The sequence below is a fragment of the Protomyctophum bolini genome, assembly GCF_963924005.1.
Source record: "Protomyctophum bolini genome assembly, chromosome: 23".
Classification (NCBI taxonomy): domain Eukaryota; kingdom Metazoa; phylum Chordata; class Actinopteri; order Myctophiformes; family Myctophidae; genus Protomyctophum; species Protomyctophum bolini.
In genome coordinates, this window is record NC_137884.1 from 23,672,413 (window position 1) to 23,734,382 (window position 61,970).

At 43.9% G+C, this 61,970-nt stretch overlaps 2 protein-coding genes across 2 annotated transcripts in view; both read left to right on the plus strand.

Moving 5' to 3' along the window:
- The window catches only part of LOC308310543 (diphosphoinositol polyphosphate phosphohydrolase 3-beta-like), a 25,873-nt gene extending 21,534 nt beyond the window's left edge, over positions 1 to 4,339 (plus strand). Inside the window, exons 4-5 of the mRNA XM_080756924.1 lie at positions 1 to 72; positions 3,226 to 4,339. The exon at positions 1 to 72 is cut by the window's left edge and continues 16 nt beyond it. Of these exons, the coding sequence (XP_080613050.1) occupies positions 1 to 72; positions 3,226 to 3,743 (590 nt within the window). The 3' untranslated portion in view covers positions 3,744 to 4,339. The remainder of the gene's footprint in view (positions 73 to 3,225) is intronic.
- Positions 4,340 to 21,202: 16,863 nt separating this feature from the next.
- Positions 21,203 to 51,706, plus strand: pkp2 (plakophilin 2). Its single transcript, XM_080757490.1, has 15 exons — positions 21,203 to 21,595; positions 27,158 to 27,231; positions 29,223 to 29,327; positions 30,436 to 30,832; positions 31,479 to 31,992; positions 32,777 to 32,918; positions 33,735 to 33,942; positions 37,235 to 37,412; positions 40,696 to 40,813; positions 41,786 to 41,947; positions 44,854 to 45,030; positions 46,054 to 46,207; positions 48,407 to 48,602; positions 49,461 to 49,548; positions 50,581 to 51,706. The coding sequence occupies exons 1-15, from the start codon at positions 21,319 to 21,321 to the stop codon at positions 50,647 to 50,649; spliced, it is 2,859 nt and encodes a 952-aa protein (XP_080613616.1). The 5' UTR covers positions 21,203 to 21,318; the 3' UTR covers positions 50,650 to 51,706.
- Positions 51,707 to 61,970: the final 10,264 nt, after the last annotated feature.

A 61,970-nucleotide genomic window follows, 5' to 3' on the forward strand; every position in this document is an offset into this window, starting at 1 on the left:
AGCATCGGACCTACGTCTACGTGTTGACCGTTACCGAGACGCTGGAGGCCTGGGAGGACTCTGTAAACATTGGTAAATATGATATTTCACTGATTGTGTGTGTGTGTGTGTGTGTGTGTGTGTGTGTGCACCACACAGTACATTAATTAGTTAATTTAGCATGAATAACGTTCTTTTGATTGATTGATGGAACTGTACCCATTCTACAAACCGTGAATACAAACAAAAGTGCAGGTCAATACAAAATACGCTACGAGGATAAAACCAGAAGGAAAAAAAAAAGCACTAAGACACTTAATTAAACCCATTCTGGACGGGAACCCCTTTTGGTGTTTTAACTATTATGCTATACTTTAGCTATTGAAAAATAGCAGATCTACAAGCTCGAGCTTGTAGATATTTTTGAAAAATCTTATAAATGCGGCACAAATCTTTGAATATATATATTCTTTCAGAGCGAACATTTTTTTTTGGTGTTTTTCGACGTCGGGCCTAATAAATGCAAATACCCACTTCTATGCAGAGTCAGACACACCCGGTCCGGTCTGCAGTGTCTGTCTGTGATGCTGACGTAAACGGGTTCCTCTCTCTCTCTCACACAGCGTAGTGTTCAGTATGTGACCATGACGTCGTCCGTCGTCGTGTGTGGGCATTCATATACAGTAGATTTATGTGCCAATGTACCGCATAGTGCATATCGTAGTGAAACCCGGCAGCAACAGTAGCATAGCAGGCGTGCATAGGATAGGTGTCCATAAATCCAGGCCTGTCTCCTCTTTGCGGCTGTGCTGGAAGCTCTTAGTCTCGTCGTAGCTGTAACTCACTCTGGGGCCATATATCAACCAACCCGCCGTCCACTCTGCCCTACGACAACAACCGTATCCACAGTTACTCTCTGTGGCGGTTAGGGCTAAAAAAAACAACAACACGGTACCGCAACGTATACAGCCGTATACTGTAAGCTAACTGTATATAGACCGCTTTGCTGCAGTGACCCGGAGTTGCCAACATGTTATTATATAACATATACTGTATAATATGTGGGTATGTTCTCTTTAGCCTGCATTTTACACCTTGCCTATACGAGCACCTGCTCCACCTGGATGTGCATGAGAAGCTATCTGTTTGTTTGTAATGTTATGTCACTTTCGCTTATAATATCACTTATTATAAGCGACTTTGTGCTTCTTTTCCTGTAAAGTTGTTCGCTGATAGCAGTATTTTTTTTTGGGCTTGTTTCTAAAGTGTAGTGTTTGTATTTGGGCTTTAATGTCTCCTAATGTTGTTTAAACCAGTGATTCTCACATGTTTTCATGTCAAGGACCCTACATCTAAAAAACATTTCTCACTTGGCGATGCGCTTGTAGTCTACATCTACAAGCAAGTGACAAATAGTAGTAAATAGCTTAGTTCCCTATTATTTTGGGCTTGTTTCCATAGACCGGCACCCCGTTTGTTCTCTCCAGTGCTCAGCGGGAGCTTAAAAACCTCGATCATAATTATTCGTTGATGAACTTATATTCCGTCGTGATTTGATTCCACCACCACTTAACTAACTGTAAAAGACAGGCCTGAGGCCAGTTTAGGTCACAACGCTTCTCATCACCAACATAAACGTGTCCCAGAAGAGCATCCATTTACTCCAGTGGTTTTCAAACCCGTTTCATATTAACCCATTCTGACCTGAGATCAGATTCTAAAAATGTCTTCTAAATCCTGACAGTTTTCTGAAAAAGCCTATGTTTCTATGTCAGTCGCTCTTCGACCTACAAGCTCGTATGAGCTTGTAGGTCTTGCTATTTTTCAATAGCTAAAGCATAACATAATCTAAGTAATCACACACACACACACATAAGTGTGTGTGTGTGCGTGTGTGTGTACCTGCGTGCGTGTGTGCATTCATGCACACACCCAACAGTCAATCTCACTGCTCCCCTGCAGCCAACATGTGGGGAAGAGATGACCCCTTGTGGTGAAACATTGTAATAACCTTGCCGTCACTTGACTGCACTGCTTGTGAGACTCTACTGTCTCTTACACTAGCAAATGAGCAGAGGTGGAAAGTTACTAAGTACATTTATTAAGTACAAGTTTGAGGTATTTGTACTTTTTACTTGAGATATTTCCAATATCCAATATTTACTTATTATACAGTTTGGTTATTTTGTGATTGCACACAAAATAATGAGAATTGGATGCAGAGGAAGTGTCGCGGTTACTCGTAAGGCTCCATTTGGTTTCATGTCACGCTCTCAAGAGTCACATCTGCATTACTTAACCCATTCTGAACGGGAACCCGTTTTGGTGTTAGCATCATGTTATGTTATTTAGCTATTGAAAAATAGCAGATCTACAAGCTCATAGCGCGCCACCGAGTGGCGCGCTACGAGCTTGTAGGTCTGCTATTTTTTGAAAAATCGAAGAACGACTGACATTTTTTAGAATCTGATCTCAGGTCAGAATGGGTTAAATCAGACCAGTGTGTGTCCCAGTGGAAACCTCGTATGAATCTGATCTCAGGTCAGAATGGGTTAATCAGACCAGTGTGTGTCCACTGGAAACCTCGTATGAATCTGATCTCAGGTCAGAATGGGTTAATTAATTTACAAGATGTCTACACAATGTAGAAGAGTTGTTATTTTGATCAACGTTTAGCCTGTCGTCTCTCCTAAATGGTACCAACATCAACACGGCATGGAATTGTGGAGAGAAAATCTTATCCAAGCAATGACAACACTCTAATAATAATAATAATAATAATAATAATAAAACTTTATTTGTATAGCACCTTTCATGACATGAAATGCAGCTCAAAGTGCTTTACAGAGCAATGGAGAAAAAAAAGAAAATAAAAGCAAGGCATAAACATTAAAAAACAAGAGCAGTAATGCAATACAGTGAGGACATGAATAACAAACAATTTAAAGATCAATTAAAAGCAAGGGTGTAGAAGTGGGTCTTGAGCTGTGCTTTAACAATGTCTACAGAGGCTGCCTGTCGAAGGTACAGTTGGGAGTTTGTTCCACGCCGTCGGCCCGTAGAAGCAAAAAGCTGCTTCCCCGTATTTTTTAGTTGCCATTCTTTTAGGCAAAGCGAGCAGGCCAGCAGTGGAAGACCTTAGGGGGCGGTTTAGGTTTGGGACATATTTAGGCAGGCAGTCATGTAGGTAGGAAGGTGCGAGACCATTGAGTAAGTCTAACGCTGTGTCTCCCCTCCCCTGGCTAGGCCGTAAGCGGGAGTGGTTCCCGGTGGACGAGGCCATCAGGGTCCTTCAGGGCCACAAGCCCGTGCACGCCGAGTACCTTCGCCGGCTGCAGCTCCACCACGCCCACCACCGCTCCTCCACCGCCACCGCCACCGCCATGCCCAGCAACGGGAACTCTGACGCTCTGCCTCCCTACGGGGGCAACAACACCACGCTGCCCTCCTCCGGTGGCGGCTCGGCGCTAATGCAGCTCAGCTGCTCCACCGCCATGATGCCCAGCAACAACGGGAACTCTCTGCCCGCCACCATGGGCCCGTTGCTGAGCCACGCTCCGCCTCCCTCCTCCTCCTCGTCCTCCTACGGGAACAACTCGCTCATGGCCGCCGGCGGCCCTCTGCTGCTGAGCCCGTCGTCGTCGTCGTCGTCGCCTCCCAACGACAACTACCCTCGCTACGCCGTCGTGGTCAACAACGCGGCGCCTTCCCTCCCGACGCCTTCCAACGTCGCCGTCGTCCTGGGCTCATCGGCGTGCAGATAGGACTGTCTCCCCCTCCCCCTCCTCCTCCTCCTCCTCCTCCCCAACCCCCCAGAAGCCCCCCATCCCTCCCAACCCTCGGTCCGCATCGCTGTCTGCTATGGCATACGTACGTACGTACGTGTACCCCCCCCAGAGGGGTTCAAAGAAACACATGAGAGTCACTGACGGAGTCCGCCTGGATTATTACGGCAAGTGTTGAATAATCCCATCCAAACGCTGTACGTACCGACCGACCTACCGACCTACCGGGGTCGTTTAATTCACACCTTCAGAATCGGAAGGCGTGAATAAATAATGGGATACTAAATTGTGGTGTTTGTTTGGAAGGGAAGAACTGGTGGCATGGTGGTGTACTACGTAAATGTGACCTGGACACCGTTTTTTCCGCTGGAAAAGTCTGTACAGCTTTAACACAAGCTTTTTTTTTTTTTTTTTTTGCATGATTCTATTGATTATTTTTGGCCTTTTAAAAAAAAAAGGAGCAGCAGCTCTCTCGGTCTATTGTTGGACAGAACCAAAGCCATCGGACTGTGAGGATGACTCACAGAAACAAGTGTTGAGGAATAAACTTATGGGAGGCGACGCAAAGACCGGCTCAAAGATCCATGTTGGATGTTGGACCACGCCGTGTGCCACGGTGGTCCGTGGCAGTACAGCCGTGGCAGTACAGCCACATATATACGCGACATGGGGACGACAAAAAGCCGCTTGCAGCAGGAGTCTCTTCCTGGATTCGCGGCAAAATGCCGTGTCGGCCAGAAAGAAAACCTGGAGACGCTTTATCCACGCGGCGTTTTGCAGCACGGGTGGAGCTTAATTTCCATCCACAAGCTGTCTAAAAAGGAACCAGGAAGAGACTCCTGCTGCAAGCGCCTTTTTGTCACGCCTCGTCGCGTATATCTGGGCGTTCTCCGTCGAACGAGCAAAAAGGTATACTGGATTTAAACAGGTTTGAGACCGAACGGGAAGACAAGGAACTGTAGAGGGCGCTGGAGTTGTTCCATCCTGACATGGATGACTGCTGTATAAACACTCTGGTTAAAAGTACGCCTTACTGACACAAACAAACCTTTTTTCTATGATTGTTTTATGATCGGGGTCGTTTTTATTTCATTCATGTTTTCTGTTCTGTATGTATGATGATGAAGCATCTTTGCTGACAAACAAAAAGGGAGATTTAAAACTGACGGGACTTTAAAAGGAAGTTTTGCAGACTTTAAGATTCTAAGACGTGTCAAAACACACTTAACAACAAAATGACTTCAGACTTCTGACCTGTTTGAGATCTGTAGTTGGTAACTGTTTAGTTTAGCTTAAGTAAAAGAAAATACCACAATGTTAGAAATATTCTGTTTGCCTGCATTCAAAATTCAACGATATTGTCACCAAAATATACTTAAAAGTGCCAAAAGTAAAAGTATTCAATATGCAGAATGCCCGCATTTCACATGTTTTTTTTCGAAAGTTTAAAAAAAAATGGTAAAACAAAAAGTAATAATAATAATTCCACTCCTGAATAGAGTAAAGCCCAAACCACACAGATGGCTCGAGAGACGCAACAAAAAGGCATTTTATTTAGTATTCGACCCAGCGGTGTGTTTTGTCAAATTGTTGCACGTCGGCGCATTTCGACGCAAGTCAACGCAAGTGATTCAAGTTGGTTCAATTCAATGGTTGATTTAGTTGCGACTACATGTGTCTAAACACATTAATGCGTCTTCTCGCAACGGTTTGGTTTGCAAGGATCTTTGCATGGCGACCCATTGGTGTGGTTTGTTTGGGCTTTTAACCCATTCTGGGCGTGAACCCCTTTCGGTGTTAGCATTATGTTATGCTTTAGCTATTGAAAAATAGCAGATCTACAAGCTCACGAGCTTGTAGGTCTGCTATTTTTGAAAAGCCGTGAAAGTGTGGCGCAAATTTGGAATATATATTCTTTCCGAGCGAACGTTTTTAACTCAAATCTTTTCTTCTGAGGAGTTCCTGGAACAAGATATTTTCAGATGGGGGTCGGTGGCCAATCAATTACATATCATTTTTGGGGTCCTTGACATGAAATATTGAGCACCACTGATATAGAAACATGAGGTATTTCAGAAAACTTTTTTAAATTTTGACATCAGGCCTAAATAGTTAGAACATCGTGATTCGTGATCGTGGCATTCTGCATCGACCATGTGACCACATGACTCCTCCTACATGGACCATGTGACCACATGACTCCTACATGGACCATGTGACCACATGGCTCCTCCTACATGGACCATGTGACTCCTCTCGTCCTAGAGGCCAACACATGACTGTGGACTCGTATTGCATTAGACATTTTTTGTCAAATGAGCTGTTTACAAAACGTAAGCTCAATAGCCTGTTTTTGTTTGTTTCTTTTTTTTTTTTTACACGTTTGAAATGTTAAAATAAAAATAAAAATGGGGTTAAATATTTAAAGAAAGCGTTTTTTTTCCCACTTTGCTGTGTGAAGATGTTGCGGGCTTTGTCTTAAATCTACTGGGAACATGGATGGAAGATCTTGTAAATCCATGTGCCCAATTTAAAAAAAGAAAAACAACAGCAAAAGGTCCCCCGAATCAGAAAAATAATTTGTGTGGTACTTTTTATTCTATCCGTCCATCTGTAGATGTAATGCAAGTTCAAAATTGTACAGAAAATAAACAAGATGACAGGTATTTGCAAATACCTTACATTTTTGTGGAATTTAAACTTTTCAGATGGACAATTTTATAGCCAAAGTTAACTACCTAACTTGCACCCAATTACTAGTCGGACCCCTTTAATATCCTCTGGGACGTTTTAAGCCCAAACCACACCAATGCAACTCCTTACAACAAAACCCTTTTACGGTCAGCCACACCAATGCAACTCCTTACAACAAAACCCTTTTACAGTCAACCACACCAATGCAACTCCTTACAACAAAACCCTTTTACGGTCAACCACACCAATGCAACTCCTTACAACAAAACCCTTTTACGGTCAACCACACCAATGCAACTCCTTACAACAAAACAGTTTTACGGTCAACCACACCAATGCAACTCCTTACAACAAAACCCTTTTACAGTCAACCACACCAATGCAACTCCTTACAACAAAACAGTTTTACGGTCAACCACACCAATGCAACTCCTTACAACAAAACCCTTTTACAGTCAACCACACCAATGCAACTCCTTACAACAAAACCCTTTTACAGTCAACCACACCAATGCAACTCCTTACAACAAAACCCTTTTACTGTCAACCACACCAATGCAACTCCTTACAACAAAACCCTTTTACGGTCAGCCACACCAATGCAACTCATTGTGTTTTCCCAATGTGTGACACATGAATGAAGATCCAATATCTCAGCCACGGGCAGTTTATTTGTAAATAGTTTTAAAAGAGAAGACTGTTGATTATTATTATTTTTGTTGGGAGACAGTTGTACTAAAGAATATGAACCTGTAAAACTTTTATATATATTATTTTTTTTCTTCTCCCATTTCTTTTTTACAACTTCTCTTTTACAACTTACAACTTGAATTCGTGTTATATAATATATGTATATAATATATATGTATATTATATACATATAGTATAATATATATGTATATAATTTGTACTATTGAGAATGAATGTGCCACAAGTCGAGGGTGTGAGGATTCGTTTTTTTTTCTTCTCTCAGATTGTCTCAGTCAGTATAATTATGCAACCAAGCTGTTTTGTTTTTTATTTTAAACCTCTTGCTGTGTTGAAATCTGTGCTCTGATGTCTGCTGCAGGACACACGCATTGTGACGGCAGAAACAGACGCATTAATAAGGAAGGGTGGTCGGAATGTTTGGTGGGAGAGTGACAAATAGTGTAAGTATGACTGTACACAGTGGGAAATAACGTCTGCCAGTTGAGAATGGAATGTTTAATGAATTTTTTGACTGCGAGGTTGGTTTATATATATATATATATATATATATATATATATATATATATAATGTATGTAGCAGAGTGGCTCGGAGCCTCAGCCCGATGGCCTGAAAAGTCTAATATCTGCCCCGGTCCAGGGAACCCTTTTTTGGTGTTAGCATTACGTTATGCTTTGGCTATTGAAAAATAGCAGACCTACAAGCTCATAGCGCGCCACCGAGTGGCACGCTACGAGCTTGTAGTAGGTCTGCTATTTTTCAAAGATCGAAGAACGACTGACATAGACACATAGCTTTTTCAGAAAACTGTCATTTTAAAACAGACATTTTTTTAAATCTGATCTCAGGTCAGAATGGACGGGAGACCCGAGTTCGAATCCCGCACGTTACATATATATACTCTATCAGCCGCTTTGGCAGGTAACCATGCAGCCGTGACTATGAGTTCCTTTCTACTACAGTATGTACAGTAGATGTTAAACTGGGAGATACTATGACGAGTACATGCATCATGGATGGCACCTTTTTTAGTTGAACATGGAGAAAGGTAGCAAAGGATTCATGATGTCCCTTCATGATGTTTGAGGGGAAATCCCCTCACACGTATCCCATGGTACGCAGCAGACCCTCGCCATGTGACATGTGTATAGAAGATGAGAAGAGGTCGGGGTATACGAGGAAGAGGTGAAACGGGAATTACACAATTTGGGAAAGTCTACTAAGTGTGTGTGTGTGTGTGTGTGTGTGTGTGTGTGTGTGCGTGCGTGTGCGCGCGCGCGCGCTCATTGAATGTTTACAGTTTCCCATCCCTTAAATTATTTACAAGTACCGGTAGTATGCTTTGGTCTAACGACTTAACTTCACTGTCTTTACTTATACAAAGCTGTACAAAGCTGTGAAGATATACCGTACCAGCAGTGGATCATCTGGGAGAGTCGTTAAATTCTCATTTACGTGCTATTGACCATATGCAGCCATTAAGTTAATGGCAAAGGGTAAACGCCTGTTGTTTCTGAGGCTAACGGCAGTGTGGTAACTATACTAGGTGCAATTTCCCATTGACAGCCCAAACAGAAAAGTCCCTATCTGATTGTATTAAAACGACATCAAACTCACCAAAATTGCAGCTGTATGGAAAGCTTGAATTATCCTCTTTCTAGTGTGTTCGTTTCATAAAGATCCACTGTAGACATGTTATGAGCTATACTGTCTGTCAAGAAATTCCTTGCAGGCGATTTGAAGTTTGGAAGTGCTCACTCAACAGCCCTGCGTTAGCTGCGTATACCACCTGTGAATTTGCATATAATGCGGGAGGCAATAGGATGTTGCTTTACTGATAACGAGCGCTTCCAAACTCCAATGACAATTAGACACCCTGGGCAAGACCGACGCTGTAGAGGCTATCATTTGTTTTGGCGGAAGTTGCGGGATTTTAGCGGAAGTATCGCCCCAAGGAAATCGCCCGGGGAAATGCATCTGACGGATGTTCCGGACGATACATCCGCCGATAGCTTCTCTGCCTTTCGTTGTGACCAGGCTTTTCTTTTCCCAGATAAGTAAGCCTGGGACCGAGGCTAAGGACAAGATGGCCTGCATATAGTCAATTACCTGCATTCCAGCCTAGAATGTTCGGCCATGTTGTTGCCATAATGGGTTCCCGGAACAAAAACAAGCATCTTGTTCAGAGATAATGATTTGGGTTACCTCCGATTTGGGCCTCTTAAACTCAATTTATACTTCCATCACATGACTCTGCATGTCGCTTGCCAAAAAAGCAGCGTGTATACATTTAGGGAGGATAACACCTTATCCCTAATGAGTCATCTGCGTACTTATAAAAAGACTTGCATACTTCCCCACAATCATCACCTCACCGCCCACTATTCAAGTAATGTAATCCCTTTTCTTGAAGAGTCATATTTTCATCTTGAGATTCTTGAGCTTGAGCGGATCCGACCCCCATTGTCGTATGAATGATAAAGCAAGCCTAGGTCAGGCCAATCATTGGTGCAAGTCTAACACGCCCCGTGGTGGTGTACGTTACTGTATGCATGGGGTTGTGCCTGCGTGTGTACAGTGCAACACATGTTGTGTTGGTTGAAATGAAGGAAAAAATATCATGTGCCAAAAATGAAAACATGCTAGTGTTCTAATGGAATGTTTTTGATTATGTCAGAAATGTTACAAGACTTGTCATGTCTAAAAAAGGGGAAGAAATAAAAATTATTGTGAAATTAAAACTCATGTTACCTTGACATTCTTGAGGTTAATATATTGCAGATTCTGTGACTTCTTATACTTTTTCTTTTGTATAAATAGAAGCTGTCCTTTCGAGAGTGATCCCTCTATTCGCTGCATCTTCGATACAGAAGATGACAGGATCATTATTTTGTCAAAACTGTAATTTTCCAAGCTGGAGTGTGGGCGGGTTTACATCACAAGCTCAATATTTACTTTAGAAAGAAAGATGCATTCTTCTCACGTCACCCACGCAACGATGCAAACGAGAAAAAGACTAGAAAGTAAGACTAAGAGAAAGATTAGACATCCTTTTGGCCAGTCACAGCTACACATTGTACCATAAGGTAAATTACACTGCACGTGTTGGACCTTATTGGATCTGCAGGCTCAATTTAAAGGGACCGTGACATTAACATGTATGTTCTTGTGGTGCTCTGGATAAACGTGTCCACTGGAAGCCGGTTATTTTCTTAATGTGGATTTGACCTGCTCTGAAATGTTTGAACAGAACATGTACCGTGACCGTCTCGCAAGGATTATTGTGTGTTCGTGTTCGGCACATTTTGTCACAAAATGTTCTCCTTCTGATAAGTATGCACACATTTAGAGTTGTATGTGGATAGTGATCAAAAGACCTGACATTAAATTAAAATAGAATATAAAGGGGGGACAAATCCTCACGTCTTCACTACTGTTGTATTCATGTTTTGTGTTGTAGGCCTGCCCTACACTATACGCAGTATAATTATGTTGCAGAAATGTTTATAATCTACCCCAGTTGGTGCATTCATTTGGCTTATTCTGCTGGCTAAATGCCATGTCGACGGATAAGACTCCACGCCGTCTCATTTACAGCTTTGAAAGGAAAATGGCATGTCATCGCACGCAGGCTAGCTATCTTTAGAAAACATGGTGTTATAGTTGAGCCTAATAACCAGGACCTCCATCGTGTCATTTTCGGGCAGATTTGCAATGTGTCTAGACAACCTCTATAGCTTAAAATAGAATGTTACTAGTGTCCACACACACACTGTTGGATGTGGTGGTCTTGGATTTCATTTTACAAGCCAGGTGCAGCAGCTGCCTTGTTTAATTGTTGTTTGTTGTGACCCAAACACAGACTTTCCAACAGTCTAAAACAGTGGATTTCAACCAGTACTTACTGAGAGAGGCTAAATGTCATCAAATTGTGGTCTGTGGCTCCAAATGCCCAATAAATAATGGACCTTGATATGAAAAGGCGTGAAAACCAACGGTCTAAAACGTATAAAATCCTCTGTTATTATAATTGGTCTATTATTTTGGTTCCAGTCTTGGATTTTACAGACTCCTATTAGGGAATAAAGGAACAGCTATGCAGCACACAAGAAATGGTTTATTTACCTCTGACAAACTGGGCCTGTTAGGCTAGAGTTCTCAAACTCGACCGAAATTTTCTGGCTGGGCCGGGCCTAAAATGGATGCTAAACAGTAGGGCAGTAGGGTATATTATATATATATATATATATATATATATATATATATATATATATATATATATTGCATTTTTTTAAACTCTGTGATATGGGCCTTCCTTCCTCAGCGTTAATTGTGACAACGAATGTGAAAAGGACATTTCTTGTGCACTGCGTCTGCTGGCTATTCCTTCATTTGTACCTTTGAGTCTTGCACCTATTAGTTTGTATAAATACATCACAGATCTATAATGGATAAAGCCTTGGCCTGGAAGAGAGGTCATCAGGTGGTCCCCAACAACCTTCTTAGAGTGTTTCGAACCCTTAACCACACTACACTCTCCAGTTGGCGGGTCAGCAGTGATTGGCCAAATCACTGCCCCTCTCATACCGGCTTCCAGCTATTGTCCTTTTGGTGTCTTTGAGTCAAGGTGTGGTTGTTTGAGCCTCGTCTGCGTCTGTGTCACGCCGTTGAATCTGTCCTAGCGAGACTCCTGTCTCCTCCCATCGATCCTCTCGGGAGACTCTGGGGCATTGCTCATTTGTACATTTTATGTAGCTTGCATGGTGCCCTCTTTTGCGAGTGCTGCAGCATGGGTTGCTAACCCCTGTTACCCTGCCAGCATTTCCTGGAGGTCAGCGGTCTCTCCAGCGTCACCAACCTTCCTCGGTTGCAATCCAGACTTTCCTGGAGGTCACAGGGAGTTCCGTTTTAGACTATATAGTCTTCTAATTTGGAGTCTTGCGTGTTTTCTGCTTTTGCAGTTTCTCTTTCTAAGTGTCAAAGTGTCTCATGCTAAGGTCAAACAGCAGGGGGTCCTCGACCTTAATGCTAAGGTCAAACAGCAGGGGGTCGTCGAAATGGAAACCGTTGAGAATCACTGGTCTAAAATAAACTCTGACAGGTCGATCACGTGACGCACGCAGCCACGCACGCACGCAGCCACGCACACACGCACGCAGCCATGCACGCACGCACACACACACACACACACACACACACACACACACACACACACACACACACACACACACAGAGACACACACCATGTTGCAGGTGTAAAAGCTACAACTGTTTGTTTCCTGTCTGTGTAATCATGACATGCACGCACATGCACACACGCACACACACACACACACACACACACACACACACACACACACACAGAGACACACACCATGTTGCAGGTGTAAAAGCTACAACTGTTTGTTTCCTGTCTGTGTAATCATGACATGTGTGACACCTACAACTGTGTGTGCACAATTGTTGTTTTGTTTTTATCTAATGTTGTGTATTTGTATTGAGAGAGGCCAATTCCAGTTGTGTTTTGTGTTCAAACTATATTAATAGTAGTTACTGAGTCACGCCACCAGGGGGAGATCGCCCTATGGTGAGCATGGTGTGTGTGGTATATGGACCACGGAGGCTTCCGTTCTTCAGACAGATTTGCAACCTGCTTTTGAACGCAACATAAATCTCCTGTCTATATTTTCCCTGTACAACAGGTTAGTAAAGTGTGCAAAAGCATTGTAACTTATAACAAAGGACTCATAAGCCTTTCTTCTTTTGTTTGGTCTAAGACTGATACAGAAATGTTGTGTTTTGGTTTAGTTTGAGACTTGTACAAGTGAATGAGTGACTGATTCTAAAATGGAGGCCTTGTTTATTTTCTGTAAAAAACGGAGCTCACTGACATATATATTTTAACACAACAGTGTAGCATAGGGTTGGGTGTGATAATGTACAAATGTTTATTTCATGTTTTGTGATATTTTGTGAAGTGTTTTGTTTAATTCAGTGCATTGTGTGTTTTATAAAAAACGTTCTGTATGCAGTAAGACTGACTAAAAATGTAAACAAACAAGGTTTAAACAGTATTACAGTATTTACTGTGAAAGTAAAGAACAGAGACTGATAAAAGTAACAGTATTATAAATGTGAGATTTGGAGCACATTACAAATGTATTATTCTGCAGTAACAGTTTATTGTAAATTGTGAACTATGAATACGTGATTATTGAATGTGATGAATATGATTGAATTTAAAGAGAGAAATAGAGAAAATAAGATTCTGTGAATAAAGACAGATTTGCAACCTGCTTTTGAACGCAACATAAATCTCCTGTCTATATTTTCCCTGTACAACAGGACTTATCTTCTGCCATCAGGCAACTCAATCGTGAGGCCTGTAACAGAATTTTGGAGGCACTGCTGGAGATCAGCACCAGAACAGAGGAATGCTGATCTAACCTACAAACCCAGGACAGACATCACAGTACCAGCGTGGTGGAGTGACGGCTGAGGAAGCTACGGGACCACGTGTGAGAGGGACCCTAGCAGGAAGACTGCAGCACAGCTCGTCCAACATCACAGAACCAGAATGCTGGAGCGGCAGACATGCGACTGAGGCAGCCACGGGACCACTGCGTGTGAGAGGGATCCCAGCTGGAGGAGTGCAGCGTGCCTCGCCCTGCAGTACTGAACTGTGTAACGTGCTGGAGAGCTGGACGAAGACTACTGAACTGTGTAACGTGCCGGAGAGCGGGACGAAGACTACTGAACTGTGTAACGTGCCGGAGAGCTGGACGAAGACTACTGAACTGTGTAACGTGCCGGAGAGCGGGACGAAGACTACTGAACTGCAAAACGCTGCTTGAATGAGAGAAACATGGCAGAAAGCCAAACAAGGAAAGACCTGACATGGACGATAAAGAGACGGCTTCACAAGCTGACAGCAGAGGAACTCTTTGATGTTGTCGAGAACATCACACCAGTATCAGATGTCGACCCTACAAAGGTAACTGAGGGTGATGAGGAGAGTTGTTTTGATTATATCTGTACCTACTTGAATTGTAAAACACTGCTTGATTCTGAGGATCAGGGTCTTTCACATTTACTTGCTTTGAGAGATATAATTAATGAGATCATTACTCTTCGTTTCACAATACCTACACCTGCTAAATTAATTAATCAGGGTACGAGGGGTAAGGTAGCTGACACATCTCCTACTGAGTCTGCTGATCCACAGACAGCCGAGTACCAAATGCTAATGGATAATTATGAGGCTTTGGGCAGGAAATTAGCTGAACATAGGACCACATCAGCCCAACACACACCTACCTCCACTGTTTCACCACAGCCAGACCTCAGTGCAGGGACACACAGACAGCCTGACAGTATGGTTTCCCTTAGAGACTTATCATTCCTGCAACATAGAGAATTTAAGGTTCATGGGGGTCAGGTGGGAGACAGCACGTCAGATATCAGCTACCATGGGTTGTGTAAGCAGATTGATGGGGGGCTGAAAGCAAAGCATTCAGAGAGTGAGATTATCCATGGGGTTCTACGTATTGTCAAGCCAGGACAGTTTAAGGATATGCTTATTAATAAGGATGACTTAACCCTTAGTGAGCTCAAGAGCTTCATGCATTCACACCTGAGTGAAAAGAGTGGAAGTGAGTTATTTCAGGAGTTGATGAGCACTAAACAGCATGAACAGGAGAGTCCGCAACAGTTTCTGTACAGAATGATAGGACTGAAGCAGAAAGTCATGTTTGCATCCAGACAGGGTAACATGGACATTGAATATGAGCCCCGCACAGTCCAGAATGTGTTCTTGCGTACAGTTCACCAGGGCCTTCTCCCCAAGTACAGTGATATCCGCACTGAACTCAAACCCTTTTTGTCTGACAATGCTGTGTCAGATGAGTCACTGATAAGGCAGGTGAACAAAGTGTGCAGTGAAGAGAGTGAGAGACAGCGAAGACTGGGACATGGCTCTCGTCAAAAAGTAACACATGCTCACAGTGCTCAACTCGAGAATAATGACACTGAAAAACAACCGGAAAACAAGACAAAGAGTAAGAATAATGTAATTGAGGAACTGAATGCCAAGGTTGATGCGCTAACTAAATTGGTTGAATCTCTCGCAGCTGTTAAGACCCCAGAACAACCCTGTGAGTGTGCTTATCCAAAACCAAAACCCAGACCAACAGCAAGGCAATACGGATGTCCGAATTGTATTGAGAAGGGCTCAAGCTCATGCAACCATTGTTTCATATGTGGGGAAGCAGGTCATAGGGCAGTAGGATGTCTTAAAAAGGGGCAGACCAAGAACACTAGCCATTCCGCTGCTAACGCCCATGCCATAAGCAGCAGTGGACAACAGTGTCCAACAGAGACAGAGCTGCCACAAGAAAGTCATGCTCATGTGAAAACTAACTTGGTGACCCCCACACCCAGGAACAGAGACACTGAAATCCGTGAAAGAGTGGCCCAGTTAGTTGGGAGGAAATGTAATATCAAGTTCTACATTAACAGTTATGCAGTAGACTGTTTATTTGACACAGGTGCCCAAGTGAGTCTCCTCGACCGGCAGTGGGTAGAGACATACCTCCCTGAGCAAAAAGTACGTCCATTGGCTGAACTGATAGGACGACAGCCTCTCAGTGTGCTGGCTGTAAATGGAGAACCATTGCCATATGACGGCTGGGTAGGAGTGATGGTGAGTCTCCCTGACAACAGTGACCCCAGTCTGACTGTACAAGTGCCCTTCTTGGTTAGTAGTGTGCCCATGGACCGCCCCCTGATCGGTTTCAATGTGATTGAGGAGCTGATACTGGGACCGGAGGGTGGTGCAGACCTCATACCCACCCTTGTGGCACTCCTGCGAGGTGCAATGAATCTTCAAGATGATAAAGCCAGTGCAATTGTCAGCTTTGTTCAGACCAAACTCACCCACGAGGAGAAAGTCAGTCGAAGTGTGTTGAGAGTGGGACAGTATGACGTAGTCATTCCAGCAGGCCAGGTCAGACATGTGAAGTGTAGAGTTCCAACCCCCTTTGACACGTCCAACCCAGTTGTGCTTTTTGAACCCACTGAGAACAACCCACAGTTACAACAGCTAGATGTTGGTGACAGCCTCGTTGCAATCAGTCAGGCAAAAGTTCCCTATGTGAGAGTCCCCATCGGTAACCACACTAAACATGAAGTGACCCTGCTCTGTAGAACAGTGCTAGGAAGCATTGAGCCAGTAGTTAAAATAGTACAGACTGACGAAGGTGGCCTGAAGCCCAGTGACAGTCAGAAAGTCGCTAAGAGTCAGCAGGACAAGGGCGCTAGTGTGGCAGAGAGGTGGGACCCATCAGTTGATGTAAGCCACTTAAGTGAGGAGCAGCAGAAAGTTGCAAAAGAACTGTTAGGAGAGGAGTCAGCAGCATTCGCACGAGATGACAATGACATGGGATGTATAACAAGCTTGGAAATGTCTATCACACTCAGTGACAACAACCCTGTTCAGAGATCCTATGCCTCCATCCCCAAACCACTGTACAGGGAGGTAAAGGAGTACATTGAGGATCTTCTTGCCAGAGGGTGGATTGTGAAGTCTAAGTCCCCTTACTCAGCACCTGTCATCTGCGTGCGCAAGAAAGATGGAACACTCAGACTCTGCATCGATTACCGTCTCTTGAACCAGCGCACAGTCACAGACCGCCACCCCTTACCGAGAATCCAAGACCTCACAGACACCTTGGGTGGGTACAGTTGGTTCTCCATTCTAGATCAGGGGAAGGCGTACCACCAAGGGTTCATTGCAGAAGGGTCACGCCACTTGACAGCATTCATTACCCCCTGGGGTCTGTTCGAGTGGGTGCGGATACCCTTTGGCCTGACCAACGCACCTGCTGCATTCCAACGCAGTATGGAAGAAATGCTCGCTCCCCTGCGAGACGAGTGTTGTATACCTTATTTAGATGACATACTTTGCTATGCCAAGACGTTTGAGGACCACATTGAAGGGCTGAGGAAGGTCCTTAGAGCTCTGCAGAGTCACGGAGTGAAACTCAGGCCTACAAAATGTGACCTGTTTAAACATGAAGTGAGATACGTTGGCCGGTTGGTTTCAGCTGAGGGCATCCGCATCGATCCTAAAGACTTGGAGGCTGTGTACGCCCTGAAGAATGAAACACCAACCACCATTGGAGATGTTCGGAGGATAGCTGGGTTTCTGAGCTACTATCGTTCTTATGTCCAAGATTTCTCCAGAGTGGCAAAACCCATCTATGAGCTCTTGCAGCAAAAGAGAGGTCAAGAACAGCAGTCTCTGGATAGGCGCAAAGCTCAGAAGGGGAAGGGTGCACAGTTACCATCCAGAACCCCAGTTGAATGGACTGAGCAGCACCAAGAGACCCTGTGTAAGCTAATTGATCAGCTGGTGAACCCCCCTATTCTCGCCTACCCAGACTTCGAGTTGCCTTTTGTACTCCACACGGACGCATCTGATAAGGGACTGGGAGCTGTCCTGTACCAACGCCAGAATGGAAGGCTAAGAGTAATTGGCTATGGCTCAAGAACCCTCAACCCAGCCGAAAGAAACTACAGAATGCACTCAGGAAAACTTGAATTTCTCGCTCTCAAGTGGGCCGTCTGTGAGAAATTTAGAGATTACTTGTACTATGCCCCACATTTTACCATCTATACAGACAATAATCCCTTAACGTATGTCATGAGTACCGCTAAATTGAATGCAGTTGGATTCCGGTGGGTGGGTGAACTGTCCGATTTTAGATTTGACATACGGTACAGACCTGGAAAAGCAAATGGAGACGCTGATACACTGTCCAGATGCCCCCTAGACATCAACAAATACGTCACTGAGTGTACACAGGAACTGCCCAGAGAAGCTGTCACTGCTACATGGGGAGGTTGCAGAGCAGGTGAGCAAGGAGATGTTGCCTGGATTGCTGCCCTGGCTCTAGCACAGAGTGCCCAGTCCGAACCAAGCAGCAGAGAAGCTGTGACACCTATTGATCTTGCTGAACTGCAGAAAGCCCAGAGAACAGATCCAGTGATCGGTGAGATTCTGGAAATGAAAGAGTCGAACAAACCACTGACTGACGACATGAAGCGGAGTGTGAGGGGCACAGGCAGGAAGATTATGCACGAGTGGACAAGGCTACACATCGAAAATGGAGTGCTCTACCGGAAGACAGCCGAGAGACGACAGTTAGTCTTGCCCGCCAGCTTTAAACCCCTAGTCCTTAAACACTTGCACGATGATATGGGCCATGTTGGCACCGAAAGAGTCCTCAACTTGGCAAGGCAGAGGTTTTATTGGCCGTATATGAGACGTGAGATTGAAACCTATGTCACTAGACAGTGCCAATGCATAAAGCAGAAAAAGCCAGTGACACACATACGAGCACCAATGGGTAGCATAACCACCAGCTCACCACTCGAGCTTGTGTCCATTGACTATATGCATTTGGAGCCAAGTAGAGGAGGATACCAATACATTCTCGTTGTGGTAGACCACTTTACCAGATATGCACAGGCGTATCCGACCCGCAACAAGTCTGGGAAAACCGCGGCGGAGAAGATCTTTAATGATTACATTCCCAGATATGGTTACATGTCAAAGTTACACCACGATCAGGGAAAAGAGTTCGAGAACGAGCTCTTCCGAACACTACAGCAAATGAGTACAGTGGGACACTCACGGACGACTCCCTACCACCCTCAAGGAAATCCGGCCGAACGGTTTAACCGCACGATACTCCAGATGCTGCGTACCCTGAGTGAAGAAAAAAAGGAAAGTTGGAAAGATTACCTTCCCCAGATTGTACATGCGTACAATAGTACACGCCATGAAGCGACTGGTTACTCACCTTTCTTTTTGCTATTTGGTAGACACCCACGGTTGCCAATAGACTTGCTGTTCAGGATGGTTACCAGTGAAGAACCCCAGACCTCACGGGGCTATGCTGAGAAATGGGCAGAACGCATGACAGAAGCATACCGCATAGCATCAGAAAACAGCAAAAAGTCAAGTGCTCGAGGTAAAAAGTATTACGACCAACACACAAGAGGGGTAGTGGTGCTGCAACCAGGTGATCGAGTGCTCGTACGCAACCTGAGTCAAAGAGGTGGTCCGGGAAAGTTAAGATCATATTGGGAAAGCACCATCTATATCGTGACAGAACAGATCAATGACAATCCGGTCTACAAGGTGGTCAAAGAAAATGATAGAAACAAGTCACGTGTCCTGCATCGCAATCTGTTGCATCTCGTGAACGACCTACCTGTTGAACTGCCTGCCGAGGTGGAGAAATCAAAGACAAAGAAGAGGAGAGGCCCAAATATACCTCCCAGAGAGAAAGAACCACAACGCGACAGTGATTCAAGTTCTGATGATGATGGAAACACCTACTATGAGCTAAGATATAATCTGAGGAGTGGAAACAGAATGGATGCTGCACCCGCAGAACAGAGAGACACCGAACAATATGGTGATAACCAGAACAATGAGTCTAACAGTGACATTGAAGAGGAGGAACATGTTGGAAATGGAGAGCCAAGGGTCGGCCGCACACCTTCCACAGCGAGTGAAAGTGAAGCAGAAGAGCCTATTCCAGAAGGGAGACAAGAGAGACCCGGTCTGACCCCTGACACTAATGAGCACACACCCAGAAGGTCCATTAGGGATAGGAGGCCAGCACCCCGTTTCACTTACAGTACTCTAGGTCAGCCTTCAGTTCAGGGACACCCATCAGTTAGTAGTGCACAAGTTTATGGGCCCCCACAGATGTCACATTGGGGAATGCAAGTTTACCCTTTTACACATGTCCCATCCCCTTATCCCATACCATCACCATATTGGCCATCCCCTTATCCCTATCCAGTATTCCAGAACATGCAACCCTATACTTAGAGGTTTAAGAACATGCACTAGAAGTTTGTTATTTTGGGTATGAGATCTGAAGTATTTTTGAACGGTAAAATGTCAGGAGCCATTTTATTTTTTGTTGGGGAGTGTGTGACACCTACAACTGTGTGTGCACAATTGTTGTTTTGTTTTTATCTAATGTTGTGTATTTGTATTGAGAGAGGCCAATTCCAGTTGTGTTTTGTGTTCAAACTATATTAATAGTAGTTACTGAGTCACGCCACCAGGGGGAGATCGCCCTATGGTGAGCATGGTGTGTGTGGTATATGGACCACGGAGGCTTCCGTTCTTCAGACAGATTTGCAACCTGCTTTTGAACGCAACATAAATCTCCTGTCTATATTTTCCCTGTACAACAGGACTTATCTTCTGCCATCAGGCAACTCAATCGTGAGGCCTGTAACACATGCACGCACATGCACACACGCACACACACACACACACACACACACACACACACACACACACACACACACACACACCTGGTTGTAGAGACTGTTAACAGTTCTCTGTTTGTTTTCTGGAGGTGGGTGGCCTCTCTTTGTTGCCGTTTCAGTGGAGGGTAAATGTACTCCTATGTTGTACTTAAGTAAAAGTACTCATTATGCAGAATGTCTCATTTCAAGCTTTCACAAATCTTTTGAAAATAACAGATAGTACAAGCTCACGTCACCAGTCACAATGTGTCGAATCGCGATGCATTGTGAGCTTGTAGATCGGTTATATTTTCAAATAGCCACAATGTAAAATCTTTAATGTATGTTTTGTAGTAATAAATCAAAATCTACAAAGTAAGTAGTAACTACAGTTTTCACATCATAAATGTAGTGTAAAAAAAGTAAAAAAAAAGAAGAAAAAAGTAGCCTACAATATTTGGATCTGAGATGTAGTGGAGTAGAAGTAAGAATATTGGAAATGGGAAAATACTCAATTAAAGTACAAATACCTGAAAATTGTACTAAAAGTATTATGCAGCTGTACCTAGTTACTTTCCATGCACCACTGGGGCCCTTCCTTTGTGCGTAATGTAATGTGACACCCCAGGCAGGACAGGTGACACCTGGGCGTCACCACGAAGCCACACCCTCTGCTCGTTGGTTGAACTGTCTGACTGTCGATACTACTCCTACTCTCTCTCACCTGGACGTTGTTGTTGTTAGTTAAAACCCCCACAACTGGACATAAACCTTTATGAATGAATCGTCCAGGGTCCGGCACACATCCCTGCGATGAGTTTGGAGCGTCTGAGGAGCCTGATGGACAGCGACCAGGCGTTCTTTAAGTCCGTGTTACCTGCCTCGCAGCAGGAGGATCGCGGTCAGGACACCAGCCTGGCTCTGCCTCGGGAGGAACGGTTGATCGTGTCTGCGAACTCTCCCACATCGACATCATCATCGTCCTCGATATGGCTCCAGAGTTCAAGCGAGCGCAGCTTGAGCCGGGTCCAACGGCAGGTTCAGCTCACACTGGCCCGCAGGGCCCAGGGGAAGAAAGCGGCGTCCAACGGTAAATAATATTATTATTATTATTATTATTATTATTATAGCCTGGCTAATAATAATTGTTATAGCCTCATGGATCTTTTTTTATTATATGGCTTCATTGTCCCCTTTTGGGAACCTATTGTTTACCTAAGACGCCCCAAATACAGAAAAGGTCAACTGACAACTATAGAGTCCGGACTTCCGAAACGGGGCTATGATAGCCCCGTTTCGGAAGTCCGGCTATCTAATGATTAGATAGATTAGATTATAAACATGACTGTCATGTCAGTCAACTTCACATTGTTTTGCGCACGTTGCACCGTTTACAATTTTAAAGTAACCATTTAAATTCAGGTTTTTAATATAAAGTGCTCACCTCCAGAGCCACGGATGTTATAATCCTCCCCGGGTGGGTATTAGAACCCGTGCATTCCTTATTGTTCAATAAAATGCATTTTGTATCAGATCGGTGGCCATGTTTCTCGGGGTTTTCTTTGGAGCATAATGCTTTCAACTAGGCGACGCCTATCGTTTGGAAGGTGTATTGCACTCTGATACATTATTATAACTCAATGAGTAAGTGGCCACCGATCGGATTAAATGCGTTTTATTGAACAATACGGAAGATACGGGTTCTAATACCGAGTCAGGGAGGATCCTTACATCCGTGGCTGTGGGGTGAGCACTTTATATTTGAAATCTGAATGTTTTATGTACACGTTAACGTTGTAAATGTAGCAATAAAGTGCGTAAAACTTTGTAGTTCCACCGTGACGAGTATCTAAGGCTAAAGGCTATGGCTGGGAAAGTGGTGTTTTTCTTAAATTACATGTAACATGACAACATCAGGCAAAACATGTTGAACCTGCAGTCAGCAGACGAGTGTCGCCTTCAAGTGACACTTATCAATTGGACTCATATTTCCACTGTACTTAAGTGTGTGTGTGTGGCTACTGTATATGGGTTACTTATACTACATACAGTAGCCCAGTGTTTCCCAAACAGTGGGTCGGGACCCATGTTTGGGTCGCGGACCAATTTTTATGGGTCACAACTCATGTAAAAAGCCAATTTTCTTTTCCTACATAAAAAAATCTATCTATCTATCTATCTATCTCTATATCTATCTAATTGCATACATTTCCAAACAAACAAATCTAAGAAATAAACAATAATAATAGGCCTACTTAAGAAGTAGTGAAAATACTGACCCTATTTATGGCTTATAGACTGAACACGTTTTATTTTAGAATATGGAGAAGAAGTCTGTGCGCAATAAGGTTTCAAATTAGAACCCAGAAATTAGAACCCAGCGTGCCAGACAGTTACATAATACATGGCCTTGTGTCTGTGTAGCTTTACTTAGTAATTTTTCCTTGCAAAGTGTTGCCCCAAAACTGTATTTATTTTATTTCATAATCTGGCTTGATGGTCTCAAAATATTTACATGTTGTCTGATATATTGTGACAGGCCTGAGAACAGTAAATACTCAAAGTTACATTTGTCATGATCTGACATGATAATTATAACATTGTGTTTAAACTAGCCATAGAAAATGCTATTATCCAAGTCAGGGGTTTACTCTGAGACTCTGACCCCCTTTCTGAAACCAGCTCCTCGCCACTCGCCCTACACACTTGCCCTCGATATGCGCGTTCGTTCACGCGAGGCTGCGCCATATTAAGTGTCGTCCGAAACCAAGCAGCCTTGAGTGGAAGTGGCTTATATAAAGCCCTCAACAGCGAGTCTGTGCCGATCTAGACTCGATTGCCTTGTGCAGCCCTGCTCTATGTCCGCATGGAAACCGCAACCTACAAATGTAAGAACCACCACAAATAAATGATAAATAAACTCCTCCTAAACAATCTTCATCTGATGCAGAATAGACAACACTCCAACTGATGTTCACAAGGGCTCTTTATTTACCCCACCGTGAAAAACTATAAATGAAACCACACAAACAAAACAACTTTAAAAAAAAAATGACAGTCACGCTGTATTTCCTTTTTCCATATTAATGAAATCCACATGTCACACAAACATTCACGATGCAATGCAATATAAGTGTACAAACAAAATAACAGGTAACACAATTGCATGATGGTAACCATGGCAACGAATGGTATCTGTTTCCTGTTTCTGCACAAGGAGGGCAGAAACAGAAGTTTTTTTATACCCAGCACCCTAATCAAGGGAACTTGATTCAGCTGGAGGGGCACTTCCTGACGAGGGAACCTCCCGAGAGCACTTCAAGTCAAGGGACTGGTTTCAGAAAGGGCCTGAGACTAAAGGTCTAACATAAACCCACATGTTTATGGCAAATATCTACATAGCTATGAATTTGATTATGGCTTCACACTTGTTATTTGTGTAGCAACAGTTTAATCAGCTCGTTATAGGTCTTATTTTACATTCCACAGACCAGAAGACAGAGCGCTCTGGACACGTTCAGGTGTTTAGACAGATATCTGGTGTTGTGTTTATAGAAGACAGAGCTCTGGACACGTTCAGGTGTTTAGACAGATATCTGGTGTTGTTTTTATAGAAGACAGAGCGCTCTGGCCACGTTCAGGTGTTTAGACAGATATCTGGTGTTGTGTTTTATCCAGAGATGTCTCCTCTCAAACAAGGACTTTCCCGGTCGGGCAAGCAGAAAGCAAACTCCACCCCTCCGAAAGTTTTATTTACCTGGGCAACCCTCGACGGCTGCAAGACAAGTGTATAGCTTTTTTTGTGTATAGCTACCAGTGCCGTTTCCAAGAATGACATTTTAGGGAGGCGAACTACAAAACTGAAAAATGTTAATGTTAAGAGAATATTCAAGTATAATCAATGTATGTATTTTCATCCAATTAGTAACCCATTTCAACATTGCAATTACAGCAGCAACATTAACAACAATCGTGTTCAAGCATGTAGCGATGTCTCAAAACATGAGAGGACGGGGCTTGTACTTGAAAATATCAGACCTTCAGTTACCGTAAATCTCTCTCAAACGCTAGCAGGCGAGAGGTTGTCAGTCTATCTGGTTTAACATGATCATTGTCTCAATTGACTCTTGTTCGCTTTCCCAGGGAAGTAGCTATAGTAATGACACAGTTCAGATCAGAGGTTTTTTGTGAGGTACCCTCACAAAAAACATGCAGTAATCCTGGACTCTAAACTGCCTTCCCCTGGCCAGCCGGGGCGCCTGATGGAGGGGAAAGGAAGGAACTGTTCCGTCCAACCAGGGAAACTCCCCCCTGTCACGTGTAAAGGAGCAATTTGGACACTCGGGCATGAAGCAAGCATGAGTTCAAGTCCGTTGCTCTCCCCATGTCCCCCATATATGGGGACTAGGTTGGCGGAGGGTGTGTAGAGCCCAGGATCACATTAGATAATTGACACAGCACACAGGGGTGAAAAATGGGTAAAAGCGTGGGATAAAAAATATATATATATTAAAAAAAACACTAAAGGTTTTCAAAGAGATTGTACCTGCCAGGTGAGTAGGCTACAGGTGATGGGCCCAGACCCCCACACCTCGCACCCCATGAGACAAAAGCAGAAATCGAAAATGTCATTCCTATATGAGTGACGGTCGCGGTACAGAATGGACGAGCGAGCCCCTGAATGTCCCCCTGAATGGGCGAGGAGCTAATCTGCTGCCCACTAATAGTTCTTGGGTTTTGTGGTGTTTTTCAAAGGGAGTTGGGGAGGCAGCTGTTTGTTTGATTGATTGATTGATTGACATTTTTATTTCACAGTGTCAAACGAAGTCGATACAAAAACTGCTACTTTGAGGACTAAACCGAAAAGCACTAGACTTGTTTACATCAGGGTCCTCCATTTTCAATTCATCAGAACATTTAAAGACCATGAAAAAAAAAAACAGGGAAATCATCTAATCATCTGTCGTCAATCATTATCATCTCCCGTGTCGCCTCCCTTGCCTCTATGGTAGATGCGTGCCTGATAGCTACTCTTATTTGAATAACCTGGAGGCTGGAGCCTAGGTGAAACCAATTCATTGACATTTAAACTATTTTAACCCATTTTGACCTGGGAACGATTCTGCAAAAGATTCTGCAAAAGACTGTTTTCTTGAAAAAGCAGTTTCTCTATGTCAGTCGTTCTCAAACACTTTCATGTCACTTTTCATGATTCTTCAAAAATAGCAGACCTACCGTACAAGCTCGTAGCGCGCCACTCGGTGGCGCGCTATGAGCTTGTAGATCTGCTATTTTTCAATAGCTAAAGCATAAAGTAACATAATGCTAACACCAAAAGGGGTTCCCACCTTAACCCATTCTGACCGGGCACCCATTTTGGTGTTGGCATCATGTTATGCTTTAGCTATTGAAAAATAGCAGATCTACAAGCTCATATCGCGCCACCGAGTGGCGCGATACGAGCTTGTAGGTCTGCTATTTTTGAAAAATTCCAAGAACGACTGACATTTTTAGAATCTGATCTCAGGTCAGAATGGGTTAATCAGACCAGTGTGTGTCCCGTGGAAACCTCGTATGAATCTGATCTCAGGTCAGAATGGGTTAAACACTGGCGTATGCACTGTAGAACAGTGTTGATTTTGACAGCACATTTGGATTTAGTTTTAGTCATAGTCTTTGGAATGAAACTTCATTTAGTTTTAGTCATATTTATTTTAGACAGTGTTAGTCTACTTTCAGTCGACTAAATCTACAGTTGATTTTGTCGACTAAAATGTATTTTGGCGAGCCTTGATGCCGTCGTTGTAATGGCTGATTTTATGCACATGCTGAAAATAGCAGATCGACGGAATTGTCAATATATTTAGTTTTAGTCATCGTAGCTAAGTTTTCATTTAGTTTCCAATTAGTTTTCGTCAGTGAAAAAAGTTTTTCACACATCTTTAGTCGACGAAATGAACACCTCATGGATCCATAGGCTACTGTTTCACCACACACACACACACACACACACACACACACACACACACAGTACACCTCTAAACAATAGGTTCTGTGGTGGTGGTCAAGCGTAGACTGGTTTGTCTGCTTCTATTGTTGGGAAGTCGAGCGGTAACTGTAGACGCTGGGAGCAGCACGTTGCTGTCCAAAATGATCCATAGGTCGTGATGAGCCCAAAGGGAGATGTTTTTGGGTTTTTTATTTTTGCATATGACAATAGTGTGTGTTAAATTCAACGTAACTCTACCGTACTTTGTCATTGTCGGTACTATAGGCTGTAAACATTTTGAACACACCAAAGCATGCAATGTGAATGCCATGCTTTTGCAACTTTCAACAACTAATCATACAAATACATATTTATTGATTTATAGAAACGATATGTAATATAATAAAATCTACTGTTGTGCGACGAATTATAAAATAGTCGATAAAGGATAAAGGATTTGTTTATGTACTATAAAATATTAAGAACCCAGCTTCTTGAAAATTCGTTTAATCAATCAATTATTAATAGAATAACCGCTATCAAAATAAGTTACAGCCGCTATCGAATAGAATAGACTTTATTTGCCATTTGCACAAGTGCAAGTGTATCGAGGACCAGATTACATGTAGCCTGCGGTAATGAATTTGCATCCATGTCTTTCAGGGAGTATCCATTTACAGAAAAGCATCTCATTTCAAAGCCCAGATCCCAGAAATGGAGCTTCACTAAGCATGAAGGTAAGACGCACGCACGCACGCACGCACAATACAATGACATCCATAATGTCAACAGTATTATCAGTACAATAACCACACCCTGCAGTGAATAGAATGATACAGTATCCGTTCAGAATGTCAGAACTCAGTCTGCATGCATGCATTAAAGTTCTCAGTCGCAACGACTGATGTCAGTCAGTCACTTGGATTCCATAGAAGCCAGCGTGTTTTCTACGGAATGTTTGTGCAGTGAAAGTAGCCTATATGTACAAGCTCTCAATGTGTCTGCTTGTAGATTGGTTCTATCTAAGGTTATTATTATTTTAAGATTAGAGCACAGCATTACAGCATTTGACCACTTCAAATGCTCTAAAGTGTTCAGAAGCATCTTCCATCAACTCTCTCTGTGATTTTTCTTCACCTGGTTGGCTGTATGTAGAACAGCAGGAAAGATATCACTATAAAACCTAACTTTACACATTGTGTTATTGTTTAGGAAACATTGCTAGGGAGGCGCGTGCTCCTTTCACCCTGTTTCACACATAATCACACAAGATACTGAACCTTAGCTTCAGTAGGAGTTTTGTCCCCTCAGCTATCGTGGCATTAATCAAAACGCCCCGCCGATGGGATGGTTCTGTGTACAGCAGGGACCTCATGTTTATGTATTGTCTCGGTGATTTGGTTTTCCTGTGCTATGCGTTTGTTTTGTTGTAGGTGTTCTGAACACACCTGTGAAGATGAAATATCCTTCGGGACTATAAAGATTACTATTACATATTCATGAAACCCACAGACAGACCTGACCACATTCAACCTCGCCTCGCTCCATATTTAGGGCAAAATAGGGACGCCCTGTGGAAAGTGGTTAAATATCGGGACACTTCAGATGCCTATTTGCTGATACTGATGATGTCAAAGATGAGACTCTAGATTAATCTACAGTGCCTATATTTATTTTATTAGAATGTGAATAAAAATATGTAGCTCTTAAATATTCACAATTTCCTGAATGTTTATGAATGAATGAATGAATTAACTTGGTAAAGTGTCTTGGGACGGGATGATGTGTTGATACTGATAGCCATTAATTATGAAATCTTCCAAAAACTTTAATAAACAATATCACATTCACTTCCCAGTTCCCACACATAAACTACACAAAATATTTGGTTAAAATGAAAACAAAACAGAAATGAATATACATCACATATGTTTTCTTTGTCCGTGTGTCCCATGCTTTCTCTATATATTCTGCAAGTGCAAATATCTTATGTTAGAAAAACCATGCAAGTCACTCTGCGGCACTTAACCACATCAGATCTATGTTTTTACACCTGTTAAAGTATCTTTTGACATAGCTCATCATGGTAAAGTACACTGGGCAATAGAAAACAAAATGGACCTCATTCTCAATGTCGTTTATATCACAGTAAGTGCAAATCCGTTCTTCTATAACTCCTCTATACCGACCAGTTACAGGAGTTTTCACTACATGTTGTTTGTGATATGAAATGTAAGCTTACCCTAATCACAGTAAACATCATGTCTTCAGTCATTTTCAAGTTACTGTAGTCAGTACTAGTCACTTCAGTTCAGCACAGCTGTATTGTATTGTAGTATTGAATCGAGAATCGTTCTGAATAGAGAATCGTTGTGAATCTGGAAAAATCGATTTTGAATCGAATCGTGACCCCAAGAATTGGAATCGACTCGAATCGTGAGACACCCAAAGATTCACAGCCCTATTAATTAAGCGATATTACACGATATTAAAATCTAATTATTTTCATGACAGATGTGGCCACTACGACCACAAAGTCCCCAAGAAAATCGCTATAGTATAGCGCAACCCAGTCAGCTGTGCTCTGGGGCGTTCCTTCCATCATGCTCGTTTGAAGCACGACTATTGATGGCTGTTTCAACCAATCGGCTTGCCGTCGCCTCGAATGGACCTGTTGTATAATCCTTCATTAATCCTCCTCTCCCCCCCCCCCCCCCCGCCCATATAGGCACATTATTTTCCCTCTGCTTCTCAGACTCGGGTGAACGGAACAGGCTTTAGCCAGCGCTCCCTCTCCAGCGGTCACTTACGAAGACCCTCCCGCAGGATAGAGGTAATAATAACAATAATAACTAGGAATGCATTCTGTCGAGGTGCCAACTTGTGCATTGCACACAAGTAGGCCATACATGGCCTACTTGTGTGCAAGCAGAGTGCGCAAGTATTGCTACTAACTGATGTCTATTACAACTGCTGTTCTAAATCCTTTAGACTCGTTATTGACCTTATAATTACCAACCTTGAAACGTACCTTAGTTACGTCATCAAAAATAGTGGGGCGGTTTGGGAAATATCTAGGCAGGCAGTCGTGTAGATAGGAAGGTGCAAGACCATTGAGAGCTTTATGAACCAGTAAATCAAAACTAAACACAATCGGAAGCCAACGCAGTGAAGCCACAACTGGAGTATAGCCTCGGAAACCCAGACGTTTTTATTTCCAGGGAGGAAAGAAAAAGTCTGGGACCGAGTCCACTTCAATTCGGCATAGAGTATAGCGCAAATGTCGATCACTCTCTGCTGATTTCATTTTGTTAAATTGACACACACACACACACACACACACACACACACACACACACACACTCCTCTCTCTCTCTGTCGCTCTAGTTAATTAGTCTCATGTCACGCAGCTGCGTCTAGATTCTCCCGGCGGATCCTGCAAAACGACGTAACTACTCGCCTACACAAAGCCTGCTAGACCTTACGGTAAAAGTCTATTCTCGGAGCTGGAAAGCGTCTCAGGTCCCCAGCTTCTCTCTAAAATGCACTATTTTAATCATCAAATGAAATGAATCCAACCAGATCGGCGCAGGCAAAACCCGGAAATGCCGTAGTAGAAGAAATGACATTGTGTTATTAAAATGGCACAAAGTGCATTTCAGAGAGAAGCTGGGGACCTGAGATGCTTCCCAGCTTCGAGAATAGACTTTTACCGTAAGGTCTAGCAGGCTTTGTGTCGGTGAGTATAGTTACGTCGTTTTGTTTATTTGCTGGGAATTGTAAACACTCGCACGGGAGTGAGAATTATCACCAGAGGGCTGCGGAAGCCGGAAGGGACTTCCACATAGGGCGTCAGAGAGAGACTCGCTGTATAAGCACTGGACCAGGGCTAAGGTGGACCCCCAGGCTACAACTGGAGTAACATTGTTCTCTCCTCTCAGGTGTCTCCCAGCCCTTCGCCGCTCCCCCCTCGCAGCGCCCTGTACTCCTGCGCTGCCCCGGGCGCCACCGCCACCTCCACCCTACGCTTCGCCACCCACACCCTCCCCGGTCCCGCCCAGCCCAGGATGACCATGGGCGCCGTTCTGGAGCGCTCGCACTACTACAATCCCCGCCACCACCACCACCAACACCATCGTCGCTACGCCTTCTCCGAGGTGCCGCGCGGCTCGCCGCGGCTGCCCGCGGTGTCCACCTTCGACGCCAACAACAACAACACCAGCACGCCCGCCCCAGTGCATGGTGGGCATCATGTGTCCGCCCGCGCCACCACCACCGCCACCGCCGCCCGCAACCACTACAACCACGCATTCAACCAGACACTGGGTTCTCACCAAGGTTAGTATTATTAGTTATACTTTTTTTTCCTTTTTTGTTTTAGATTTCAGTTTTAGTTTTGATTTGTTTACAATTCTTTTCTAGATTTCAATTATTATTATATACAGTAACATACATTAACCACTTCAGCCCTGTTTGCTAGTTGTTGATTGCATTAAACAATGTTAAACTCACCAACATTGCAGCTGTACGAAAAGCTTGAATTATCCTCTTTCTATCTGCAAAGTTTTTGTTTTATAAAAATCCACCATAGAAACGTTATGAGCTAACTTTCTGTCAAGAAATGCCCTGCATTTGATTTATATAATTATATTATTATACAAGTGTCAGAGTTTGGAAGTGCTTGTTTTCCATAACGCAACATTTAGCTGCCTCCTGCATTATGTGACATTTAGAACCAGGTGGTACGGCAGGACGGTTGAGTGATTTCCAACGAGCGCTTCCAAACTCCAACACTCCAACATGCTGCGCAATGTTTTGCCACTCAGTCTAGATGAGGGGGGGGGCGTGTCCTGATGGGAAAATCATGCCTGTGCATACTCACTATTACACTATCACTATCACCCTAGGGTGAGTGTTTACTGAGTGTTTCTACATTGCAGTAGCCTATTTATACTTAAGTAACACGTGTGTACTTTTCCTCCAGTGTTCTCAGACAGCACGCTGCATCACCACGGCGGCGGCAGCCCCCTCCCCCCAGACGACGGCTCCCCGCCGCCGCCGGCGCGCGCTCGCCACCGAACCGTCGCCAACGTCGTCCGCAGGGCGTCGACCACCGCGGCCAGGAGGAGACAGGCCGTGGCGTACGGGACCCCCCAGGGTGGGGGCGCGGGCCAGCGGGACCAGGCCCTGGCCTGGCTGGCCCACATGAGGAGGGAGGGGGGGGACGGGGACGGGACCACCCCTGGTGGCCAGCGGGACGACGGCGCCCTGGTGCCCTGGCTGGCCCACATGAGGGGGGAGGTGGAGGGAGAGGTGGAGGAGGCGGGGGCCGACCACCAGGACCACCAGGACGGAGGAGGGCCGAGGTTGGCCCTGAGGCGGGACTCATACTCGGCCTCGTCTGTGGTCAGCATGGAGGTGGACCTGAGCAGGACCATGCTGGAGGACCAGGATGTTCTTCCCCTTCAGCACATCCACATCCAGGACGTGGTGCCGCTGTAAGATATTGTTTCTGCCTACACACATACTGTACGTCACGTCACGTGTTTACACATGCGTGCGTCACGCGTGACGTTTCATCCAGGACGTCGTGGGCTGCGCCGTTTTGAACTGGGGCTAAACAGTCGGTTTTAAAACCGATGGGAACAGAAGTCGTGAAAATTCGGGGTTTCCGTCGTTTTTTGTCGTTGGCTTCATTAAAGCGCCACCTGGTGGTCACCAGTTTTGGCTTGTTGTTGCCAATTAGCCCATTATTATAAAAAAAGGAATAAAATGTAATTCTATTATGCATGTAGTGTGTGCATGTCATCACCTGCACAACAGATTAGAGGAACTTTCAAAATATGGATTATTAAAAAAAAGAGAGGAAAAAAAAAGAATAATAATTATCGTCCATGGCAATCAGTGCATAATTGGATTAAACTCGTCTTAACATCTCTGGCACTTAAACTGTAGTGTTTTATTGCCTTTTCAGTTTTTAAATTGTCAGCCGACTACTTTGAAGGGCTTGCGTCTTAGTTCGATATAAACAAAGGTCGGCGCCCCAAAATACCCGTATGTGAATGTTGCTCTTCTCTCCAATTCCTTTTCGTGGCTGGGGAACAAGGAAGGGTGTGTGTGTGTGTGTGTGTGTGTGTGTGTGTGTGTGTGTGTGTGTGTTTGTGTGTGTGTGTGTCTTTTGAATACATTTTATTTTGGATCTGGTCGATCTCCACTGGCTCATCCGTCTATGACTCATCCTCTTGTCCCTTCCTCTGCGCCGCCATTCGTTGTCCTGTCCAGGAGGTCGGAGGTCAAGGCGGTGGAGTTGACGTTGGAGCGCGCCGTGAACCTGCTGACTCAGCAGGAGGACGAGGACGCGCTGGTGAGCGCGGCCGAGTTCATCCAGAAGCAATGCTTCAACAGCACCGACGCCAAGAGGATGGTGAGTTCAATCATCTGGGTTTTTCACTGTAGTAGCTTTTTTTGTGTGCATATTTTCCTATATATATATATAGACATTCAAAATGTGTAATACAATAAATCATTGTCTTCGTGTAAGTGACCAACTGGGGAAGTTTCATGGTGATAACAATTTAATATGGTTGTGGTTTTGCACACTCAATCCAATTTCCAATTTGATCTGTTCTGTTATGAAGCCACGCAGGTTCATAGTAGCCAACTGCTTTCAACGACACTGGGCCATGTAATTAAATTAATCAGTTCTTAACTTCTTAGATACTTTGAATATACTGTAGCTTTCAGTCCTGAGTCCTGACGCACAAATGGAGTTGAAGAAGAGTCAGGCTTGAAGAATGATTGGAGACCAAGCCTGTGTTGAGGTTGATAAGAAAGTCACAAGGATATTCACGAGATCTCTGTATCTTGTCGAGGAGTGTAATATTTCTCAGAGGTGTGCCTCTCTTATGGCTAAAGTCCTGCCATCAAATGGCAATCATGTCACTTTGTATTGCCTTGAAGCTGTTCATGACCTTTTGTGACCTTTATGGCTTAACCTCCTGTCTCTCAATTTGTCTTATCTCTCTGCCTCCATCACCCTCCCTATCTCTCCTTCTGTCTCTTGCTCCCTCCGTCAATGTTCTTCTCTTCTCTTCTCTTCTCTTCTCTTCTCTTCTCTTCTGATGAATTGAAAATGGAGGACCCTGTTGTGAACAAGTCTTAGTGCTTTTTCTCGTTTGAAATGTACCCACTCTACAAACTGTGAATAAAATCAAAACTCTCCACCTCCCCTCCCCTCCAGGTGTTCTACCTGCACGGTATCCCTAAGCTGCTGTCCGTGCTGCAGAGTGACTGTGAGGAAGGACAGAGGGCCGCGGCGGGAGCCCTGAGGAACCTGGTGTACCAGAGCAACGAGAACAAGATGGAGGTGAAGGACAGCGGGGGCGTGGCCACCATCCTCATGGCGCTGAAGAGCAACCGTGAGCTGGACACCAGACGCCAACTCTCCGGTCAGTCTGGCTCTCTGCCAGTACAATTTACTATTAGAGGCATTAAACACAATGAGTACCACCTGGTGGACGAAATTGGTGGCGCTTGGGGTGCCACGTGATGAGAAGCAAGTCCACCATGACACGCGTCCGGTTTTGGATGCCATCGTGGATGCTAAAGCAATAACATCAATGCTAAGCAAGCTAAAACGAGGTCCGTCCTTGCTCTAGAAAGTTTAGAGAAGGGAGAAGAGTCTGGGACGTGTGGAGCGTTGTCCAGGGTGTTTTAGAGAAGGGAGAAGAGTCTGGGACTTGTGGAGCGTTGTCCAGGGTGTTTTAGAGAAGGGAGAAGAGTCTGGGACTTGTGTAGCGTTGTCCAGGGTGTTTTAGAGAAGGGAGAAGAGTCTGTGATGTGTGGAGCGTTGTCCAGGGTGTTTTAGAGAAGGGAGAAGAGTCTGGGACGTGTGGAGCGTTGTCCAGGGTGTTTTAGAGAAGGGAGAAGAGTCTGGGACGTGTGGAGCGTTGTCCAGGGTGTTTTAGAGAAGGGAGAAGAGTCTGGGACGTGTGGAGCGTTGTCCAGGGTGTTTTAGAGAAGGGAGAAGAGTCTGGGACGTGTGGAGCGGTGTCCCGGGTGTTTTAGAGAAGGGAGAATAGTCTGGGACGTGTGGAGCGTTGTCCAGGGTGTTTTAGAGAAGGGAGAAGAGTCTGGGACGTGTGGAGCGTTGTCCAGGGTGTTTTAGAGAAGGGAGAAGAGTCTGGGACGTGTGGAGCGTTGTCCAGGGTGTTTTAGAGAAGGGAGGAGAGTCTGGGACGTGTGGAGCGTTGTCCAGGGTGTTTTAGAGAAGGGAGAAGAGTCTAGGACGTGTGTCTGGATAAGGAGCTAGCTAGGCTGACTGAGAAATCACATGAGTTACCGTGTTGCAGCTTTCCGTGCTCAGACACAGGGACACAAGAAATCCATATAGCACATGCAGTGGGGTGCATACTTAGTTCAGACTAGTCATTGGTTAGACATGGGTTAACGTTAGGTTTAGGTGTGCTGCCCCGTGGGAGGTTATGCAGTACCTAGCATTGAATGGAGGTTGAAACATGTCCATTCATACTGCTCAGATTTGAAACGGTTTCAGGTGAACATTTAGTCCCACTGAGGTTGGAATGTAGGTCACGTAACACGTGTGTGTGTTCATAAAAGCACTAGGTATAGTGCCTCAGGCCAAGCCCAGCAGAGTACAGAGGATTTAAGGTGCACAATGTGGTAGAGTCCATAGTTTCGGCTGTACTGTAGTGTACTGTAAACTGTACATACTATAATCACATAGTAGTGTCACGATATGTGACGGATATATCTGTCTAGAAATAAAATGGTGCGTCATTATTATTATTATTATTATTATTATTATTTCTTTTTTTTTTAGGGTTTTCTTTAGATAGACACAAGGACAACACAGCAGACTTACATACAAGACAGTTACTTACATAAAAACAACAATGAATAAACAAGGAAAAAAAATAGAACTAAATAATTAAAATAAAATGAAAAATAGCTAATAAATAATAGTTTCCAAGTGGTACATGGGTTGTATAATGTATGTGTGCACGTTAAGGTGGGTTCCGTCCTAAACAGAGTCAAATGCGCTCTTCAATATGATTTAAAAAGGGGGTCTATATACCTCTACAAATACATCTGCCTTATTTTGTGTTTCATACTTGAGTCTCTCCAGTGGTAGTATTGACATTATTTGGGCCATCCACATAATATGTTCTGAGGGTATTTCATCTGTCTTCCAAAAAAATAAGATACATTTCTTTGCTAAGAATCTAAATAGATCAAATAATTTCCTATGAGCAGAGCTCAACTTTACATTTGGGTCTGCCCCCAACAGGTATAACAGAGGAGATTTTCTCAATTTTACTTTAAGGATTTTTTCAATTTGATCATGAATTATTTGCCAAAATGGTTTGATTTTTGGACAAAACCAGAACATATGTGGGTAGGTAACCAAATGCAGTTTGTATCTGTTACATAGGGGAGAGTTCTCCCTGGACATTTTGTTTAGACAAACAGGGGTTAAGGCTTCTGAATTCTAACGGTTTTCTGAAAAACCTATGTTTCTATGTCAGTGGTGCTCAACTGTTTCCATGTCAAAGGACCCCCAGAATTATCTGTATTTGGCCGCCGACCCCAATTTGAAAAAATGTTGTTCCAGGGACCTCCCAGAAGCAAAGATTTGAGTTCAAACGTTCGCTCTGAAAGAATATAATATTCAAAGATTTGTGCCACATTTGCACGATTAAAAAAAAAATTGCAAATGTACGCGCACGCACGCACACACACGACACAACCAATCGACCAAACGCCCCCAGAACGAACAGGGACGGACGTGGGTTCAGTTCTTCACTTAGAGCGGGGATTGAACGCTGTAGTTCAGATCTTTGCAGCCTTAAGGTGTGTGTGTGTGTGTGGTGTCTTGTGTCGGTGCTTGTATTGTCGGCCTGTAAAAGGCCAGCTCGCTCAGCACTTCTTTACTGTCCTTATTACGATACGTGTCTTAAGAGCTCTGAAGTGTCCGGTTCCTATCCACAAGGCCCGGCGGGTTCGTAGAGCCCTGAAGTGTCCAGTTCCTTCCCACAAGGCCCGGCGGGTTCGTAGAGCTCTGAAGTGTCCGGTTCCTTCCCACAAGGCCCGGCGGGTTCGTAAGATGAAGCTGTGGGTTGAATGAGTGCGTTTGTGTTACACGTACGATCTTTACCACAGGCCGTTGTGGATGTTTGCCCCTAATAACCTCTATGTTCTGGCGTTGTCCTTATGTTACACAAAATGTATCCAAAAGCCAGAGATCTTTTTGTGCACAGTTGCATTCTGGGACCTTACCATTCGCTTTAGAATCGGGGAGATTCATTGGTACTCCTGAGGAGGACAGAGTGTGTTTAATGTGTGTGATTTGAAAGAAATGTTAAATTAAATTCATTTTTTGTTTTACTGCCCATTATATGATGAATTAAGACATGTATTATTTTGTAAAATGACAACCATCTGTGTTAACTTTTTCTGGTTAGAGGACCACGAAAAACTAGGGGGAAAAAGGCATATATTGTACACTTGTGCAATGATTTGTATGGTGTATCCTATAAGTCAATGTGGGCTGGGCACCTCAGGTGCATGACACATAAATAAAGTATCTATCTATATACTTTACTGGAGTATTTTCCAATACTTTTACTTTTACTCCGCTACATTTTGGAGGCAAATATTGTACTCCAATACAATTATTTGACAAGCTTTAGTTACTAGTTATTCTTGTTCTCTCTCCAGGTGTGTTGTGGAACCTGTCCTCTCATGACCTCCTGAAGGAGCACCTGTCCCGGGAGGCGCTGTCCGTGCTGACCAGCACCGTCCTGGTTCCCTGCTCCGGCATCTCCGAGGGAGAGAACCCCAAGGACGACCTTCTGGCCGACCCGGAGGTCTTCCACAACGCCACGGGCTGCCTGAGGTATGCCTGTACTGTAGTCACTGTATAGGGATGAACCCATTCAGACATTTTGGGGCGATATCGATATAATTAATTGCTCTTATGGCCGATAGCCGATGTCGACATGATCTCATTCTGTGTTAAAATAATCACACCCGTGTGAAGTGAGGGGCGCTCTTATCATCATCATATTGTACATAATCATATACGTCACATTCCGTGCTCAGCCAATCAAATCATCACAACAGTCATTCCGACCAATCTCTTTTGGCGTCTTCACTTTTCTGCCCTCACGTTTATCTTCAATGTGTACTTTGCTCAGCCAATCAAATCACCGCTATGGGGGTGATCAGCCAATCACAAGCCAATGTTTGTGTTCACACAGACCCACAAAGCAGGGCATAGGAGGGGCTACCAGTTAGTTTTACATTGACCAGGTGTCCATGATTTGACGTGAGAACCAGCAGATTTGTGGCTCCACCATAGAGTATTAAAGCTGTTATATTGTAGTGTGTGTGTGTGTGTGTGTGTGTGTGTTTACTTTGCATGCGTGCACAAACACGGCACTGTTGTCAAAATGACAGGCCGTGTTTCTGACACTTTCCATTATAAGGAGGATATTTCATAATAATGTGAACAAGCGGAACTGAGCTATTAAAATCCTAACTGTGTGGGCTGTGAGGAGGTAGTAATTTTCTCCTGGTTAATTATAGTTGTTCTGCACGCTGTTATTAGGGAGTGAACAATCTGCCGCCATTGTGTTAGTTTTAAAATGCCCTCGTCAGAATCCTGTTGGAGTGCATAATAATCTGCCATTTAGCCCATTCTGACCTGAGATCAGATTCATACCAGGTTTCCACTGGACACACACTGGTCTGATCAACCCATTCTGACCTGAGATCAGATTCTAAAAATGTCAGTCGTTCTTCGATTTTTCAAAAATAGCAGACCTACAAGCTCGTATCGCGCCACTCGGTGGCGCGATATGAGCTTGTAGATCTGCTATTTTTCAATAGCTAAAGCATAACATGATGCTAACACCAAAATGGGTGCCAGGTCAGAATGGGTTAGGAGATACAGAAACCCTTATTAGAGGCAGAGCCCCTTACAGTATGTGAGGCTTCTGGAATGCAAATAAACAGGATGAGAATGCCCACTGTTGACTGTAGTCGGAGACATCCTTAGATTACAGCTCTGTGACAGCTTGATGATGATAAATCCGCTGGGAATAATCTTCTTTTTGTGGAGGAAGGAAAAGCCATACGATACCTACCGCATTGACTCCCCCCCCCCCCCCCTATAAAATCTGATATTATTGTCTACTCTCCAGTCTCCACCAGGCCGAAGGCATGGGGAGAGATAGCTCTGGTCCATAGCCTTCTACTGCTTCTACCATTCTGTCCTATGGGACTCTCAAATCGAAATCAGACCAGCCTCTCCTCGTTAGCGTAAATAAAAAGAACGTTTTTGCTACTCACCAAAACAAAGGCGGGGTGTGTCATTAGAAAGACTACTTTCCTTAGTGGACGCACTCTGAGCCCCCCATCACACGTATAAACGGTACTTTTTGGCCAGAAAGGGATTTATTTTCACCGGGGGAAAAATATTCTCTATGAGGCAGTTCTCTGGGCAATATCGGTAGAGGGCGCATTGGAGTATTTTTTTTGGCCAAAAAGTACCGTTTATACGTGTGGTGGGGGGGCTCAGAGTGGGTCCACTAAGGAAAGTAGGCTTTCTAATGACACAACCCGCCTTTGTTTTGGTGAGTAGCAAAAACGTTCTTTTTATTTACGCCAAAGAGGAGAGGCTGGTCTGATTTCGAATTGAGATTTAAAACCGAAAGTCCCATATAGCCTTATACTGCAGGGCAGAATCGTAGAAGCAGTAGAAGGAGATGGAGCAGAGCTAGGGGAGAGTATGTTTTGCACTCCGTCAGTCAGTCAGTGTGTGTGTGTGTGTGTGTGTGCGTGCGTCCGTCCGTCTGTGTACAGCTAATCTCCGGCACCGTTCGTTCGGTCGATGCCAAACTGTGCACACACACTTCCTGGATGCCAACGACGAACCTCTGCCCCACATTTTCCACAATGGCCTGTTATAGCACCACCATGAGGACACATTTTAGCAGAACACATTTCTTTATAATGCTCGTACAGATTTTATCCATACATCACGGACATCGCTATACACTATCTCTACCGTCATGTGATTTAATACGGACCGCTCCGCTTCCCCATATCCCATCCACAATTGCTAAGATTGCCTTCCAAAGTTTGCAGGATTTGTCCATTTCCAATAAAAATGTCTCAAATCATTAACGCAGTGTGAAATGAGGCAGATTTTTTGTAAAACACATTTCTGTAGATTACGCGCACATATTTCATCCATACACATCACACAAATCGGTACACTTTCTACATAGAGACAGAGACACGTAACGGTGTATTCAATCTCATTACTGTCTCTGTCCAGTCAGTTTAGACTGAGCTTGCCCAGTCTAACATTGAAGAGAGGGGGTGGAAAAACGACAAAAGATAGCCTACTTTGGCAGCCCTTGTGCATGCAAATTTCTGTTGGTAGAAAACCAGTCTGTGTGTCTCTCTCTCTCTCTCTCTCTCTGTAGACAGAGAGAGAGCACTGTTTTTCCTTTATTTTCTGACGATGAGTTCTCAGAGTGAGTTGTTGTTGTTATCATAGAAGGAGGAGGAGGAGGAGTGGTCTCCTAGCAACCACAACGAAAAGACTAAATTATTTATCCACGTACCTCCTTCTCTTTGTCTCTATTTTTTGAGGGGCGCTATACTGTAGTAACTGTACACAGGTTTAATGTTTGTGTTTAGTTCAATGTTTGTTTTGTAAATGCATTGACAATGAAGGGAAAATGTATGTCATAATGTGTCATTTACGTCATGTTGTCTCTTTATTGTTAATGGCGTTTGATTTTTGGGTTCTGTACAGTATGTACAGTATTCAAAAATGTAAAAAAAAAAAAAGAATATGCTGCTATATAAATATTAGAAGTTTTTCAGAAAACTTAAGTCAGGATTTAGAAGGCCTTTTTGGGTTCTGCCCTGTAATTATGATCATATAAATGATATAGGAGCGCTTGTTGTAAATACCACACATGTTGATTGGTGTTATGATCGTTAATAACAGTAAATACTCCAGGGGGCTACTGTATATTCTGTGTTGGCTTATAATGTTAGGACGTCTAGCTTTACTGGCTGATCACTATGATTTAACGAGAATAAATTAACAAATCGTTTCCTAGTGATTTTGACAGTGTTTCTTTTTCCTTTTTTTTCAGAAACGTAAGCTCGGCTGGACCAGACGGCCGTAAAGCCATGAGAGAATGTGACAATCTGATCGACTCTCTGGTCTACTACGTTAGACGGACCATCGCCGACTACAAACCGGATGATAAGGTACATTATGAAACTACAAACCATTTATAAAACTACAAACCAGATAAGGTTCATTATTAAACTACAAACCAGATGATAAGGTACATTATGAAACCACAAACCATTTATAAACTACAAACCAGATAAGGTTCATTATTAAACTACAAACCAGATGATAAGGTACATTTTAAAACTACAAACCATTTATAAAACCACAAACCAGATGATAAGGTACATTATAAAACTACAAACCATTTATAAAACCACAAACCAGATGATAAGGTACATTATAAAACTACAAACCATTTATAAAACCACAAACCAGATGATAAGGTACATTTTAAAACTACAAACCATTTATAAAACCACAAACCAGATGATAAGGTACATTATAAAACTACAAACCATTTATAAAACCACAAACCAGATGTTAAGGTACATTATGAAACTACAAACCATTTATAAAACTACAAATCAGATAAGGTTCATTATTAAACTACAAACCAGATGATAAGGTACATTTTAAAACTACAAACCATTTATAAAACCACAAACCAGATGATAAGGTACATTATAAAACTACAAACCATTTATAAAACTACAAACCAGATAAGGTACATTATAAAACTACAAACTATTTATAAAACTACAAACCATTTATAAAACTACAAACCAGATGTTAAGGTACATTATAAATCTACGCTCTCAAGAGTTAAATTATTGTTAAACATCTGCATTACTTAATTTACAAGAAGTCTACACAATGTATAAGATTGTTATTTTGATCAACGTTTGCCTGTCATGATCTCTCCTAATCAATACAGCACGGAATTGTGGACAAGATCTCATCCAACGACAACAAAAAATCTTCTTTAGTTTTTGGGTCTGAGAGGCTAAAAAGTGTCATCAAATGGTGGTCCGTGGAAGTTTTTCTTTCTTTCTTTCTTTTACAATTATTTGACTCGAGCTAAAATTCCTCCGTCTCCTCTCCAGTCCATAGAGAACTGCGTGTGCATCCTCCACAACCTGTCCTATCAGATCGAGGCCGAGCTTCCCCAGAAGTACCTCAGCGACCTGGGCCGGTCCCGCCAGAGCCTGGCCCCCAGGGCCAAGAACGCAGGCTGCTTCAGCCAGCGCAGCGCCCGGATCACGGAGGTAGGAGGAACCGCTGTTGACTTCCTCGATTAATATACCATGACGACAAAATGTTCGTCGACTACCTTTTTTCACTGACGGAAACTAAATGGAAACTACGTGAAAACTAATGCTATACGATGACTAAAACTAAGACTAAATGTATTGGCAATTTCGTCAACAAGTGAAACTAGTCAAGTCAAGTCACCTTTATTTATATAGCACATTTAAAAACAACAGAAGTTGACCCAAAGTGCTTTCCATATAAAAATTACATCATAAAATACAAAATTAAAATAAACATTTGGCAATGCAATATTACAACATTTAAAGAGCATGAAACAACAAAAAAAGCCTACTGATTACAAAAAGGCTTAAAACATTTACAGGACTAGGAGCTGAAGGCTCCAATGGAGAAAAGGTGAGTTTTTAGGGAGGATTTGAAACTGTCAATGGGAGGTTGACCTAAGAACCCTGGTGGCTGGAGGTGCAGAAACCAGGTCACAAATGTATTCCGGTGCAAGGCCATTTTGAGCTTTAACTAGACTAAAATGTTAGGAAGGGTCTAGTGGACAAGAGATCCACTCTAAGTCATTTTACACTTGGTTTGCACGCTGAACGGTGTGAGCTTGTAGATCGGCAATTTTCAACAAGTGTAAAATCACTCGACTGATTTTTATATCAACTGTAGATTTAGTCGACTCAGTGCTAAGATCACAGAGGTACACTACCCCATGGATCAGCGTTGGTTTTGACAGCACACTTTGATTTACAGTAGTTTTAGTCATAGTCTTTTGAATAAAAATCTCATTTAGCTTTACTAGTCAACATTTTAGTCAGCCGAAATGTTTTAGTGTTTTAGTCTAGTTTTAGTTGACTAAATATCATAAGAGGTCATCACGTTCGGAAAAGACGTTTTTAGCCCAGGGAGTGTTTTTCGTTCAAAACAAATGTTTTCAACGGATTCAGAATGAAATGGTGTACATTTTGACTGGATAGGGTTATTCATGGCACCCCGACTTTCAGCAGCTGTCACAGATTCAGAGACGGGGAACGATGAGTATTTTATTATCCCTGCAGGGAAATTGATACGCAGCTGTCACAGATTCAGAGACGGGGAACGAGATGTACTTTATTATCCCCGCAATATGGGAAATTGATACGTTACAGCAGCATAATGTAAAAATGGGCGCAGTACTTAGTTTAGACAGTATTTGGTAAAGAGTAGACTAGTCATTGGTTAAGACTAGTCATTGGTTAGACCAGTCCTTAGTCCTACAACTACAACCTATCTCAAACCCTCACCCTAAACCTAACCTCCCACGGGGCAGCACAACTAAACCCAACCTTAATCTAACCAATGACTAGTCTAAACTAAGTGTGCACCCCGGTGGAGTTCTTATGTGTTGTATATAGTCTGATGGCGGTATTGGCAGAAAGGACCGCTCTGTGTTCATTCTCGGAGGGAGGGTGAGCCTGTGACTAAAAGGTTCTCACTCTGTCCTGTAGGTCACCATAGAGTGGATGTGAGGGGTTTAGCCAGCATGGAGATCAGTTTGTCCCTGACTCTCCTCTCTGCGACTGGCCCTCCATCCTGAGGCCCACTGACCACAGAACTGGCCTTCTTTGTGATCGTGTTGAGCTTGTTCAGTTCCCAGGCCTTAATCCCCCCCCCCCCCCACCCCAGCATACCACTGCATAAAACAACGGACTGATAGAACATTCTCAGTAGCCTGCTACACACATTAACACATTTTGTGCGGGAACCCCTTTTGGTGTCAGCATTATGTTATGCTTTAGCTATTGAAAAATAGCAGATCTACGAGCTCATAGCGCGCCACCGAGTGGCGCGCTATGAGCTTGTATGTCTGCTATTTTTGATGAATCGTGAAAAGTGACATGAAAGTGTTTGAGAACGACTGACATAATAGAAAACTGTCAGGATGTAGGAGACATTTTTAGAATCTGATCTCAGGTCAGAATGGAAAACTGTCAGGATGTAGAAGACCTTTTTTGAATCTGATCTCAGGTCAGAATGTCTTAAAGGACTTGAGCCTCCTCAGGAGGTACAGTCTGTTCTGTCCCTTTCTGTAGACACTAGACAGCCTCCGTGTTGTCTCTCCACCTTTACAAACAGATTGGCAGTGGTGGAGAGTAACTAAGTGCTGTACTCGAGTACCATTGTGAGGTGTTGGTACTTTACTTGAGTATTTCCAGTTTCCAATACTGAAGCAGTGAGAAAACTGTTGCGTCCTTTCTTCGTCCTTTTTTTCAAAACTTGACTACGGTAGCGGTGGTCTCAAAAACACAAGGGAAACTTTGACAGGAAAAGACTCGCTCGACTTGCTTTTTAATTGCACCAGAGCACAGAGCACCATGAGCACAGCATCATAAAATAAAAGAAAATATATTTTTCTAAGTCTCAGTCCACTTCTCGGATGCAGATATTGTACTTTTACTCCACTAAATTTATTTGACAACTTTAGCTACAAGTTTACTTTGTAGATTTTGATCGTTGTTACAAAACATACATTTAACCACTTCAGCCCTATATATATACATTTCGGGCCATTTGAAAATAGCCGATTTTACAAGCTCACAATGCGTCACGATGCGACGCATTGTGAGCTTGTAGATCTGCTATTTTCAAAAGATTTGTATACATTTGAAAACTTGAAATTGCAAATTCTGCACAATGTGTACTATCTACTTTTGGTACTTTAAGTACATTTTGATGCCAATACTTTTACTCAAGTACAAATTGAATTCCGGACTTTTCTAACAGAGTACTTCTACATTGCGGTATTGATACTGTTACTTACTGTAAGTTTAAAAAAAAAATGCAGTACTATTTCCACCACTGCAGATTGTATTAATATCCCCTGTCTTCACTGCATGACTGAACCTGCTGCTGCTGGTGGTGCTAGAAGGTGGAGCGACAGCGCCCTCTGCTGGAGGAGAGGCCCAACCCGTGTGGCATGGAGTGGCTGTGGAGTCCCATCACTGTGCGGATGTACCTGTCCCTCATGGCCTGTAGTGGGCGCCACTGCACCCAGGAGGCTGCCGTGGGAGCGCTGCAGAACATCACTGCTGGAAACGGACGGGTAGGATGGAGGGAGGGAGGATTACTCGCATGGTTTACTTAAAAGTGTCTAGGTGGGGTTGGCGAAAAGGGTCTTTCTGTGTGGTATTTGCATGTTCTCCCCGTGTCCCCTAGGGGTAGGTACCCTCACATGTTCTCCCCGTGTCCCCTAGGGCAGGTACCCTCACATGTTCTCCCCGTGTCCCCTAGGGCAGGTACCCTCACATGTTCTCCCCGTGTCCCCTAGGGCAGGTACCCTCACATGTTCTCCCCGTGTCCCCTAGGGCAGGTACCCTCACATGTTCTCCCCGTGTCCCCTAGGGTAGGTACCCTCACATGTTCTCCCTGTGTCCCCTAGGGCAGGTACCCTCACATGTTCTCCCCGTGTCCCCTAGGGCAGGTACCCTCACATGTTCTCCCCGTGTCCTCTAGGGCAGGTACCCTCACATGTTCTCCCCGTGTCCCCTAGGGTAGGTACCCTCACATGTTCTCCCTGTGTCCCCTAGGGCAGGTACCCTCACATGTTCTCCCCGTGTCCCCTAGGACAGGTACCCTCACATGTTCTCCCCATGTCTCCTATAGGGTAGGTACCCTCACATAAAACATGCAGTAATCCTGGTCTCTAAACTACATCCCCCTGATCAGCAAGGTGAAAATAAGCGGTTTGGACTCCTCATGCATAGAAGGAAGCATGGGGTCAGTCCGTTGCTCTCCCCGGGTTGGCAGAGGAAGTGTAGAGCCCAGGATTACGTTAGATTGGCACTGGGTGAAAAAAGAAAAGTACCAAAAGTAAATGTAATAATTGTGCAGAATGTCCCAATTAAAGATTTAAAATGTATAATAATCTTTTGAAAATAATGGCAGATCGGCATTGCTCACAATGTGTCGCATCGCTATTATACAGTTTGGTTACAAATGTAAAACCGCTTGTGTTCATATTTGGAAGCCTCTGTAAAGACTCCATAAATCAGTCGGTGTGTGTGTGTGTGTGTGTGTGTGTGTGTGTGTGTGACTGCGCGTGTGTGTGTGTGGCATGCGTGGTCAGGTGACCGAGGCCATCGCTCACACCATCGTGCAGAGAGAGAACGGCCTTCATCAGGTGAAGAGGATGTTCCAGCATGGAGAGGCTGACGTCAGGAGGATGTGTGTGTCTCTGCTGAAGAACCTGTCGCGCTACCGGGAGCTCCATGCCGACATCGGTGAGAGCAGAAAGAGCACTACTCATTATGCCTGATGAAGGTCCTATTGAGCCAAACGTTGTACTTCTTTAACCCATGACTTTTTGGTAGTCATGGCTGCCAGTTCCCACCTGATGTTGTGTGGGAGTTCAGACTGATCCACATTGTACTGAATAACTGCTAGCGTACATAATGTCTTGAGGCTAGGTCTGAAGTCTAAGATGAACACGTCCACTGGGCTGTGGTCTCCCCCGAAAAGGATGATGCGATCTCCCACCACGCAGCAGCACAGATTAGGCCCTGAACACCGGCCTCTCCCTTTGGGCTCAACCTTCTTCCAGGAGGAGGTTTCTGGGTTGAATTTCCACAGATCCTTGAATACCTTCCACAGATTAAGGCCACCAAATATGTACAGCTCTCCATTGTAGGTAAAGGCTGAATGAACACAACACAGTATTTCTGGAAGAAGCTGTCTGCTCGTCCAGTGGTTAGTCTCTGTGTCAAACACGCTGATGGTGTTTATCCTATTGTGGTCCCCCCACCAGACACAAAATACAAACATCTTTTTCCCGACGACGTTGGCAGAGTGAAGCCCTTGAACAGCAGGTGCAGAAGTTCCTCTGGTGTTGATTAAAGCCCAGACCATTGTGCTGGTGTCCAACTTGTAGACGTCTTTAGTGGATACAGTCTGGGTCGATCCTCCATAGAGAAACATGACCTTCCCCAAGACACAGGCCGAGTGGTTCCACCTCTCCTCTGGAACGCTCCCAGAAACCTGTGGTTTGAACCATGTGTGGGCGTCGACATGAAATGCATAAAGCACGTTGCAGTAACCGTGGTTAGTCCGCCCCCCCCAGAGGTAGACACTATATTCTATCAACACAGCTGTGTGGCCGCTGCGCGTGGAGGGAACCTCACGGTGGCGTTCTCCTCTTCCAGGGGTCACTGGGGTCAACTTCCTCCAGGTCAAAGACACTGTGTTGAAGATGTGCACATCAATGTGACCCTCGTCACCTCCAAAGGAGTACACACAGTGTCTCACTGTCACAGCTCTCTGATTGGCTGCTCCTGGTCCTCTCAGACGCACCGCCCAGCGTAACATTACTCACAGCAGTACCACAGTGGATAAATCCTCTAGGTCAACGGTATCCTATTGGTCAATGGTATCCTATTGGTCAATGGTATCCTACTGGTCAATGGTATCCTATTGGTCAACGGTATCCTATTGGTCAACGGTATCCTATTGGTCAATGGTATGCTACTGGTCAACGGTATCCTACTGGTCAATGGTATCCTATTGGTCAATGGTATCCTATTGGTCAATGGTATCCTACTGGTCAATGGTATCCTACTGGTCAATGGTATCCTACTGGTCAACGGTATCCTATTGGTCAATGGTATCCTACTGGTCAATGGTATCCTATTGGTCAATGGTATCCTTTTGGTCAAGCGTGGAATTTTATGCTTCTTCACTTATATTCGTTCAGAGGCACAAACACCACGCAAAGTTTGTCCAATCCGTGAAGCCGATGGTTAGGGTTGACCAATCAAGGAAGACGATGCCCGTTGATCTCCCTAATACTGTATTATTATTATAAGGTTTTAGCGCTGTCCCTCCGGTGTGATATGTCTCGTTGCACGTTGACCCTAGTGATTCAACGCATGGAATTCAACGGCCCAAACCACACCAAAGGGTCGAGACGGTTTTAGCGTTAACTCCTTGCAACCGTTTGGACCCAAGGAGTTGCACGGTGACCCTTTGGTGTGGTTTAGTGGCTTAATACCACAGTTCGAAGTGACAAGTAGCCAGCTGCTAATGTTATGAGCCAAATGCATGGACAGCAGCAAAGCCATAAGAAAACACAGTGACCGCGAGGTTGTGACACAGAAACATACACGTTACAAAAATAATATAATTGGATGGGAACCGCAAGGTTGCCAGTTCGAACCCGGGCTCCCCCAGAGTTACTGTCGAAGTGTCCTTGAGCAAGACACTGAACCCCTAATTGCTCCCGATGTGCTGGTTGGTGCCTTGCATGGTTTCTGCTGCCAAAGGTGTGTGAATGTAATGCACAATCTATGTAAAGCGCCTTGGATAAAGGCGCTATATAAATGCACCACACAAAGACAAGAACACGACGGAGACGGCGCTTGTTTCACCTGACAAATATGACATATGTCATAATTTATTTTCTTTTTTTCTCTCCCTGCTCCATAAAGTCAAACAGGTGCTGCCGGAGCTGGTGGCCATGTTGCCCAACTCGGACACGGGGGGGGCGGAGCTCCCCACGGAGGTGACCGTGTCGCTCTGCCACGTCCTGACCAACCTGAGCCAGAACGACACGGCCAATGTCAAGGCCATCGTCAACCACGCCGCGCTGCCCAAGGTCATCAACATCAGCACCAAGGACAGCGGGTCGGTCGTCTCGCCTAATGAGTGCTATAAGAAGCTGCTAGAAAACCAGCTTATTTTCACTGTTAACCCATTTTGGGCGGGAACCCCTTTTGGTGTTAGTATCATGTTATGCTTTAGCTATTGAAAAATAGCAGATCTACAAGCTCATAGCGCGCCACTCGGTGGCGCGCTATGAGCTTGTAGATCTGCTATTTTTGAAAAATCGAAGAACGATTTAGAATCTGATCTCAGGTCAAAAAGTATCGTTTTGTACGTTTTTATGTAACCATCATTATTATGATATTGTAGATCTGCTATTTTTCAATAGCTAGACATAATGACGTACAGCAAGTTTTGGTCCCATGATGTAAGTAAGTCTGCATCCAAACGGACTTGAGAAAAAAGATGACTCAGCCTAAACGTGGGAAGTTTTGCCTTAAAAAGTGGATATGGCCGAATTTAGGCCAAGGAGTGTTTTTTTCGTGCAAAAAGACTAATGCTTGAAATGGATTGAGAATCATGAAAACCCCCTAGTTTGACATGTCACATGCTACTTGAAGCATGATGACATTTTGCCTTATATTGGTTGTCTATGGTGGGGTATACAAAATTGTCCATAACCTTTTTTTCGCGATATTTCCAGCAGAGCAGACCTCTCATTCTGTGGACCTTATTTTATTTGTATTTTTTCTATTAATTTGGTCATTAATATGTCATGACATCACAGGTCCTCTCAAATTGGGATGGCTGGCTCCCCGGCTATAAGTGTATAATCGTGGCCCATTGAAACTATACAACGCTAGTATGTCTACAAAACATCCAAGCATGTTTGATTTATTGATACATTTTGGGATGATGTTCTTCTTCTTCTGTTTTTAGCTACGGTCCAACGAGGGCAGGACAAGCAGCGTGTGTGTTACTGCACAGCATGTGGAGTCACACTGAACTGCACGGGGCCTATAGGAAGGTTAGCACTCACACACACACACACACACACACACACACACACACACACACAGCATGTGGAGTCACACTGAACTGCACGGGGCCTATAGGAAGGTTAGCACTCACACTCACACACACACACGCTCACACGCACGCACGCACGCACACACACACACACACACACACACACACACACCACCCGCTTCAAATGTTATCAAACGATAATCACCAGTAGGTTACTTATCACTGGAATACAATGTGTTCGGGAAACACGGAAGTGAAATGACTACCGCCGAGAAAGAGAAAACATTGTGAAACTGACTTACATGGCCGCTTAAAGCAACAACAACAGCTATGGATGGCTATACACTTCCTGGTCAGGGGCAAGGTTAATTATATAAGGTTAGGAAGCGAAGACCGTACGATGGACTCCATGTTGCTCCCTGGAAGGACAGAAACATGCGCAATGGGCTATATGCAGCCAACACTTCCTTGGTTCAGCTTCCTTGGTCTCAATTGCGCATGTTTCTTTCCTTCCAGGGAGCAACATGGAGTCCACCGTACGGTCTTAGCTTCCTGTCCTCATTTTAATAGTCCTTGGTCAGGGGGCTGCTCTTCTTCTTTGGTTGTTTTCACACATGGCTGGCACCTGCACAACACTCCCCCCAGTGGCTATAGCAGATATGGTGTTAGGGTTAGTAATAGTTGGACACCGCGGCCAACGCCACATGGGACTCCGCATTTCCACGTTTCCTAATCGCAGCCAGTAGGCTCTAGATCTCCATTGCATTTGACTGATAAGTAACCTACTGGTGCTTATCGCTTGATTTTCATACGAAACCGCTACACACACACACACACACACACACATGGGTCTCGCACTGTTTTTGCTATTTGTCGTACAAGAAAATATACTGTTGTAGGTCTTCAGTGATTAAAATAATTCAAGAGAAATTCAACATTCAAGAGAAAAGATTGAAAGATGGTCAATGTCCGTTTGATCCTCACCGTTTGTCATCTCATCTCATCTCTCTCTCTCTCTCCCTCCCCGCAGGCCGGCTACAGGAAATCAGATTTCATCAACGCTCGCTCCACCAAGGCGGTGAATTCATCCCGCGACTAACGGCCGAGCTACACCGATAGCGTGTGTGTGTGTGACGTATGCGCAGTCCGCGGAAATAATGCGCGTGCGAAACGCTCCTGGCTAGCCCGGATCTGTGGGCGCAGCGCAGACTTGCTCCACTGTCTCCATTTGGGAGATTATTCGTACGCCATTAAAAAAAATAAAAAATAGAACCGATCCTATTTTTAGAGTGTATGCGTAACTATCCGGGGCCAGTGCTATCCGCACGTCTGTCATAGCGGGTTACGTTGACATACATTGGATCTTTCCACGCACGCTGTACGCGCGCAGTAAATCCCACGCACAAACGCACTCTGTGTAGCTCGGCCATGCGCAGCAGCAGGAAGTAGACAGACCCAGGATGGAGGCTCCGGGCGCATTAGAGGAAGACGGACCCAGGACCGAGGCTCCGGGGCGCATTAGAGGAAGACGGACCCAGGATGGAGGCTCCGGGCGCATTAGAGGAAGACGGACACGGGACCGAGGCTCCGGGGCGCATTAGAGGAAGACGGACACGGGACCGAGGCTCCGGGGCGCATTAGAAGAAGACGGACACGGGACCGAGGCTCCGGGGCGCATTAGAGGAAGACGGACACAGGACGGAGGCTCCCGGGCGCATTAGAGGAAGACGGACCCAGGATGGAGGCTCCGGGGCGCATTAGAGGAAGACGGACACGGGACCGAGGCTCCGGGGCGCATTAGAGGAAGACGGACACGGGACCGAGGCTCCGGGGCGCATTAGAAGAAGACGGACCCAGGATGGAGGCTCCCGGGCGCATTAGAAGAAGACGGACCCAGGATGGAGGCTCCCGGGCGCATTAGAGGAAGACGGACACGGGACAGAGGCTCCGGGCGCATTAGAAGACAGACACGGGACCGAGGCTCCCGGGCGCATTAGAGGAAGACGGACCCAGGATGGAGGCTCCGGGCGCATTAGAGGAAGACGGACCCAGGACGGAGGCTCCGGGGCGCATTAGAAGACGTTTACACTTAAGGTCCAGCATCACTCAATGCACCGATCAACCTGTGTAGTCTCAACTCAAAAAGCTAATGCATTTCTGGAGAAAAAAAAGGAATATACGTGGTTGACCTTTTTGAAATGTTCTCGGTTATTTTTCATTTTTCAAAACCAGACATTCTTTCACCTGGCGGCGGGGGAAACATTTTGTGGAGTTTAACGTCTAAAGGAGGTGACACATGACTCTTTACAGGTCTGGAACTCTGATAGGTATGGTGGAAATTAACTTACTCGCTGCCTAGATCGTCTTTTCACGTATTTTGGTTATTTTGGCCCTCGGCGCAGAGATGGTCTTTTGATGTATTTTTTTTTATATTTATTGATTACATTTCATAACGCTGTTCTGCACGCGTCTGTATCGCTCCGGTTGCCGTGTGACGGAAGTACAGTACAGTACAGTACAGTAAAAAAAAAAAAAAAATGTTAGTGAAAAGTCAGTGCGCTTATGATGTCTTATGGGAACAGATTTTTTTAGAATCCATTTAGCGTGTATGATCACTCGTAACAGTAGCAACATAATGGAGTTTGCATGTTCTCCCTGTGTCCCCTATAGGATAGGTACCCTCACAAAAAACATGCAGTAATCCTGGTCTCTAAACTACCTCCTGCTGGCCAGCCAGGGGGAGCCTGATGGAGGGGAAAGGAACTGGTCGGAATAACGTGTTCCTTGCACGTGCTACGTCCGGTCTGGGAAATTCCCCCCTATCAGGTGAAAAGAAGCCGTTTGGACTCCTCATGCATAGAAGGAAGCATGAGGTCAGTCCGCTGCCCCCCCCCCCCCCCCAGGTTGGCAGAGGAAGTGTAGCACCCAGGATTACATTAGATAATTGACATTGGGTAAAAAAAATATCATATTTTAATGTAGGAAAAGGAAATGGGATTTTAACTCGAGTAGTGCGTGACCCATAAATTGGTCTGTGATCCACAAATGGATCCCGACCCACTGTTTGGGAATAATTTGAGGTCAACTTCACATTCCGGTCCTTGTGAGGGGAAAAGTGATTTGAGAATCACTGCTTTACAGTGTGCTGTGCATCTCATTATGAATAGCACCACAATGTCCTTTTATACTAAAGCATTTATGAAGGAAGGACGCTAACGAAGGAAAATAGTTCATGTTGATGAGCAACAATGTAATATAACGTTACAGTCAGGGATGGGAATCGAGAACCACAATTGTTAAGAGAATCTGAATCATGAACTCATAAGAATTGACATTGTATGCCTCTGCCTCTTATAAATACCTTTTACCAATGCTGGCATGTTTATTTATGACAGTTCTTTATTGCAAAACAATGGTGTCATGTGTACCTATTCTATGGCAACTCTCCTGTACAGGGAGAGAGAGAAAGATCTTTGCCAAAAATAGCCGATATACAATCTCATAACTGCTGTTTTGAGCTTGTACATCGGCTATTTTTGGCGAACATATGGACCCAGACAGTCTGTTTAATTTTACACTCTCGAGTTAAAGATCTAATAAGGGTCCATTTGGTTACCAACGGTGTCTGTCATTTCGATGGGGACCACCTGGAACCTCTTCCGGAAAACCCGACAAATCTGCCACAGGAAAATAATATAAATCCCCGGGGAGAATGGTCTGGCACTCCTCAGTTTGAATTACAGTGCGCTCACCCCAGAGTTGTGGGTGACCAATCAATCAGAGCCTACTATTCAAAGTGAGACTTTTTTGTTGTGATGTTGGAATCTGTTTGTAACCCGGCCCTTGGAAATAAATCTTCCACACCGAAGTTCCAGACTATAATAATATCTACACCGTGATATTAGTCTGGCCATGACAAGGCTATCAAGGACCACTGGTGGTCCCCGGACCACTGGTGGTCCCCGGACCACTGGTGGTCCCCGGACCACTGGTGGTCCCCGGACCACTGGTTGAGAACCACACACCGCATGCACACACGGAGTCACGGCCGTGTCTGAACACAGGATATTGCTATCTCGGAAATCCATGTCGGCTAATTTTCTTATTTTAAAAAGTATTTTTTTCCACAGGGACTCTGTGTGCTGTAATTGCCCTCAATCCCACCCGGTATGCGCTTTGAAGAGGCCTCGCTGGGATTCCAGGCAAGATTTGATCACGGCTTTAGTCAAAGTCAAATTAACATCCTCCCGCATGGTAATTATAGTTTCAGATTTGGCGCTATAGCCTCTCCTATGTTCAGCTTTCCCACCCTTAACCCATTCTGACCTGAGATCAGATTCATACGAGGTTTCCACGGGACACACACTGGTCTGATGAACCCATTCTGACCTGAGATCAGATTCTAAAAATGTCAGTCGTTCTTCGAATTTTTCAAAAATAGCAGACCTACAAGCTCGTATCGCGCCACTCGGTGGCGCGATATGAGCTTGTAGATCTGCTATTTTTCAATAGCTAAAGCATAACATGATGGGTGCCCGGTCAGAATGGGTTAAACATGATCATCAGGTATTATTATAATGGGACTATAAGGAGGAAGAACGTTTAAAAAAAAAAAATGTTTTAAAATGATGTTTTTATGTGGACACGCCCACCAGTTCATTAAGTAAACCTAATCCAGTCCCTCCGTTTCCTACTTTAAAACCACCCACCTGTCCCCCTCCTTACAAAAGGACTGCCCATGGCTCTGCCCAATTGTTTACAAAATGGGTCTATTTTCTAATGATCGATGCATTCACCCCGACAACGTGTGATGATAGAATTCTTGTTGTGGTAGGGCATAGATAGATTATCTGTGCATTTATGGTTCAGGGGTAGAGTGGCTGGATGGTAACCGCAAGGTTGCCAGTTCGAACCCGGGCTCCCTGTCGAAGTGTCCTTGAGCAAGACACTGAACCCCTAATTGCTCCTGATGTGCTGGTTGGTGCCTTGCATGGTGTTTCGCACCATCAGTGTATGAATCTGTGTGTGTGAATGGGTGAATGTAATGCACAATCTATGTAAAGCGCCTTGGATAAAGGCTATATAAATGCACCATTTACCATACCATTTACCATTTGAAACACACCTAAAAGCAGTTGCAGCGTTGTGCCTCTGGAGGGCAATGCTGTGTCTTTGGAGGCTTTTTTTTGTGCTGCAGTTTTGATTGATTGTTTGAGACAGAAAGTTCACAAATGTTAACCGTTTTTTTAGTTTGGGATAATAATCACTTGACTGCATATACTTGCGATAATGCCTCAGGGGGGTGTTGTGTTTTTAGATAATGTCGCAGATGACAGGCAGGTGTGTGTGTGTGTGTGTGTGTGTGTGTGTGTGTGTGTGTGTGTGTGTGTGTGTGTGTGTGTGTGTGTGTGTGTGTGTGTGTGTGTGTGTGTGTGTGTGTGTGTGTGTGTGTGTGTGTGTGTGTGTGTGTGTGTGTGTGTGTGTGTGTGTGTGTGTGTGTGTGTGTGTGTGTGTGTTCGTGCATGTGCGTGCGTTATTTCATATGCAAATTGTTCATCCCGAGGTGCTCAGATAACAAAACATTCAATTTTATTTGAATAATTGGATTCACAGTCTCAACAGCCTCCTTCTTCTTACTTGTTTTGTTTGCGTTGCAGTGTGAGTGACAGCAGAGCGATGGCCCTGGGCTGTGGTGGTCCCGGATTCACGTACGTCAGTGGCCCTCAACCAGTGGTCCGGGGACCACCAGTGGTCCTCGAGGGGGTTCCAGGTGGTCCCCAGTTCAACTTAAAATGATGGAGAGTCGGAGGTAACCAAATGGACCCTTTATTATAGATCTTTAACTAAGTTGAGAGCGTAAAATGAAACCAAATGGACCCTCACCGTCTGCAGTTGGTTTCATTTTACGCTCTCAGTCTCGAGAGTTAAATTATTGTTCAACGTCTGCATTACTTAATGTACAAGAAGTCTACACAATTATAGAGTGTATAGAATAATAGTCTGCCTGTTATCTCTCCTAATGTTACCAACATAAATTCAGCATCCATGAATTGTGGACAAAATCTTATCCAACGATAACAAAATATTCTTTAGTTTTGTGTCTGAGAGGCTAAAGGTCATCAAATGGTGGTCCGTGGCTCAAATGTAGGCCTATAATAAATAAATAATGGACCCTGATATGAAGAAGGTTGAAAACCACTGATCTACTATACATAACTACAGTATCAGTGGTTTAAACCACTGATCTACTACACATAACTACAGTATCAGTGGTTTAAACCACTGATCTACTATACATAACTACAGTATCAGTGGTTTAAACCACTGATCTACTATACATAACTACAGTATCAGTGGTTTAAACCACTGATCTACTGTACATAACTACAGTATCAGTGGTTTAAACCACTGATCTACTACACATAACTACAGTATCAGTGGTTTAAACCACTGATCTACTACACATAACTACAGTATCAGTGGTTTAAACCACTGATCTACTACACATAACTACAGTATCAGTGGTTTAAACCACTGATCTACTGTACATAACTACAGTATCAGTGGTTTAAACCACTGATCTACTGTACATAACTACAGTATCAGTGGTTTAAACCACTGATCTACTATACATAACTACAGTATCGGTGGTTTAAACCACTGATCTACTGTACATAACTACAGTATCAGTGGTTTAAACCACTGATCTACTATACATAACTACAGTATCAGTGGTTTAAACCACTGATCTACTATACATAACTACAGTATCGGTGGTTTAAACCACTGATCTACTGTACATAACTACAGTATCAGTGGTTTAAACCACTGATCTACTACACATAACTACAGTATCGGTGGTTTAAACCACTGATCTACTGTACATAACTACAGTATCAGTGGTTTAAACCACTGATCTACTACACATAACTACAGTATCAGTGGTTTAAACCACTGATCTACTGTACATAACTACAGTATCAGTGGTTTAAACCACTGATCTACTACACATAACTACAGTATCGGTGGTTTAAACCACTGATCTACTGTACATAACTACAGTATCAGTGGTTTAAACCACTGATCTACTACACATAACTACAGTATCAGTGGTTTAAACCACTGATCTACTGTACATAACTACAGTATCGGTGGTTTAAACCACTGATCTACTATACATAACTACAGTATCAGTGGTTTAAACCACTGATCTACTATACATAACTACAGTATCGGTGGTTTAAACCACTGATCTACTGTACATAACTACAGTATCAGTGGTTTAAACCACTGATCTACTACACATAACTACAGTATCGGTGGTTTAAACCACTGATCTACTGTACATAACTACAGTATCAGTGGTTTAAACCACTGATCTACTACACATAACTACAGTATCGGTGGTTTAAACCACTGATCTACTGTACATAACTACAGTATCAGTGGTTTAAACCACTGATCTACTATACATAACTACAGTATCAGTGGTTTAAACCACTGATCTACTATACATAACTACAGTATCAGTGGTTTAAACCACTGATCTACTACACATAACTACAGTATCAGTGGTTTAAACCACTGATCTACTGTACATAACTACAGTATCAGTGGTTTAAACCACTGATCTACTATACATAACTACAGTATCAGTGGTTTAAACCACTGATCTACTATACATAACTACAGTATCAGTGGTTTAAACCACTGATCTACTATACATAACTACAGTATCAGTGGTTTAAACCACTGATCTACTACACATAACTACAGTATCAGTGGTTTAAACCACTGATCTACTATACATAACTACAGTATCAGTGGTTTAATTTAAACCACTGATCTACTACACATAACTACAGTATCAGTGGTTTAAACCACTGATCTACTGTACATAACTACAGTATCGGTGGTTTAAACCACTGATCTACTGTACATAACTACAGTATCAGTGGTTTAAACCACTGATCTACTACACATAACTACAGTATCGGTGGTTTAAACCACTGATCTACTGTACATAACTACAGTATCAGTGGTTTAAACCACTGATCTACTACACATAACTACAGTATCGGTGGTTTAAACCACTGATCTACTGTACATAACTACAGTATCAGTGGTTTAAACCACTGATCTACTATACATAACTACAGTATCAGTGGTTTAAACCACTGATCTACTATACATAACTACAGTATCAGTGGTTTAAACCACTGATCTACTACACATAACTACAGTATCAGTGGTTTAAACCACTGATCTACTGTACATAACTACAGTATCAGTGGTTTAAACCACTGATCTACTATACATAACTACAGTATCAGTGGTTTAAACCACTGATCTACTATACATAACTACAGTATCAGTGGTTTAAACCACTGATCTACTATACATAACTACAGTATCAGTGGTTTAAACCACTGATCTACTATACATAACTACAGTATCAGTGGTTTAAACCACTGATCTACTACACATAACTACAGTATCAGTGGTTTAAACCACTGATCTACTATACATAACTACAGTATCAGTGGTTTAATTTAAACCACTGATCTACTGTACATAACTACAGTATCAGTGGTTTAATTTAAACCACTGATCTACTACACATAACTACAGTATCAGTGGTTTAAACCACTGATCTACTATACATAACTACAGTATCAGTGGTTTAAACCACTGATCTACTATACATAACTACAGTATCAGTGGTTTAAACCACTGATCTACTATACATAACTACAGTATCAGTGGTTTAAACCACTGATCTACTGTACATAACTACAGTATCAGTGGTTTAAACCACTGATCTACTGTACATAACTACAGTATCAGTGGTTTAAACCACTGATCTACTGTACATAACTACAGTATCAGTGGTTTAAACCACTGATCTACTATACATAACTACAGTATCAGTGGTTTAAACCACTGATCTACTACACATAACTACAGTATCAGTGGTTTAAACCACTGATCTACTACACATAACTACAGTATCGGTGGTTTCCAAACCTTTTTAAGCTCAGGAGAATTAACCCCTAAAAAGACCTTTGGCCCCCGGGACCCAACCTATAGTGAAAATCACACCTGTGTGAACTGAGTGGTGCAACTCCCCTCTCCCCCCCCCCCCCCCCTCTCTGTTTCTGGCACAACAGCGCCCCTACTAGTACTAATAGTGTACTAATGGTGCTCACAGTCACATAGGTGCATGGGTGGGCGGGTGAACACGGACATTGCTGTTCCTTGGAGTGGTTGCATCACTCAAAAATCTGAAAGTATCCGATGTACAAGCTCACAGCGTGCTGCGATGTCACCTTGTACTTCGGCTATTTTAGCTCAAGCACACACTCACACTCACGCACACACTCTCTCACACACACACACACACACACACACACACACACACACACACACACACACAGGCACACACTCACGCACACATACAGACGCACAGGCACACACAAAGACGCACGGGCGCACACACTCAGGCACACACAGGCACAGGCACACACACACATGTACAGGCACACACACTGTCTCACACACATGTAGAGTACACACACACACTGTCTCACACACAAACACACACACTGTCTCACACACAACACAGGGACATTTTCATAGCACACATGCATTGTCTTAATATCGCCTGCAGAGGGCAGTAGTGCTGAAGCATTAACACATTAGCCCATGCAGTCAGAGGTGGACAGTAACTAAGTACATTTACTTACTTACATTTACTTACATATATATAGATATATAGATAAAGATAAAGCATACACTAACCATTTGAAAATAGCAGATCTACAAGCTTGTATAGATCAGCTACTTAGTAGTACTTTATACTTTTCGTTACTTTCCATTTTGATACCAATATACTTTTGTACTTTTAACTATTTACATTTTGTATTCTGTACTTGATACTGTTACTCGTAACGGTATCAAGTACAAAAATGTGTACAAAATGTGAGTAGACCTTTTAATGATGAATTGAACACTGTGGACCCTATTGTAATTATTCAATCAACCAATCAAAATCTTTCTCCACCACTACATGCATGCAGTGAAGCGGGACTGCAGGGAGGGGGGGGGGGGAGAGAGACGGGTGAGGCTTAACCCATTCTGACCGGGCACCCATTTTGGTGTTGGCATCATGTTATGCTTTAGCTATTGAAAAATAGCAGATCTACAAGCTCATATCGCGCCACCGAGTGGCGCGATACGAGCTTGTAGGTCTGCTATTTTTGAAAAATCGAAGAACGACTGACATTTTTCTAGAATCTGATCTCAGGTCAGAATGGATTAATCAGACCAGTGTGTGTCCCAGTGGAAACCTCGTATGAATCTGATCTCAGGTCAGAATGGGTTAACTCCATTAGAAATGGTCCCTGTGATAAATCAGTCCATCCCCCAAACGGAGCTAATCAAATTAATAACACATGAATTCCATCCATTTTTCTAACCCTATTGTGTTTTCTTTTATTCTTTTATCTCTCTCTCTAAAAAGTTGGATCCGCATTAAGATTAAGATCCAAAAACGTTCTATTTTAGATCTACTGTAAACTCTCTCTCTCTCTCTGTCTCTCTGTGTGTGTGTGTGTGTGTGTGTGTGTGTGTGTGTGTGTGTGTGTGTGTGTGTGTGTGTGTGTGTGTGTGTGTCTCTCTCTCTCTCTCTCTCTCTCTCTCTCTCTCTCTGTGTGTGTGTGTGTCTCTCTCTCTCTCTCTCTCTGTGTGTGTGTGTGTGTGTGTGTGTGTCTCTCTCTCTCTCTCTCTGTGTGTGTGTGTGTCTCTCTCTCTCTGTGTGTGTGTGTGTGTGTGTGTGTGTGTGTGTGTGTGTGTGTGTGTGTGTCTCTCTCTCTCTCTGTCTCTCTCTCTGTGTGTGTGTGTGTGTGTGTCTCTCTCTCTCTCTGTCTCTCTCTCTGTGTGTGTGTGTGTGTGTGTGTGTCTCTCTCTCTCTGTGTGTGTGTGTGTGTGTGTGTGTGTGTGTGTGTCTCTCTGTGTCTCTCTCTCTGTCTCTCGGCTCGGTTCTGTAATCCACTTTAATTACCCTGCAGGACCCGATGCGGGGCTTATTTGAGGGAGCAAAGTCCACGATGTCTAACTAAGCCGTGAGTTATAGCATCTCTAATGAAACCCAAATCCTTCCAACAATATTTGTCTAGCCACGGCTTAGACGGCAGCATTCGTCACATTGTCCTCCGGTAGAATTCATTTAGAGGAATAAAAGGGTTTTCCCTGCAAAAGAGCCATTTATTCCTGTGATGCAATTAAGCATTCCAGAAAGATTTATCCGCAATTCCTCATCTGGTTCCTTTTGTCTGGTATGATGAGCATTGAAGGATTATAAGGATGTTATTGTCTGGCTGTGTTGTGATTGTTCTTACACCGTACTGTAAGCTCTGACAAAAAGGTCTAAAACTAAATCATGGGGGGGTTAAACGAGGGGTTTATAAGGGTCACTATAAGCATGTAACAGTCATTTTACAGTTCGGTATACAGTAGCAAACCGTACCGTACATGCCAGTGGTGTAGAAAATTATCCATCCAATCAATGCACCGCGATTCGGCCGTTCAAGATTCTGCGTCGACGCAGCAACGTGTCATAATTGATCATCAAAGCCTACATGCAATTATATATGCATATATGTACTCTGTCTATGTACTCTATGGACCGGCCCAACTATAGGAACAGACTCGGAACAGCCCAACTAGGTGTAACGCGTATAGTCTATATTAGACCAGCTCAGGTTTCCATTTGGTTCCTAATATATGATTTAGGACGGCGGTGACTGGTGACCCCCTGGAACTTCCTCAAGGACTCCGTCAAGGACCCCACTTCTGTGAACCGTGGCCCTATAGATAACGTTACGTCTATCTACCCTCATTAACCCTATACCGATGGGCTGGGGCCTATATGTGTGCACGGGGCCTATATGTGTGTGCACGGGAAATGCTGTGAGCGCCGGAAAATTATATTTATAGACCAACCACCGAGAACTAATATGTGCCCAAAATACCAACGTAGCCGATGGTAGCAGGTGGCCAGACACATGAGAGTGGTTTTGTTTACTATTTGTGTGGAGGGGGGGGGGGGGGGGGGGGGGTGGGCATGCATTCTTTATAGTGGTGGTTAAGTGTTCAGATGAGGAGACAGACCACGCAAAGTCCTCTTGAAGATCTAAGGCCTCAATCGTTCATACTGCAGTGCAGTCACATCCAGTCAAATCTGATTCAAATCCCGTTTATTTCTCAAATCCGATCCATTAGCGGCCTGATCGTTCACACTGCATTTGCAACAAGTGGCCAGATCGGCTCTGTCACAGATCTGTGTGTTCAGACTGGCAGCCAAATCCAGCCTGAACCAGATCTGTGCCACATCCAGATTGGAATCTGATTTGTTTAGAT

Bases quoted from the DNA above. Each gene is read 5' to 3' on its own strand.
- pkp2 (XM_080757490.1), top strand. From the start codon at position 21,319: ATGAGTTTGGAGCGTCTGAGGAGCCTGATGGACAGCGACCAGGCGTTC. The intron at 31,993-32,776 runs GTAAGATATTGT...TGTCCTGTCCAG, and splicing joins ATCCAGGACGTGGTGCCGCT to GAGGTCGGAGGTCAAGGCGG. The intron at 41,948-44,853 runs GTAGGAGGAACC...TGGTGGTGCTAG, and splicing joins GCAGCGCCCGGATCACGGAG to AAGGTGGAGCGACAGCGCCC.